Source organism: Ammodytes marinus (assembly GCF_949987685.1).
Source record: "Ammodytes marinus genome assembly, chromosome: 17".
Classification (NCBI taxonomy): domain Eukaryota; kingdom Metazoa; phylum Chordata; class Actinopteri; order Uranoscopiformes; family Ammodytidae; genus Ammodytes; species Ammodytes marinus.
Window position 1 is genome coordinate 22,002,788 of NC_137221.1, and position 64,388 is coordinate 22,067,175.

At 41.3% G+C, this 64,388-nt stretch overlaps 2 protein-coding genes across 2 annotated transcripts; both read left to right on the forward strand.

Annotated features, from left to right (window-relative positions):
- The first annotated feature begins 2,902 nt into the window (after positions 1–2,902).
- On the forward strand, positions 2,903–8,018 carry ccn2b (cellular communication network factor 2b). The gene is made up of 5 exons (XM_080045150.1): positions 2,903–3,007; positions 4,543–4,741; positions 5,416–5,670; positions 6,257–6,492; positions 7,069–8,018. Exons 1-5 carry the CDS (start codon positions 2,954–2,956, stop codon positions 7,372–7,374), a joined length of 1,050 nt encoding a protein of 349 aa, XP_079901276.1. The 5' UTR covers positions 2,903–2,953; the 3' UTR covers positions 7,375–8,018.
- An 18,876-nt stretch (positions 8,019–26,894) lies between these two features.
- On the forward strand, positions 26,895–59,687 carry epb41a (erythrocyte membrane protein band 4.1a; the record flags this gene model as incomplete). The annotated part of the gene is made up of 19 exons (XM_080046063.1): positions 26,895–27,263; positions 33,556–33,810; positions 34,143–34,247; positions 34,952–34,994; positions 35,123–35,198; positions 35,766–35,984; positions 36,747–36,834; positions 37,725–37,877; positions 38,010–38,107; positions 38,623–38,798; positions 39,107–39,351; positions 39,767–39,841; positions 40,556–40,606; positions 42,782–42,844; positions 44,533–44,703; positions 55,457–55,585; positions 56,494–56,598; positions 59,111–59,191; positions 59,589–59,687. The coding sequence occupies 19 exons, from the start codon at positions 26,895–26,897 to the stop codon at positions 59,685–59,687; spliced, it is 2,601 nt and encodes an 866-aa protein (XP_079902189.1).
- Positions 59,688–64,388: the final 4,701 nt, after the last annotated feature.

Genomic DNA, 64,388 nt, shown 5'->3' on the forward strand with positions numbered 1-64,388 from the left:
CATTGTGATGAGACACAAAGTCCAGTATCTTCACTAAAAGGTGCATGTTCTTCTGCATACTAATCCACCCTCTGTTTATGTGGATCGGATGAACCGTCTGCAATGCTTCCAAAAATGTATTACAGTAAATTAAAACTGTTGAGGACAAAGACCTTATACCTCTAGCTGCTTTCCTCTGGTTAGTAGAAACCCATGTCTGCTCAAGTGCTTTGCATTCCTGTGGTTTGACTGGCACTTCCTGCCATGAACAAGAAGCACGGCTTTGTCAACTGTTATTTCTCTGGCTTTTTTTTTCTTTTTTAGAATTTGAAAGATCTGAGGACATGTGTAAATGGAAGAAGGCCTCTGTATCTTATGATTAAGGGCATTTATTCCAATGTACTTAAAAGTGTTTGTGAGGGATCGTGGACAGCACATTTGTGAACTTTTTTTTTAAGCAAGACTAAACACGTTATATCTGTGCAGAACACTCAGTACAGAATGCTGTATATACATTTTTCATCATAGGATAAAACGTGATGACACAGAACAACTTTGCATGGATTTGTAGTGACCCTTCCCTCTAAAGACCTTATTCACACTAGACACGTCGCCTGAGTGTGGTGTGCATCTTTTTATTTATGCCCATGTCCATATATCCATGTTAACCCCCGATTTAACATCCTGAGTGTGTAATATTTTGCTAACAATCCTTAACTACATGTTGTAAATGCACATGTATTATGTTTCTTTTTACCACAACACATTACTTGACTAACGTTTCACATCTTTACACCGAGTTTTCATTAGGCCTACATACTCTGCTACATGTACATGCTAGCAGTACATGCTAACACATTACCTCTGTTATCTCTTTTCAACAAGAGCTATCTACTTCACTGGGCTAAGTCACTTCTATTCGATGAACCTGTAATGACATACATACAACAGAGTGTATGTTTACCGTTGAGAGGGTTAATGTACAGGGGGTGTATAAAGCTCACATTATATGACACACAGCCATTAATAACAGTATTTACCTGAGGGCAAACGCCAGGGAAACTTGTAATCTCTTTTTATTTTTTTCCCTTTTATTTATACAGATAAATCCCATTGAGACCGCAGACTATTTTTCACGGGAGATCTGTTCCCATTCCCACGTTGCCATTCACACACACATAGCAGGCTTGCTATCGGAAGCAACTTGGGGTTCAGTGTCTTGCTCAGGGACACTTCGACATGTGGCAGGGAGACGGGGGGATTGAACCAACGACCCTGTGGTTGAGGGTCGAACGCCCTACCCACTTCGCCACAGATGCCCCAAAGCCTCTAGAGCCTATGCTAATAATGTTCAGATTAATTTTTTCCAAAGTGCTGGTGTGTAGAAGTGGTTATTTTACCGATTGTCTCAAAACCAGTTGATAAAGAAACAACCAATCTCCATTGTTGGTTCAGGTGCAACATATCAATATCCTTGGGGTTATCTTTCTCAGAGCGGCAGACGTTAAAGAAAACCCCACAGTTTGATGAGAAGCCTTCATATTGTGATATTTCAGCAGGGAAAGTTACCGAATGTGATCATTATGTCTGGGCCCTAATCACTCTTTGATAACTCCACCCTCCTGAGTCAGGGGCTAAGCTAGCTCTAATAACACCAGTCAGCGCTTTAGAAAGGTGAGGTCATCGGCACAAGCAAACACAACTCGGGCCTGAGATAAAAAAAGAGTGCTTTCAGATTGTGACACAGACTCTTTAGTCTAGCTATATAGGCCTACTCAGCAGGTGGTTTCAGGAAGTGGATCATACAGTAAGCCGGTCAGCCCTCACACAACGTCTGGGATCCTACCAGAGCAGGGAGGGAGTTGGCAGTACATGGGGATTTCAGAGTGTGTTGATATCTGTAAGAAAAAACAAGAAGAGATTTGGTGTCTTTGAACACTTAAGCTAAGGGCCCTGGGTACCTTCAAATGTGGCTTAACCAATTGAGGCTATATCATGCTGTTATCAGGGGAAAATAGTCCTGTTTATTCTCATCCAGTTAGTAGTTAGGTTAGGTATTTGAAGCAATTTTGAGGAGCAATCTGTCAATCCTGGATAAGTTGGAACCCTAGTGTGAACTGGGGCCATGGATCAATGGACATACGTTTTATTGTATGTTGTGTATTATGGGTGTGTGATTGGTGAGGGGGTTTTCAATGGATGTGCAAGGGGACTATCAAGTGTTGACCATCAGTTTGATATGAAAATGAAAATCTCCAAAGCAAGTTACAGAAAAAGAGATTTAAAGTTAAAGGACACACTCATTTTCATAGTGAAAAGTTGTGTTTGTTCTGGCTACTATCCAACACTATACATGTGGTCTGGTTGAGGTAAGGATAGAGAAAGGTTGTGCAGCAATGCAACACACGAGTACAAAAAGGGGATGGTGAGCTTCAGCCTTTGTGTTTCTCATGGAGTACCAACTGTACCAATTCTTTAAGTGTTGATTTATGGAATCAAGTATTTCATAAAAGTCAATACAGCTTTGTGAAATGTTCAACTCATTTTCCAAAATCATCTCCTTTAATACATGCGACCTATTTCCAAATTCGGTCACCAACATTCCTGGATCTCAAACTGGATCCCTTGTGTCCCCCTGTGGAGCTATAATATCGCTCATGGCTTCAAAAAGTCATATGTTACAGAAAATAGTCAAAGCCATTCTAAAGGCTGATGTACATTGTTAAGAGGATTGCAAATTTACATTCTAAATGACCACGCTACTGTAAGTTCCCCTTCAAAAATCAACACACCAGTGGCCCACATTAGCCCACCTCCACCCACCAGTATGAAGAGACATGGCTCTGGTTTCTCGGGGCCACACCCCACACTGCGCTGGTATTTAAGCCACTCTCTCCTCCCAGGTTTTCATCTGCTACTGCTGCACGGACAATAACAAGTGCAACAAGGAACCAGCACTATACTGAGTGGAAACATGTCTGTGGAAACTTCAGCCGCGTTCTCTCTTCTACTCACTATTATCTCTTTGGTAAGTTTTTTTTCTTTTAACAAACATATATAATGTGTTGAAATTAAAAAAAGTAATTTGTAGATCAATTTAAAGGTGGATATTGTTCTGGCGAGAAAATTTGTATTTTTATTCAGCGTGAGAGTGAGACATTACTGTGGGGTGTAGTCATACCATCATGAAGAACCTCATGGATTGTGGCATTATGGGTAGAAATATTTAGCAGCTCTCATACTTCTACAACATAATTTCTCTTTCTACCATTTACCATCTGTTGGTGTCATTTTGTCCTTTCCCAAAAAAAATCTTCCACCTCTGATGCTCCTCAGTGGAAAGGAAGCAAAACATGGAACATATTTGCTGGTCCATGTCATCACAGTCTGGCGTCGCCATCTTGTGGCACTCTGAACACTTCACTTCATTGAACCAGACCAAAACAATAACCTTACAGCCTCACACCGGAAAACTTTATTATATCCACTATAAGAAAGTATCTGCTTTGCTAAAATGCATTATCACTTTACCTCTAACATTATATGTGGTTATTTAATATGTTTGGTATTTTAAATTTTTATGGTAACTATACTGTAAAAAAAAAAGTACTTGTTTTGCCTTTTTTTGCAAATATGTTTGGCCTACTAAGCTATTAAGGCGTCATAAGTGTAGCTCTAAAAGCTTACTTTTATTTATTTATTTTTTATTTTTTTTTATTATTTCAGACATATCAAAAACAATACAAAACTAAATGAAAAGCATAAAAATACAATAAACAAAATTTATGCTTAAATGACTTCACAAAAAGAAAAAAAAAGAAAACAAATGATCTCTATTGATGTGATATGCCTGAAAAGGAGCAGGAAGAAGTATACACTTACTTTTATGTTACAATTTATTCACTAACTCCATACACATGGACAACTACAAGTATGCTTGAAGATGCCCAATATTAGGCTTTACATTGAAACTGGTCCTCATACTGTATATACATTTAAAGAAGTGTTTTTTTTTGTCATTGGCTCAACCAAGTAGATTTAAGATGTTTAACTTGACTAAGTGGAAGTGCCTGCTTGTAGAACTCGCCTTAATAGAAGTGACTGACCAGAAAATTGATACACAGTGTGTGCTGTTAGGAGGTTGCAGTAGATGCATATGAATACTGCAAACCTTTGTATGGATTTATTGTTGGCCAATTAGGGACAGTACAACAAGCTATAAATAAAACATTTTCCTTATGTTGGGATGTTAAGCAGACAGTTGCCTATTTACAGACCGATTTTACAATATGATCTCTGGTGCTTCCTTATCACCAGAGCAGCTGCTTGTGTCACATTAGGCAAATTCATGCTCTGGTATCAAAAACACTTATAAACTACACTTGCTTTTCTTGTTATATATAATCTTACCCTGTGGTCTGTGTGTGTGTGTGTGTGTGTGTGTGTGTGTGTGTGTGTGTGTGTGTGCGTGCGTGTGTGCGTGCGCGCGCGTGCGTGCGTGTGTGTGTGTGTGTGTGTGTGTGCGCGTGTGTGTGCGTGCCCGTGCGTGTGTGTGTGTTGCAGACAATGGGGCAGGAGTGTCCCCAGCCCTGTGCCTGCCCTGCCCAGCCCCCTGCCTGCCCTGTGGGGAGCAGCCTGGTGCTGGATGGCTGTGGCTGCTGTAAGCTGTGTGCCAGGCAGCAGGGAGAGGCCTGCTCACTGCTGCAGCCCTGCGATCATCACAAGCAGCTCTACTGTCACACTGACACGGGAATATGCACGGGTAATAATACATTCTCCTTTTATACACTCTCCTTGGAATATTTCCATTTCGATTCTGTCAAGGAGCTGATTGAATGGCCTTGTGGTCGGACACATTTTAAAGTGCAGAACATTGGAGGGCAATATGAAAAATGTAAAAAAGCTCAAAACGTTAAAGATGCTAGAGATGTTAGCTGAGTCCAGTGAGCATTCATGAGTTCTTTCCCTTTCAGCCATCATCACAATCGCTCCAATAATCCTGTCCACATTTAAAAACACAACAATACTTGGCCAAAGTGCTGTACATTAAAAAAAAAGTTTAAAAAAAGTAGTGTGTAAAGAGGAAAGAGAAGCTGAAATGTGATCTTCTAAATGTCTGCCAGTATAGCTTTTTAGTTTATTGTTAATTACAGAAAGTATTTTGAAAAACACACAACAATAACTACTTTCTTTCTATTTAACTCGCTCATGATTCAAGATTCAAGAGATTCAAGATTGTTTACTTGTCATATGAACAACAATAACAGCAGCAGTTCAACATTCAATAATGTAATATAACATAAGAAAAGTATACAAAAACACACAAGTGAAGAAGCTGATCATTTGATATTTAATTTGTTTATTCTGCCTACTATATATTTTAGTATGCAGAACGAGGATTGAATAGAGTGCTGTGTGTTTTCTTGATGCCTGCAGCTCAGGAAGGTGAGGGGTGTGAGTTGGGAGGGCTGACGTACCGCAGTGGGGAGTCCTTTCAGCCCAGCTGTAAGCACCGCTGTGTGTGTATGAACGGAGAGATCGGCTGTGTGCCGCTGTGTTCCAGGGACATGCCCATCCCCTCCCCTGACTGCCCCTACCCACGACGCATCACCATCCCTGGGAGATGCTGTGAGGAGTGGGTGTGTGAGCAGACTCCTCACGAGGACCAACACTTCCAGTCAGTGATGGCCGGTCAGTGTGTCACATGAACTGCTCTTTTAGAGTCATATTTTTTTCGTTTTAGTTTTACCTAGAGTAAGCATTCAACTGTTTTAGATTGATTGACTGTTTTATAATATGCTTCACAGGATATACACATTTAAATTATTTTTGTGTATGTAGTCAATGTATATAGTATGTATCACAACTTAAACTCTCACACCGGGATAGTGGCATTGTTCCATGGACATGATTCAAAAATGTCGCACGGAACAAATATCAATCAGTCTTGCCCGTGATAGCCACAGCAATTCTACGGGACATTACAACCAGGGTTATGACTAAACCACATGTGCAGTTTATACTGTAACTTCTGAGTACCCAGCATTGCCAGCAATAGGTCAACTCATTTACTACCCTTTATTACCCTAACCCTAACCCTGACCACAAGCGAGCAGATTTAAAGCTATTGTTAACAGAACCTAATAACAGAGCTAAGGCCCCATTCAGTTTATGTTAAGTTGACTTCCCCCTCATCTTTTTTTTTGCAATGATCTTCTTTCTCACTACCGTTTTTTCATCCCTTTTTCTCCACCCCTCCTTCCTCCTCCTCTTCCAGGAGCCTCTCACACTCGTCCCTTGCCCTCATCCAGAGGCTCTTCTCAGGGAGCGCTAGCAGAAAGCCCCACAGGTAACTGCATAGTCCAGACTACAGAGTGGAGTGAGTGCTCGGCCACCTGCGGCATGGCCGTCTCCTCCCGCGTCACCAACGACAACCAGCGCTGCCAGCTGGAGAGACAGACCAGGATCTGTATGGTCCGACCCTGCAACAGCCAGCAGGACAGAGACATTAAGGTCAGTGTCTGTTACACTCTCAGTCTAGAAGTAAATGTCTCCTGCCAGGGGTTGTTAGTTCAAAGCTGACCTTTAGAAAAGACAATAGCCATGAAATGCAATTCTTACGAGGCACTAGCACTCAGTGAATACCCTCATGATCCGCTGCATGTAAGTACTGTTTTTGTGCTGAAAAAGATTACGGTGTTTATTCACAGCCTAGGCTCTGTAAACGGGCATGTTGCTAGCTACTGTTGGCCCCCTTTGTTTACATACCAGTTTACAGAGCCTAGGCTGTGTATTAGCAGTGGATTTTTTCAGTGCACACACAGTACATACAGGTAAGTGGATCATGATGAGACGTTCACTGATTTTGAAAAAAAGTGCTTTTGTCCAAAAGCATTCTCCAGAATCACTGACTTCAACTTTAACATAACAATAAATAGAAGTTCCTTTTGTAGTATAACCTAACCATTCTAGAGCTGTGTCCTGATACCCATGCATACTATATATCATGTACTACATGCTACAATACATCATAACAGCCATAAATATGACCAAGTACAGTACAGTGAATCTATGATGATGCTCCCACAGAAAGGGAAGAAATGTGTCCGGACACCAAAGGTCCAGCAGGAGATGCGTTTTGAGCTGTCGGGCTGCTCCAGCACCAGGCTTTACAAACCAAAGTTCTGTGGCGTTTGCACCGACAACCGCTGCTGCACTCCACAGCGCACGGTCACCGCTGAGGTGCAGTTCCTCTGTCCGGAGGGAGACTTCTTCACCAAGAAGATGATGTTCATCAAGGCGTGCTCCTGCCACCTGGACTGTCCACAAGACAATGACATATTCCTGGCTTCCAACACGCGCAGGATGACCGGAGACTATGAAAACGATATTTGATGGGAGGTTGTTTAGCGACGAACACACACATTCACAGAGGATTCAAATCAGGGCTACAACTACACACCTGCACTTCAGTGTTATCACGTCTTAACTTTAGGTTCACGTAGCGTAATTTATTACTGTTTTAAGGAGACATCAATTTCTTGATATATATTTTTTTTTTGGACGGAGATGAACAGTTGTGTAGTCATTCAGCCAATTGGAGACTTGTGGACATACATGCTTGGAAAAATAAGGCACACACACAAACACACACAAACACACACAAACATAGTCCCCCAGCCACAAAAGGAGTCTAACCAAAAATGATTCATTGGCAGCAGTCCTTTGGTCCTGCTCAAGTTTAGCGACGAGGGAAAGCAATACATTTTATTTATTGTTAAAACGCAGCCGTGTCCAGCCAGTAGGCCTACAGGTACATGGGCAACTTGGTTTGACAGACGAACGGACGAAGACATGTAAGGAAAACATGTCCGATTGTTCTTTCTCTGCACACAACACAAGAGCCACTCTGAACTAGAACCCACATGAGCTTCCCATTCTACTGACGACTTTCCATTTAGTTCTCCAATCTGACACTATGGTCTGAAGATGAAAAGAGAAAAGAATAAAATGGATGGATGGATGGATGGATGGATGGATGGATGGATGGATGGATGGATGGATGGATGGATGGATGGATGGATGGATGGATGGATGGATGGATGGATGGATGGATGGATGGATGGATGGATGGATGGATAGATAGATAGATAGATAGATAGATAGATAGATAGATAGATAGATAGATAGATAGATAGATAGATAGATAGATAGATAGATAGATAGATAGATAGATAGATAGATAGATAGATAGATAGATAGATAGATAGATAGATAGATAGATAGATAGATAGATAGATAGATAGATAGATAGATAGATAGATAGATAGATAGATAGATAGATAGATAGATAGATAGATAGATAGATAGATAGATAGATAGATAGATAGATAGATAGATAGATAGATAGATAGATAGATAGATAGATGGATAGATGTTGACAAAGTAGTTACTGCTATTTACTGGGTTATTCGAGAGATGGACGAATTTGGCAATTCCCAAATATAGCTGGTGTAAATATTGTAAGAGTGTGTACAGGTTTGTACTGTATTTATGTTGTTTTGAACTTGTTTGACAAGGTGTAAAACTGTAACTCTTATCATACTATTTGTTTTCTTCACTGTGACCAGCTGACTGAAATACCAGTGAGTTATTGTCTGTTGCACTTTATCCTCTTTTACAATAAACAAAGTATATTTTTTTATAGATTCATTGTATGTTTTGTCTTGTTTCTCTGTGCTCCGTCATGGCTGCGCACAAGGAGGATAATGTATGAGTATATTGTTAATTATTGTATTACCAACAGGTAAGTAATCGGGGGGCCTCGGACGCCAAAAGCCCCAGGTTCACTGCAGGTTCAGTTCAATGTTTTATTAAACTGATTAATTGCACATTTCTGCTTGGAAATTTGCCCCGGTAAATTACAATATCAATATATTTGGCGGTCACTGGCTTATTCCACAGACGCGGCAAAGCATGGTCACCCATGGTCCCAAGTCCAGACAGATGAGGCAGCAGCTTGAATTTACATAAATTAATTATTGAAACCCAAAGAGAAAGAGTTACAGGTAGCCAGAAAGCCACACAAACCTTGAACAAAAGCTTCGTTAAATTAGTCTATTCTCATAGCATGAACAATGGAGATCGGGAGCACAACGTGTGTGTGTGTGTGTGTGTGTGTGTGTGTGTGTGTGTGTGTGTGTGTGTGTGTGTGTGTGTGTGTGTGTGTGTGTGTGTGTGTGTATGTATGTATACATGTTTGTATGGTGAAATAAACACAGCTAATTTAGTTATTATGGACATAACCGGGTATAACAGTTATTCAATGGACACATCCATGCAGGTGTGTTCACCATCAATCTTGCCTTTGAATCTGTCAGTAAACAACTTAGTAGTGAGCCCTCTTTTCTTCTGCTCAGAATGAAAGAGTGCAGAAAGAGTGCAGTGTCGCCAGCGTTCAGACAGTAGACTACATCTGTGGGGGTTGGATGCCAGCTCTGCTGCAGTACTGCTCCCCTCAGATGCACTATAGTGTACAGATTGGCAGCCAGCCAGATTATCTCACATATCATAACAAGAGAGAGAGAGAGAGAGAGTGTGTGTGTGTGTGTGTGTGTGTGTGTGTGTGTGTGTGTGTGTGTGTGTGTGTGTGTGTGTGTGTGTGTGCGTGCGTGCGTGTGTGTGTGCGTGTGTGCGTGTGTGTGTGTGTGTGTGTGTGTGTGTGTGTGTGCGTGCGTGCGTGCGTGTGTGTGTCTGCGTGTGTGTGTGTGCGTATGTGTGTGTGTGTGTGTGTGCACATACAGTATATATTCTCTCATGTTCATCATTTCCCCATCACCTCGTCAGTCTATTTTCCCATCAATGTTTATACAGTGGCTATTATTTGAAGGCTTTTGGAAGGCTGCATTCATGTTTTCGTTCTAAGTGGGACAGCTTGACGCAGCATTTCCAGAGGCCAGGAGGGGAGGGGAGGGAGGGTAGGGGGGGGGGGGGGGGGGGGGGGCGGACACACTCCTCCTTGGCTGGTAGTGCGTGGCGGACCTGTGTCAGTGTCTGAGAGGCTGCTGGTGATGTTGACGTGGTATTAGGATGAATTTGAACCAGCAGATGGAAAAGATGGAAAAGACCGACTTCTGTGAGTGCAGAAGAGGAGCAGAGCCACTGTCATGCTCTCAGGTGACGTAACTGTCTCTACTAAACTGTCAATCCTGTGCTGCTGTTTCATTCTCTACAGATGGCTATCTTTCTGTCTTTTTCATTTTCATTTATTTATTTTCATTTATTCTGTAAATATGCAACTGCTGCATTTGTCTAAAGTGGCAGCAGTCTATTGACTATTGTCGTGGGGAAGCAGTGGGAATATTTGAGATGTTACCTATTAATAGTTCCTTTTATTTAATGTGTTTGAAGATTTTTGTCACCCTAGTGTTAAAATTCTTGTGATTATGAATCATTTGTGTGGTGTGGCAAATTCAGCAGACACTTATTCACGAAGCAGCACTGTGTCTGTAAAACACAATAGTATAAAGTCACTTTAAATGATTGCAGTGTAGTGTGGTGGTTTGATGGTTTGATAGTGGTTTCAATGACAAACAAGATAGTATGAAAAAGTGTTATTTTTGTGTTGAGGCTGTGGTTCCCAGCAAATGATAAATGCCAGAAGTTATTTTTCTGTTACAAATGTGCTAAAAGGGGGCTTCTGTGGCTTATACAGTTCTGAAATGCTGGGCCAGCAGATCTTACTCCTCGTTGTGTGTCCACGCTCCCAGAACTCATCCCTAACATATGTCCCTGAAACATGTCTGCATATAGAGACAGAGCCAAGGCTTCTCCCCATTTGATGAAAACCATAGCACTGAATACATAAGAACAGGAATCCTCTGGGTCAGAAATGGCATCGAATGAGGCAGAAATAATATTCTGACACAGCAGCATCAGCAGCTCAGCTTGACTTATTCAGGAAGTAATTTAAAAGCTCTCAAGTCACTCTGCCTCCCCCCCCCCCCCCCCCCCCCCAACACAAAGCAGAATAATTGATATTCCCGTCAACAGAAACACAGGGGTTTAAATGATCATGTTTAGTCCTGAAATAAATACTGGTTTAGTATTTGGTTTTGATGGCCACTTTCTGCCTATTATTGTGTGTACAATATATGGTTTTACTGTTGAAATATACAGACAGGTGTTTCTGTTATTAAAGGAATAGTTCAACATGGGCAAAGGTCGCTCATCCAGGTTAGCTTAGCTCAAACACTTGTAGTCAAGGGTAGCGTTAGCCTGCCGCTCCCCTTGACTACCAGTATTTGCGCTAATCTAACCTGGATGGGCGACATTTGCCAATTTCAAAATGCACACAGAGTTAAAGGGGCGGTTTCTGCCTCCTTTTTCTTGAGTCCCTCAGTGATATAAATCGACTGGACAAGGTAACACTCAAAACTATTCAGCAGCAGCACAAACTGTACCCTGACATACACACACACACACACACGCGCACACACACACACACACACACACACACACACACACACACACACACACACACACACACACACACACACACACACACACACACACATGTCTCCATGTTACATTTCCAGTCAAGTCTGTAGGTTAATTAAGATATTGTTCCCACACAGTGCCACTATACAGTAGGCTACACCAGTTCCCTGTACTCTATCCAGCACTGACACAATCCACAAGGAGGTTCTGTTCTGTGCCGACATACTCAGTGTATAGACCTTGCCCAGGCTTACCTCACCTGACCCCACATCCAGCTGTTTTGCCGGAGCTTGCTCTATTTGTTGTTGGTTACAGCATTTTATACTCATGTTTATTTATTAACATTGGGACACTGTCAATGAAGTGATGTTTTAATTTAATTAAAGTTCAGATTTCTATGTTCAATGTACTTAGATTATTACATTCAAAAGTTATGTATTACTTTACATACAGTATTCATGTTCAACAGCAGTTGAGCAAATGTAAACTAAAGATATGCACAAGCTGGCACATAAGGTCATGTTGTTTTGCATTTGAAAGATGCACAGCTGTTCAATCATGGAAATAGTGTTACAGCATCTGTTTTAATATTAGATCAAACAAACAATCATGGTGTCATTTAAAAGGCTATTTATTTATTCTACATTTTCTTTACAAACAAGGCCCTTATTGCTCTGCCAAAGTATTTACTTATTGTCTTCAGCCGTCTCTTCTTAACTTTAACAGGTGGACCTTCGTCAGGTGACCTGTCATTGGCTGGACAAGCTGCACCTTGGCAAAGGCCTGAATCCTTGTTAGCGAGGCATCATTTATATATCCACGTACAAAAATAACTAAAATATGATTTAACCATTTTATGTCTGAGCTCTGACACACACAGACGTACATGGAGATTGTCAAAATAAAAGCGTGTATTCAAGACAGCGATATAAATCCATGTTTGGGTGTTGCATCGATACAATTCGATCTTTCATCAAAGCACGGGATATCGATCTATATCGATGTATCGTTAGAACCCTATCCATTTACTTCCTTAGACGTGGAGGAATACGGATCTGTGCAAACTGATTGGACGTTGTGACAGTTAAATAAAAATAATAATCTTTATTTGTACAGCACCTTTCAAAATAAAGTTACAAAGTGCTTTACCGAGCAGATCAATTATGGATACAAAAAATTGCAAAAACAGCATGAAATTCATCAAAACAAAGTTCCTAAAACAGGCCACATCGCATCAACAACATAAACAAAATCTTAATCCAAGTAAAACAACAAGAAATGAATTGAAATAAAGTTGTAAAGTAAAAAGAGTCAAAGACCTTCTGATAGAATTGGGTCTTTAATTAAGATTTAAAAGAAGTTAGGGAGTTTGCTGATCTGATTTCCTCGGTTAAGGTGTTCCAGAGTCTTGGGGCTCTGACAGAAAAAGCTCTGTGACCTTTTGTAACTTTGTTTATTAATATAAATGTTGCATAGTCAGCCTACTAGAAGGTATAGAGTCATACAAAAATAATCCCTCTCAATAATTCATTCTTCCCCACTAGAATGTGTGGTGGTCTGTTTATTTGCAGAGTACACTCCCTTTTGGCTTTATTTTGCTTAGTTTTGGTTTATTTTTTTGCTCTGTTGTTTCTGGGCATCAACCAATTGCCAGTGATGGACAATTACTAAACACATGTAATCAGGTTCTACCTAACAATCAAAGAGTATGTATTATCACTTCAATACCCCAATACATTTCAGGGGCAATATTGTACTTTTTAGGTCATTATTTGCTAGATTTTTCTAAACAAAAAACCTGCTGTATCATATGTTTGAATGTATAACACATATTTGCAGTTTTGAGAGCTTTTTTATTCAGTGTGCCTTGCTGTCTGCATTTAGTGGAGGGACTCTGATGTTGTGGTGGTCCTGCACCGAGCACAAGCTCTATGTGTCCAGCAGACAGCAGCAGAGAGCACAGCAACACTAATGGATGAACAGGTGGTCTCTGACTCAGGATGGATTAACATCATCAAATGTCTGCACGCTGATCCAATACTGGCATGAAGAGAGGAGGCTGGTGTATTGAAGAGAGGAAGCTGGTGTATTCATATAACATCACGCTCTGAGGGAGATGTACAATCAAACATAATTATGATGGAGAGTGTATAAGCCTGCTGAGGAGAGGATACTGTTTTCATCAGCCAACTGTTTAGTAGTCTTTACGATGAACACTTGACACATTTTTCATCTTTTCAAATAGTAGCCTGTAATTGGTTTGGGTGATTTATTGCAAATGTACTAAATGAGCACTGTAAAGTAATGGTCAAGATAACTGGGGCCCTGAATAGATACAAAAGGCCATAAGATAATGGTGCCATAGATGACAGTTTGGGGATTTATGTTAGACACATTTGACCTTCTGAAGAACTCAACGTCCGTCTCAAAGTCTCAGAAAGGCTGTAGTTGCTGTGTCCAGGGCCAACGGTGCAGAAAGGAAATGCCTTGGGAGATGCTTGACTCCCCTGATAGTATTGACGTATGGAAGACTTTGACCTAGAGGTGCCCGGATTATCTTACTGCTGTCTCCACAGTGCTACATGTGCTGTTGGTCCAAGGGGACAAACTTTCTTATGAAGTTTCATGTTTTGTTATACGTGACAACTGCCCAATCCAATGGAGATTTGTTCCGTTCCAGGAAATACTTCACTTCGTTTTTGATTCTAAAAGGACCCAGTTTAAGACACTCGGCTGGTTTTCTGTGAATTCCATTAAATAGTACCCTAAGTAAGTAGTCACAACGGTGCTTTTGAGGTGGCCAGTGGATTAACCAGCTGACCAACTCACATCCACGTCAATGCCTGCAAAATCAAACAAACTTGGCCGAATGTCTTGTCATGTCCCCAGGTGACCCAACATAGGCACTTACCCTTCCTGTGACCCTATGGCTTTGGCCCCTTTAAAGACATCACTTTGGTCTCAGAGAATAATTCTGAACCCCTTACTCTGGATGCTTCTAACATAACCATCAAAGCTGTGTCCAACAGAGTGTTGTGTGTGTACCTCCTTGTATACAAACAAGTAGGACGTACAGGGAGGCTGGTGGTCCCACAACCCAGAGCAGCTGCTGTCCCACCCCCCATGAGGGTGTACTAGTGTCGGAAGGAGCAGCAGCAGGAGAGCCCTTTGTTCTTTTTTCAAGTGGGCACAGAAATACAGAGAGTATACTAAGAGGTACCAAACTATACAGTCATATGTATTGGCACACTGAGGAAACATGTTCCTGCACAGTGCACACACACACACACACACACACACACACACACACACACACACACACACACACACACACACACACACAATGCTTTACAATAATTAAAAAAAATCCCTCTGTGGTCATTTAGAGTTTTCCTCCATCAACCAGCTTGTTAGTGCCGTGACCAGGCTGATGGCTTGATTGTTGTGCTGGCACAGAGGTTATTGAGTGGAAGTGGATGGAGGTAATTAAAAGGCACACGCACAGCCAGAGGCCATGGACAACATATGTCAATAATAGACATGGAGCGCACAAGCTTCTTGAACACTGCTTGTTCACATGGGGGGAAAACATCACACTTGGGTTGTGAAATCTCCCACCTGCTGAGGAGCCGGAAACACAGGCAAAATCAGCGGCTCTGGTTTAGAGGATATAGATGAAACATGCAGTAAAATGATATTTAAAGATGGTGCACAAACGAGCAGGGCCGAGTGAGGTTCAAAAACACAGCTATACACAGCAACTGGACTGATGTGCATCTATACTTGGTGTCACACTGGTTTTGACTGGGACGCTTTAAACTGTTCCCACTAAAGTTCTGCTCAGGCAAGCCTCTGCCTCATAACTAAATCCCAATTCATTTTTGAACGTGTTCCCCTATTGGAACAAGCAGGCTTCTCTTTCTGAATTTGCTCAGTCGCTCAGTCCCATATTATCAAGATTTCTAATCTCGCACAGTGGAGCAAACACACAATTTCACAAATCAAAATAAATCCTGATAACGATTAAATATTACTGATACCTACATTAACTGTGACATTTGAAAATGTTAACTGTAACTGCTGTCATTTCCCCATTAGATAGAAATATTCTAGATATATGTGGTTTATCCATGAGTTTATCATTGCATATACATTTGTTTTTACATGGGTGTAAACTAGAATGACAGCATGATGACTTGTGTTCACAAGGTTGTAGTTCCAGTCGCTACATCAGCCATCACTTCTATTTGTAAGGTTTTGTATTCAAAGTGGTGGCAATCTGAGGGAGGGAATGGGGCGTGTGTTTGTGTGTGTGTGTGTGTGTGCGTGCGTGCGTGCGTGCGTGCGTGCGTGCGTGCGTGCGTGCGTGCGTGCGCGTGTGTGTGTGTGTGTGTGTGTGTGTGTGTGTGTGTGTGTGTGTGTGTGTGTGTGTGTCTTCACCTCAGACGGTCTCTGCTTCAGCACCTGCTCCATACACTTGGAGAGGGAGGGAGGGGGGGAGGAGGCTAGTGAGAGTGAGGGGGAGGGGCAAAGGGTAAGGGCCTATTGTGTAGTAATGGGGGAAGGAGTGTCTGTAGTCTTATAATGGGTCCATGGTATGAATGTGTTCAGAGATCTGACTGTACTACCAGACCAGACGCTAAACAGCCCAGACAAAAGCACTCAAAGTGGGGCTTAGATGTGGCTATTATCACCATGCTAGTGTGGAGACCCGGACAAGTGGAGACCCACTTCTTATCTGTTTACTGATGTGCTTCTTGGTTGTTTTTATTGCATTTTATTCTGACTGAGTTTTTCCTGTAGCTGCTGAGCTGAAATATTGTGTTAGTGAAAAGTAAAGGTTTCTGTCAAGTTCTATTGAAAGTTTTATTTTGCTTGCACTTTTATTATTGGCTCTTTCCATTTTGACAGATACACATAATATTATCAAATTGCAGAGGGAATATGGCTGAAATGACATATAGTCTAATAATGCTTGATTGAAAGATACATTTTTATCCTAAATGTGATCATTAAAAGGTGCCTCTGCAAAGCACTCGAAGCGTAACATGAGATGTTTATGTTCTTTCCTTACATTTTCTATCTAGCTTTTCTGTTATTAAACAAGACTTTCCTACTTTGGAAAACACGGCAACATATTCATGAAACCCATTCTTCCCATTGGAAATTATAAGTAATTAATAAGGAATAAGAAAAAGACCATTGCTCAATTCAAGACACTTTGTTTGCTGTGTGCTACCTCCTTACTTTGTCTGATATGACCCATGTCTGATGGTGGCTGATGTTAGCAAACTATAATTTCACAGTGGCCCACTGTTCAGCAAATGTTAAATAGGTTTCCATTACTGTAATTAAATATAGTAGGCTCCCAGCTTCGGCATAGCTTTCTGGTTACTAGAAATGAACACATTCAGCCAATTCGAATCATGAATTTTCAGTGGCAAACAACTTGTGCGTTGGAAGTGGACTTGAGATACTTGTCAATAGAATTAAGGGAGGTAAATGTAACTTTGAAAGAGTCAGGCCAGATAATTCCACCTGCTTCAAGTCCATATGTTGAGCTATAGGCAATCAACTTCCATACGCCAACGCTGCATTTAACAAACATGGCAATAGACCCACTCCCATCTTCTGATCTAATTTTTAATGTTTTTGAGAGAAAGTGAATAATCACATTCCACAAAATGTTGAACTAATCCATTATGAATTTGAGTATATACTGTACCTTCCTCTTCTGCACTATAGTTGTTTATTGTCTTATAACTTTAATACTCTCATCCTCTCAAGCTCTTTACAGTTATTAATATTGCTTTATTGTTATGAGGTTCTGAACGGTGCGAAATGTGATCCTAGAACCTTATATTGCATGCACTCAGACCGTGGGCACACACTCTATTATGTAACAAATAGTGTCCGACGTGCGTGGGATTATATCTACAATCCTCTTCAAATACAATCTCATCTGAATTCACATCTTTATGAATCAAAGTGACATCAGCCTACTCTTTAAATGTTGTACTTTTTCTTTTAGCAGCCGAGTGAAAATGGATGCGTTGATTTTTTTTCGCCCAGCACATTGGCACAGGCATCCCTGGTTACTGATAGGGTTGGAGGGGGGTTCTGCCATGAACAGCTGCTCTGAGAGATGTGATTGGAGTATGGATGCTATCTCTGCTTCATCCATTGGTCGCTTTCACAAATACACTTGCCTTATTATTACATAGCCTACAACGTTCCACCCTCCTGTACAAAGGCAGGGCAGCTAAAGGGATGTGGGAGGGGAAGAGTGAGCCCTATGTGCTGTCTTACAGGCTGGATGTTTCAATCTATCTGTTCAGTCTGGCTGTTTGAACTGTGTTTACAACATATCTAAAATATCTTATATTAGATTTGATGCCTGGGCTTTTAGTGTTAAAAAAAACAGCACAAATATCTGTGCAGGAATTGTAGAGTCAGAAACCAACTAAAAGACAGTAGGGAAGAGGGGCAACATTTTTAGTGTCTATTCTGCTGGAGTAGCTTAATTTATTTAAGAATTTGAATAGGGCACCATTAATTTATTATCCTTGGTTATATACAGACGTGCATGTATATCCATGCAGTTATGTATTAAGTAGCCTATACAGCAGCTAAGAACTAAGGGATCATCCACAGTGACCCTGTGTTCCAAATCACATATACCAGGGGGTTTCAAAGTGTGAGAGAGTGAGCCCCCCCTCAGAGAACAAATGTCAGCGGAGCCCCCCCCCAAAAAAAAATTTCTAAATCCCTGTGTGTTTTGAAAGATCTTTTAATTATTTTACAAATTTAAACATATTTTTGAAACATTCTAAAAAAAAAATTGCGTTTTTAAACAAATTTTTTAATAAATTTTAACATCTTAATCCAGTGTTTTAATCCTGCTTCCTTTAAGCATGGATAGTAGTGACTGAGTGTGCAGCGGAGTGAGAAAGATAGGCAGACAGACTTGCCCAAATTATTGACTAGTTAAATGTCATTCACACACCCAGTGTTTTTTGCTAGTGCCTCCAATGTCCTGCTGGAGGAAAATAGTAGCCTGCGGAGAACCACACCTTTTTTTTTACCTTTTTAAAGTGAAATGCATGAATCTGGTGCACTTTGAGAGGAAAATTAAGAGGCTAAATAAGAGGAATTTTGTGTGAACAAATAATTTGAAGACACTGGGTCTGATGAATTAGAAGCTATTGAAGAAAGACACATGGATTTTCCATAAAAATATTAATCTAAAATAAAAAAATGTATGCAGGGTCCTCTGGGATGGGCTTGGTGCTCTCTTTCTTTAACAAAACCTATTTCTCTGTAATACAATGAATGCATTTAAATGCAGTGAGAGGAACGAAGCAGAAGAACTCTTGTCCAGCTATGCCGTGATCTTAATATAAAAAACACAAACTAAAAAAAAATAGTATTTCACATATTCATCCGCGCCCCCCTGCCATAACCCCGCGCCCCCCACAGTTTGAAAACCGCTGCTCTATACTAAACTATACACTGAAGTACAGAAGAGTTTTAGGGCCACGGGAGGGCGAAAAAAATCAGATAAGGACGTTTTTTTTTATTATGTCGAGAAATGTCAAGAATAAAGACGATTACTCCGAAATGCTATTGGAGTTAGTGGGGCATTTATGTATTTTCAGCATACTACAATTGACGTGCATGTATTGGGACATCCAAAATATTTTCTGGCATAGGCCTACTAAATACTAGTAGGGAAGTATGGAGATTGGAACACAGGGTGAGCCTCTTGTGGATGCCTGTCAGACCACGCTGAGGGCACATTAACACCACGCCACCGTTTGGTACCTAAAGCATAGACTGTGGACCTAAACATATTATTAAAAGCCGCTTGATAACGCTCCTAAATTACACCTTTGTTTATCGGATGCTCGTGAGGAGTATTGACCGCTGAGGATCCGCTTTCACGCAGGATATTTGTCTTTTTCTAGATAATCTCCACAGAGAAAGGGTGAGTGATTCTCTACATCACACCGAGAGAGATTTTGTTGACATTTTTTTTTTTTTTCACATTCAGCGCCATTTGCAGACAGGTACACCTACCGCCCCTTTTATTGTTAACGCTCCCAAACGCACTGCTTTTTATTATGAAACAAACGCCGACGGAAAAATCAAAGATTGTTTGAATAAATGTGTGTTTTCGTGTAAGAACGTCATGTCTGATCACAAAGCGATTCTGTAGCGATATGGACGCGCATATTGGATGCTTGTAAACATCGATGCGTTTCATATTTTTGTAAGCGAATTAACGTGGCCTAATGAAACTATATCAGGCTATTGTATATATTTTGTAAATTATGTGGTTTATTAGTCAGAATAATCACATTTCATAATACATTCACGTATAAAGGGCCTGTGATGAGTCTTCTGTTATCATACAGTGATACTGTGACAGCATTCTCTTTATTCGCTGTCAATTGTTTTTCCATCATGGGCTATGTTGATTGTGTAGGCTACAATCAGAAGCAGGCGCACTTTGGCTATAGGGTCACTGGAGCTCCGGGCTCTGAAATCTTTGAGTCTGCGCTCATGCTTTGATTTATCTAGGTCTAGCTAATAATATTGCAATAATACTGTTACGCAGGGGCGTAGCGAAAAACTCTGGGCCCCGTACATATCAGTGTGCGCTGAGGTCAGTAACAGGCTAAAAGGCACTAGAGGCACTGAGTTCTGAAAGACAAATCACTCTCACCCAGGAGCGTGACAAAATTCGGGGGGGGGGGGGGGGAGGAGGGGGAACACAACAAGAGAAGCAGTAGCTTGCAAAGCCTACCCATACTGCACGTCACTGGTACATATAATAATAATAATAATAATAATAATAATAATAATAATAATAATAATAATAATAATAATAATAATAATAATAATAATAATAATAATAATGCATTTTATTTATGGGCGCCTTTCAGGCCCCTCAAGGACAACCAAACTTACATGTACAATAAATACAAGATAAAAACAGATGCACAACAATAAAACAGAGCAAGCATATACACAAAGCAATACACACTAAAATACTGAGAATAACACAAAATGAGCCCGTTTAGAGAGTCAGTTTCACGGATGGATTCTGGGAGAAAGTTCCAGAGACGGGAGGCTGGAGGCTGGTGGCTCAATGGATGACAGCTTTGCAGGAGGTGTGGTGAGGAGGAGCATGGAGTATGGGTAGGGCTGGAGTTAGTTTACACACAGGAGGAGAATATAGAAGTCTGTTCGGTGTTTGACAGGGAGCCAGTGCAGTTGTGTGAGGACAGGGGGTGATGTGTTGGATAGATGGGGTTATGGAGATGATCCGGGCTGCTGTGCCTTCTGGACCAGTTGTAGTGTATGGAGGAGTTTGAGTGGAGCAGAGAGGAGAGAGAGTTACAGTAATCTATACAAGAAGTGACTAGGAGCGGGCGCTACATAGTCACGTCATGCCATGATATGGATTTTGCACCGTCATGAACTCATGTCAACAGCCACAGGTTCTGGTTGACTCTTTATACACAGTCTACTATGGGCTGACTCACTGTGAGCTACAGAGACACCTGTGCTGCTCTACAGTGAAGCAGCTGAGGGTCAGATTGTTTCTGAGTTCATTTGGGACAGTTATACAGTGTTTAATGGGCGGCAGTGGCGAGGGTCGGAGGTTTGATCCCCAAACTACACGTCACATGTCGAAGTGTCCTTGGACAAGACACTGAACCCCACATTGCTCCTGATGGTACAGAGAGCGCCTTGCATGGCAGCTACTGCTATTGGTGTGTGAGTGCGTGTGAATGGGGTGCGAAATGTGAAGCGCGGGATGAGAACATTTGGTAATAAGTGCTTTTTGAGTCAAGTCCATTTACCATTTAAATATATTGGTAACAGACTTGTTGATGTTTGCACAAGTGAAGACGAGTAGCTTATTCTGTGGGGAGATGATCATATATCTCTGCGGGGAGATAAGCGGAAGAAGCGCAGTCCATTTATGAGTCTTGGGAAAAAAGGACATTTGTTTTATAGGCACTAAGGTAGCATTACTCAAGTGGTGGCTATTGCAGTCGGCTGGTTTTCCTGGAACTATAATATTGTCCCTCCCATGTCCATCCACACCTCCATGCAGTGCACCACACCCAGGGTAGCACTGCCTTTGTACCAAATATTTTGCGATTTGCGACTACCACGGGAATTCCTTGGTCTCGTGACTCCAGATGTCGAGTGGTGCTGTGTAATATGCTCCTCTGAAAACACAAGCTGGTGTGTGTGTGTGTGTGTGTGTGTGTGTGTGTGTGTGTGTGTGTATTGACAGATTAGGGAGCACGCATTAGAAACACACACACACACACACACACGCAACCACAACCAATGGAATCTCCTCCCTCTCCACCACGCCCTCTCCATAATAAAACAATAGCACTGCCGGCGCAAACGGTTTTACTGTTCAAATGCTACTAGTGATCAATTTGGATCAATGAGCAGAAATCAGATTGGACTACTAGGGTCAAACCAGGTCAAGTCAGGGCCAGTCCAACTAAGGAGATTGTACTGGACCAAAATACATGTGGAATCTTCTGTCCTGCATTGAGCGTAGACAGTGTCCATTAAAGGTTGAGAAATGGCTGTAGCTTTTTGAAGCTTCTCCAGGGGGATTTTTTTTTATTTAATCTTTTTTATGAATCTCAATTATTTTAACTATGAAAGAGATTGAAATGTGTAGACCATAGCTTTGTGATATAGCACACATGAAAAAAATAAACAATTAAAAAGTTGTGTTCTGTCTTCTGTATTCAAAGCAGTTCAGATAAACCTCTATGGATTTTTGTATATATATATCTGTTGCTCTTAAATTAGAATGTATGTGTTGCTTCAGCCTTCCTAACCTTACACATAACATCACCACCAACAAAAACAAAGTATAATAATTATTATATCGGACAGTATTGTTATCGACCTATATCCAAAACCTAGCTTTCACAATCGGATCGTTCTGAAAAAAAGTGGATTGGTGCATCTCTAGAAGGGGCGTGCAGTGCTGCCCCTGGTTAACATAACATTGTTTTCCTTCTTCTTGATATGAGTTTGAGATGATAAGTGGTCATCCCATGTATATTTACGGTTCTCAATTAACAGTATTTTGAAAAGAGTTTGATAAACAGCTTGTAAAAATAAATCGTTTGAGTAATAGAATTCATTGTGATATTATTTTCCCGCTCTTAACTTGTGCCTTTCATCAAATATTCCCTACCGTCAGTCAACTGGGTCTGACTGGCTAACTCCTAATATCTGGGTTGTTTCCAGAGCTCGTGCCAGCTCAGTGGCCCTGTGTGTGTGTGTGTGTGTGTGTGTGCGTGCGTGCGTGCGTGCGTGCGTGCGTGCGTGCGTGCGTGTGTGTGTGTGTCGGCATCCAGCGGACTGATAGAAATCCAGCTTTCCACAGCAGCCCGTTAATCCCACACAGGGCAGATTAATTTTAAAGCTGCTTTCCGTCCCTAAACTCACTTTCAGCACTCTGAATCAAGCCTCCACACAGCCAGATATACAGATATGCTTAAGTATGTTTTTTTTTTTACTTTACTACACAAATGCATTGCAGTTCTGAACCCTTTAACCAAATCTTTTTTACTCGTTCAGTTCAAATCTAAGAATCTCTAGAAAGAATTGTAAGTAATCTTCAATGGTTGGTTGGTGTACATCAAAGAATGTATTGACATCCTTGTGTTACATTGACCATAGGATTCATAACACCATGTTTGACCTTTATAATGTCCTGTACAGTGGAGCAAGCAAATCGGACGTGAAGTTTTGGTCCACAGAGGATAATGACTTTTGACTTTGGTTACCTGTTTGTGTCTTTAGAAGCGTTTGACCTTTAAGCCCAACAACTGATAAGCCTTTGAGAATGGTCAATGTGCGGTGTGTTTTGTGTAACTTAGACCTAGTGTTTCACAGTGGTAAACTAGGCATGGCCGGAAACATGACATTACAGTTGCCTGGTGAGACCAGCCTGATATCGAGAGCTTAAAGGCCTACTTCACCGGTTTGAATATGAAGGTGTATTGAATTCTGAGATCCTATATAGTATAAATGTGCGAAAAAAATTGAAATCGGTTCATCCTAGCCTGAGAAAAGGCAGAAAGAGTGTTTTTTTAACCCTATATTTCTCTTTCTCATGACATCACAGAAAGAGAAATATAGGGTTAAAAAAAAACTTACTTTGTAAATATTACTGTGATGTCTTTTACTGTGACATCACAGTAATATTTACAAAGTACGTTTTTTTTTAACCCTATATTTCTCTTTCTGTGATGTCACAAGAAAGAGAAATATAGGGTTAAAAAAACACTCTTTCTGCCTTTTCTCAGGCTAGGATGAACCGATTTTAATTTTTTTTGCACATTTATACTATATAGGATCTCAGAATTCAATACACCTTCATATTCAAACTGGTGAAGTAGGCCTTTAACATTTGTTTCTCTATGCCGTTTTCATTTTTTACAATGAACACAATCCCAACATAAGCTTACATAGGCGAGTGTTTTGGTCGTCCTGTAGACATTTGCGATAACAATACAATATATTGTGCAGCAGCGGATCACTGGCTCAAAAAGTTTGGCTGTTCCTCTTCGCCCTACACGGCGGTGAGTGAAGCACATTTTGTTTTTTTAAGATATTTTTTGGGCATTTTTATGCTTTATTTGATAGTGCAGAGAGACAGAGGTGAAATGGGGCAGAGAGGGGAGTGACATGCAGAGAACGACCGCGGGTGAGAATCGAACCCGGGTCTGCTGCTGGGCCCGGCCCGGGTGGGGGACGCCTTACCAACTGAGCTAAAGGCGCCCCCGAGTGAAGCACATTTATCTTACCATGCTGAAATGGCCTAATAGCATTTTAACTGAAACATTATATGCCACTGTTATCATACTTTTGACATTAACCTTTAAGAAGAGCATGGAAGAAAGTTTGGACCTTTTCCACCATGGTAGGAAAGGCCTGCTTGTATTCCAGCAGGCAGCTCATTTTACACTCGGCTAAACAGGAGGAGGAACAGTGCTTATCTGGACTGAAAAGCTGCAGACTCATGGTGTTCTCCATGGAGCCTGATAGAAACTGCTGCCTTGGACCATTCACTGATGGAACAATCAACCATGTAAAATGTGAACTATTTTTTTGTATGTTTACTTCACGTTCCACACTCAGGACACCTGGATCTAGAACACACACACACACACACACACACACACACACACACACACACACACACACACACACACACACACACACACACACTCAGCCCGTCCTGCTCTGTCAGCACTTGTGCGGCTGTGCCAGCATCCACTCAGCACTGCAGTCTGCCAGCAGCTTCTAGAACTTCATGTGGAGGCAAGCTCTGGTCACCCTCAATATGCCAGCACACTCTAAAGTGTTCATCGGCATATTTAACCCTGAAGATGTGACATACAGCCACAGTACTATTTATCATCTGGGTAAACTCTTAAAGAACTTTATGAAAGATTTTGGGTTGAAAAGTTTTGCGGAACCTAACGTATGGCGCCCGTCCGTTTACAATGGTTCTGATTTAGTAACTTACAGTTTGCATGGAGGTAGGAACCAAATTGTCTGGTACAGTTGTTTGACTTGTAAACAATTAAGCGTAACCCTTTATCTAGCCCACGTGTGTCTCACACAACCGGAAAATCTTTCATCTGCAGTTGTCTGTTTCCGTTTTTAGCCGTAAACACTAATACAGGCAAAACAGTGTTTATTAAAAGCTCAGTTTTCAGTGATCTAAACTCCATTGCTCACTGTTTTGGTGTAGATAGGTGGACGAAGGAGTTTAGCAACCCAACAAAAAGAGGAAACTTTGTAAGTAAGTAGAGATGACATAGTCCTAAAAGGATTGCTACATGTACAATGCTACGACTGTGGTAATGAGCTGCTCTGTTCGCCACAAATAGACCGAAGAAAAAACAAACCGTGCTCTCAACAACATCAGAGCAAGTTAGATTTAAACAGGGAGTTGGATTTTCTTGTTATTTATTCATGAATGTTTGTTGGTGTTGTTGTGGCCTCTGATTCACCCTGACATCAAGTTGCAGTTCACTATGATAGAAAACTGTTTTTAAAATGAGCCTTATATATTATATTGTTCCTGAGCTGAACTTGCAGCACAACATTAATAAACACACCTGCTGTAATTACACGGACAACAGTAAAAGTCCATCTTAACTTAAAATGTAAATCTTTGCCTTAAAGACCTACTTCACCGGTTGGAATATGAAGGTGTATTGAACTCGGAGATCCTATGTAGTATAGATGTGCAAAAAAAAATTAAATCTGATCATCCTAGCCTGAGAAAAGGCAGAAAGAGTGTTTTATGTTCTCACTGTCTAACCCTACATTTTCCTTTTTGTGACATCACAGTAAGGGTGAGGATTAACAGGACAGCTGGGCCAAGGGAAGACTGAGGGAAGACTGAGGAAAGAAAAACCTCATACATTATCTTATAATAGTGATTTTATAATGATAGAACGCTGGTTCCGTATGGGTGAAGTATTCCTTTAATATTCCAGTGGATATTTACAAAGAATGTGCACTTAGCGATAAAAGCATGGAACTTTGCATGTAGCTAGAATATGGCAGTTCTAATCAGTTTAAGCTATAGTGATGTTGATGTGGCTATAAACCCTCCTCAGCCTACATCAGTTTCTTGCTATCCTAAGTATCCTACACAGCTTCTTACCGAGGCACTGTTAGCTTAATAATGTAGCCAAGATGGATAGCACAAGATCTGGTCTGAGGTTAGTTAACACAATGTCCCATAGAAGGAAGAATCGCTCACTATCTTCCAGTTGCATGCTTCACCAAGTTGCACGGTGTGTGGCCTTTGTCTGGTGATTCTACCTTTACTCTCATATTGTTACACATATGCTGTAGTAGTTTGACAGGAGGGTGAAGGGGGTTGACGCTTGTAAAATGTGGACATTGAATTAAGTTTTTGTGAACTTAAATCGAATACTATAGCTGTCAAACACCCCATCTCTACCTGCCTGGCTGGTACTAGCAAGTGATCTGTTGTTCCTTTATCTTACCTTGATAAGCTTATACAGGTGTATATATATATGTTTGCCTGGAAAATGTAAACATTGCTGTTTTTTTTGTTTTTTTTAAAGATTATTTATTGGTATAATGTAAATGCTTTATTAGATAGTACAGATTTGAAATGGGGGAGGCAGAGAGGGAGGGGGGGATGACCTGCATTAAAGGTCCACGGGTCGGAATCGAACCCGCGACCACTGCAAAGAAGGACAGAGACAACATGGTACGCGCTCTATCCACTACACCACCGGAGCGCCCGCCACATTGCTGTTTTTTAAACCACATTTTTTTGTTCTTTCTCCACAGCTGTTGCAATGACAACAGACGAGGCTGAAAGTCACCAGAAGCAGCAGCAGCAGCAGCAGCAGCAGCAGCCGAAGCAGCAGCAGGAGGAAGCTGCTGTCCAGGACGCCCGGCCCAACTCCACCAAGGAAGAGGAGCTCCAGCCCCGCAACCGCAACTCTGCCGGCCGCGGCCTCTCACGCCTCTTCTCCTCCTTCATGAAGAGGCGCTCACGCTGCGACAGTGAGGGGGGAGGAGAGAAGGAGAACAAGGAGGAGGGAGAAGCCAAAGCCCCCATCGTGGAGCCTGAACCAGAGCTCAAGGCGGAGGGGGAGGGAGAGGGAGAAGTAGAGGTAGAGGTGGCCCCGGACCAGCACTCAGTCAGCAGTGCAGAGGCTCAGGTAAAAGTCTAAATCAAATCAAAACTGTTTTATTTATAGAGCCCAATAGTAGTGCCCAATAGTAGTGCCCGGGATAGTGCATGAAGTGCAATGAGACTAGACGTGTGACGAGTGCATGCCCGTTGACTACCTTATAGGCCACAAACAGCACCTAGTGTGAGAGTGCCCTTAAAGTCTGATCTGACATGGTCAAGCAGCCAGTGAAGAGAGGCTGAAATCGGAGTAATGTCGTAATCTGTATTTCAACCTTTGAATACATTGTCTGAGCTGCAGCACCTGTTGAATCACAACCTTGTTTCCATGTGATTTCTACTATCCATATTGTATTGGGCTCGCTAGCCAAGCAAGCTAACTCTCCAATCAGCTAAACGTTTCCCAAAAAACTCCACAGCGTGTTGAGGATTACTCATGTAGTTTAATGGTAATTTCGTGAAACTGTAAAGACAGTACAAACATAAGGCAGGTATTAATAAAGCTAAACAGTAAGCATACAACGGTAAATCTATAATCCAACACTTGGAAAATAAAGATAATACTTACAGACGTTGCTTTAACAAACAAGAAGATGAAGAACTAAATCTTAATGGAAGAGCTGATCAAACTGTTGTTCCTGCATGCTCTCTCTACGTGAATAACGTGCTTGTGACTTCCGGTCACCTAACTAGCAGCCCCTCCCTTAGAGCATTCCCTCTTAAAGGTACAGACACATATGCCACACACGTTAAGAACAACATACACTTTCAATGCCAGGGGCAGAACACTCCCCGCTTGGGGTCTTACAAGACTCCACATTAATTAACAGAATCAGTCTTTGTAGACAGAAGCAGAACAACTTCTGTAACAGGGCGAAGGAAAGTCTTCTTGGTTCCACCTTTGATGACTTCCACTTCGACTTTCCGAACCAGTCCATCTTCTCCTGGAAAGGTCTTGGTGAGGATGCCCATGGGCCATTCATCTCTCGTTGCCTGACCTGGAATGGGGGACCCTTTGGTTATGCACTTTAGCTCTTCTGCATAACAGTGGTTCTGGACACTCCTCATGATGAACACTTTAGCTCTCGCCAGCTCTTCCTGTGTAGGACGACAGATGTGCCACCCTTGGCACTCACCTTGCACAGGGCGGGTGAAGGAGTGTGCTACATGGATCAGGTGTGCAACTGCTGTGACGAGAGTGCTGAACTTAGAGAAGCGTTCAAAGCGTTGAGGATGAACCATTCCTATGGCTGCGTGTGTGATACTTGTGGTCACCTGAGGACGTACTTCAGAGTCAGAGGAAGGATCGATGAGACCGTAGCTCTCTTCAGTTTCAGGCGTGGACAAGGATTCACTCTTGAGAAAGTCCGGCCCGGTGAGCCACGTTGTGCTGCGTAGGAGGGCTGGAGTAGCTGTTCTTGATCCAACGTCGGCTGGATTTAGGTCTGTACGGACGTACTTCCACTGGCCGAGACAGGGTGATTGACGGATACGTTGAACCCTGTTATGCACAAACACATAGAATCTCCTCGACTGGTTGTGGATGTATCCCAGGACCACCTTGCTATCTGTGTAGTATGTGATGTTGTTGAATGTGACATCCATCTCTTCAACTATCAACTCGGCTATCTCCACAGCAAGTACAGCAGCGCACAGTTCTAGCCTTGGGATAGTTAGGTCAGGCTGAGGTGCCAGCTTTGCCTTCCCAAAGACAAAGCCAACCTCGGGTTGGTTTCCGTGGCTGGTCACCTTAATGTAGGCCACAGCTGCGATGACTTTCACAGATGCATCTGCAAAAACACAGAGTTCTCTTACTTGTGCACCTGCGGTAGAGAGCGACGTGTACGGACGAGGTATCTGGAGGTCCTGTAAGTCCTGAAGCGACTCTTTCCATCTTGTCCACTCAATCTCCATGTGTTTTGGGAGTGGTGAGTCCCAATCCTCTGCCTGCGTGGTGAGATCTCTGAGTATCAACCTTCCGTGAACAGAGACGGGTGCAACGAACCCTAGGGGGTCATATAGACTGTTTACAGTTGACAGCACCCCTCTGCGAGTGAATGGCTTTTCGTCATTTTCAATCTGGAATGTAAAGGTGTCTGCTCGCATGTTCCAGGACAATCCAAGACTACGTTGGACTGGCAGATCATCGACAAAGAGATCCAAGTTGTTGACGTCTTTGGAGCGGTCTTGAGGTGGGAATGCATGAATGACTGCTGGTCGATTTGATGCAATCTTGTGTAACCTGAGGTTAGAGGCTGAAAGCATCTTCTGTGCTCGTCCAAGAACGCTGATGGCCTCTTCCTCAGTAGCGAACGACTTCAAAGCATCGTCAACATAGAACTCACGTTCAATGAGTCTTCTTGCGTTACTGCCATACTCTGCCTCTGCTTCTTTGGCCGCTCTTCTCAAACCGTACACGGCCACAGCAGGAGAGGGACTGTTCCCAAAAAGGTGCACTCGCATCCGGTAGTCCACAACATTGCAGGTAGGATCATTGTCACGGTACCATAGAAAGCGTAGATAGTCCCTGTGGTCTTCCTTCACCACAAAGCAGTGGAACATGTGTTCGATGTCAGCCGTAATGGCTACTTGCTCCTTCCTGAACCTCATGAGTACGCCTAGCAGGCTGTTGTTCAGGTCAGGGCCGGTGAGCAGGACTTCATTGAGTGACACTCCTTCATGTGACGCACTGCTGTCGAAGACCACTCGGATCTTGTCCGGCTTTTTGGGATGGTACACGCCCAACGGGGGTAAGTACCAGCATTCTTTCCCTACTGTCAGGGGTGGAGCGATCTCTGCATGTCCTCTGCTAAGCATGTTCTGCATGAACTCTAGAAAGTGGGCCTTCATCTGCGGTCGTTTTTCTAGGGTGCGGCGGAGCGAGAGGAGGCGGTCATGCGCTTGTCTCCTGTTGTTGGGCAGCCGTTGTCTTGGCGATCGGAAAGGCAGAGGTCCGACCCAGCTCTTGGAGCTGTCTTGGTGGAACTCGGCATCCATGATGTGAAGGAACTCTAGATCCTCCATGGAAGGTGCAAGTCTGTGATCATCGGCAGTACGAGTGAAGATGGCTTGGCCTAAGCTGTCTTCTGCTAGCTTCCCTGAGCTGTATGTGAAGGTAGGTACTGGATGGTTTTGATATGTAGGTGCTTGACTGAAGACCTCTTTCACTATGATTTGGTTGTTGCATGGCTGTAGATGGGTAGCACGACCGTTCTCCAGGATGGATGTTTTATAGCTGTTCACCTGTGGTGGTCTGTGTGCGCCTCCAAGGCAAACGTCGCCGATGACGACCCACCCTAGGTCCAGTCTTTGGGCAAAGGGTGCATTGCCTGGACCATTAATCTGATCCCTGACCTTGTGTAACCTCAGGATGTCTCTACCCAGAAGGAGGAGTACATTAGCATCAGGATCGAGAGGTGGTATTTCATCTGCAATGCGTTTCAGGTGAGTATGGTGGCGTGCTGCGTCCGGGGTAGGTATCTCAGCTCGATTATCAGGGACCTCGTTGCATTCGAGGAGCGTAGGTAGAGGAAAGCTAAGTTTCTTATCCAGTGACTCGATAGTGTAACCGAAGGCTCTTCTCCCCGCTGTCTCTTTAAGCCCTGCACATGTCTTGAGAGTGTATGCGTAGGAGCACCCAGAGATCTTAAAGACATCAAAGAACTCTGACCGTGCAAGGGAGCGGTTACTTTGCTCATCGAGTATTGCGTACATTTTCTTGGACTCCTGTTTGCGTCCAGTGGGGTACACGCTGACAAGGCAGATCTTAGCACAGGCTCTCGCACTTAATCCTTCGCCACACACTTGTGTGCACTTTGAAGTGACCTCCTGGGCCTCCGCTTTGTCCTCCTCCCCGCAATGCTCTGAAACGGGAGGGGACGACTTGGACTTCCAGGTTGCTGGTCCAGGGTGTAGTGCTGTCGTGTGGTTGGTGCTTTCACATTCCATACATTTGACATCTGCAGAGCAGTTCCTGGCGAGATGCTCTGTGGAAGAGCAACAGCGAAAGCAGATGTAGTGTTCTTTGAGTAGCTGTTTGCGTTCCTCTAAACTCTTTTCTCGAAAGCCTCTGCATCTCCCCAGGGGGTGGGGCTTTCCATGTAGGGGGCAGTGTTTGCTTGGGTCCGCTGGTTTGTTACCTACTCTTGACTCAGGCTTGTCCACTGAAGAGACTTGGGTCTTGTGAACATATACAGGCGCCTTCATAGGCCTCTCCCACTTGTCCTTTTTCTCTGCTGGAACCTGTGTGAAGAGGTTGAAGCTTGGGTCTGTACGAGCTTTAGCTTCTTTGCGAATGAAGTCTACAAACACAGAGAAAGGAGGGAAACTGACTAAATGGTCACGTTTGTATCGTGATCCAAAGTAGATCCACTTTTCCTGAATGTTGTGTGGGAGTTTCTCGATTATAGGATTGACTCCTCTTGAAGTGTCCAAGTATGCAAGGCCGGTGAAGTAGCTATCTTGTTTAGCCGCTTCTAGCTCTGACAACAGATCTGCTAGATCTCGAAGTCTCTGTGGATCCTTTGTTGTGATTTTGGGGAAGCTTTCCAGTTTACCAAAGAGGGCCTGTTCGACGGCCTCCGGGGCGCCGTATAGCTCGTCGAGCCGCTCCCATGCCATAGTCAATCCAGTAGGCAGATGTTTGATATTGACCGATTTAATCCGTTTAACCTGTTCTGCTGACTCTTTTCCGAGATGTTTGGTAAGAAGGTCGAGCTGTTCTCCAGCAGACAGGTCCAGGTTGTCAATAGCACTATGGAACGACGTCTTCCATGACCAGTAGTTCATTGGCTGTTCATCGTATACAGTAAGTCCTGATGTCACAAGACGACTGCGGGCCAGATATTTAGCGAGGTCATTGGTCGTTTGAGAGTGGTCGCATCCAACTCCACAGGGCGTTCCATAGACAGGCTGATGTACAGGGGATGGCAAATGCTTATTTAGGCTATAATGTGGTGACGCTTTAATATGATGAGGGACTTGCGGTGTGTAGTCAGGTGTAGTCTCTCTATACTGGTGCACTTGAGATGCGTAGAATGACGTAGTTTTAACAGGAGTGGTGTCTTGGGCTTGGCTGATGCTTTGTGGGTTTGGTAATGTGGGATTGTTACCATTTATATTAGCTGGCAAATTAACTGCAGTCATACTGGCTTGCTCTGCCACGTAAGCAGCAGTACGCTCTTCTTTGCTTTTTTTTGATACTTTACTGGAAGCCTCACTGACCGTTTCGAAACCCTGTTCTCTCAAATCAGCCATCAGAGAATCAGCCTCTGCTATGGCAGCATCTTTTTCTTTCTCTTCGTTTAATGCATCAAGAGTGGCGTTAATCCGTGCTTGCTCTACCTTTAATTCAATTTCCTTTTTTGAATGTGCCGCTCTAGCTTGCGCTGCTTCAGCTTTTGCTTTGGCCATGGCCACAGCCATAGACATTTTAGAGCTGGACGATGTACTGGAAGAGCGAGAGCTCACGGAATTATTATCTCCATTTTCTTTGTTTTTACCGTTAGCTGCTGACATAATGACGGTGAGTTTATAATACCAGCAACAGATATGAAGGCATACAGGCTGTATGGATGTCTTTCCGTTAGCCGCTTAGCAATTTAGCTCCGTAGGATGCTTTACAGGCTGGGTGGATTTCTTTCCGTTAGCCGCTTAGCAATTTAGCTCTGTAAGATGGCTGTCTTCGACTATCTTGTTAGCTGTGTTGCCGTCTTTTCACTGTATTGGGCTCGCTAGCCAAGCAAGCTAACTCTCCAATCAGCTAAACGTTTCCCAAAAAACTCCACAGCGTGTTGAGGATTACTCATGTAGTTTAATGGTAATTTCGTGAAACTGTAAAGACAGTACAAACATAAGGCAGGTATTAATAAAGCTAAACAGTAAGCATACAACGGTAAATCTATAATCCAACACTTGGAAAATAAAGATAATACTTACAGACGTTGCTTTAACAAACAAGAAGATGAAGAACTAAATCTTAATGGAAGAGCTGATCAAACTGTTGTTCCTGCATGCTCTCTCTACGTGAATAACGTGCTTGTGACTTCCGGTCACCTAACTAGCAGCCCCTCCCTTAGAGCATTCCCTCTTAAAGGTACAGACACATATGCCACACACGTTAAGAACAACATACACTTTCAATGCAAGGGGCAGAACACATATAACAATAACAGACATTGCAAAATTATATGTATGTTCATTTTAACTCAATTTTACACAGATAACCTAAATAGTTAAATACTTAACTGCTTATATTCAAGACTAATAATATTGTACAAGGACAGATTAGGCTGCATTGTAACCTAAGGAATCCTTGTCAGGCTATCCAGGTGGAGAAGAAGGAAGCTGACGAGGAGGGTGTAAAGGAGGACAAAGAAAAGGAGGAGGGAGAAGAGAAAGAGGAGAAGGAGGAAGAGAAGGAGGAGGAGAAGAAAGACAGTGACCCTGAAGCAGGCAGTAAGGAAGAGAAGAAGGAGGGGAACACAGAGGAGGAGGCCCAAGCTCCACGCCGACCCAAGACCATGAACATCAAAGTCACCCTGCTGGACGACACCCTCTTTGAGTGTGAGATGGAGGTACAAGCTTTTGTTTTAAATCATCATACATCATGCACACACGCAAAAAAAATAATCTCAACAAGTTGTATTATTTTATTTGAAGTCATGTTCATTAGTCAATACACTGCCCTCCACATGCTGGCAGGTCTCTTAAATTAGCGTTTGAAGGTTGAATTACTCTGACTTGTTCCCTATCTGTTTGTGTGTATGTGTGTATGTGTGTGTGTGTGTGTGTGTGTGTGTGTGTGTGTGTGTGTGTGTGTGTGTGTGTGTGCGTGCGTGCGTGCGTGTGTGTTTGTGTGCGCGTCTGTGTGTGTGTGTCTGTGTGTCTGTGTGTCTGCATGTGACAGAAACATTCCAAAGGCCAGGATCTGTTCATGAAGGTGTGTGACCACCTGAACCTGCTGGAGAAAGATTACTATGGTCTGGGCATCTGGGAGTCACCCACCGTTAAGGTGAGCTGGTCTCATACTGTTATGTTACTTAGTTAGTATCATTCAAACAACCTCAACCATAAAGGTGCTGTAAGCGGAATGGTTCTTTTAGCTAACTTCCTGTCAGTTACTGCAGTTAGCAGTCCCCTCGCTCGTCCCTACGTCACCACATTAATGCACTGCGGTCTTCAAGCAGCAAGTTATCTAGCATCATCTCAGATCCATAAGTGTGATAAAACATGATAAAAACCATCAAAACAGACATTGGGAAGGATTTTTACCTGCTCCGCCATTGTAGGCACATACACATTCACCCATCTGTTGCTCTGGCATGCACCGGCAGTGAGACCATGGAGTGTATATACTATACTGTATATGAGTGAGACGAGTGCTGGTTTGTAGCGTTCTCTCTTCTGATTGGATAAGAATTTCGGGATACTACAATAAGTTTATTTGCCGATTACATGCAAAGCAGCTGACTGAGAGATCGGCTTTATGAAACGCGCACATTATGTAAGTGATCACTGTATGAATAAAGAGCGATTTTACACTTATATTAACATAAATAAACCGCTTACTTCACCTTTAATATTCCATTAAGACAAACAAAAGGGCAGCTCTTTAAAGTTCAAATGTTCATTGATGGTTGTATGAACGTGTGGACACTTAGTGGATTAAATAGATGTCTATTAATGTAAGACCTCATCTCTCATTTTCTTAATCAGACTTGGATGGACCTAACCAAGGAGATCCGCAGACAGGTGCAAGGTGAGCTGACATCTTCCCACAAATACACCTTCTGTTTTCATCATTTCTTTGGCACATGTTTTCTCTCGTGCAATAACAGTGTGTACAGCTATTTCATGACACACTCCTTTTCTTTTTTCTCTTTCAAGGTGCCAAATATAATTTCACCTTCAATGTGAAATTCTATCCACCGGACCCAGCCCAGCTCTCTGAAGACATAACAAGGTATACTGCATGTGTCATGTTGTCTACTGTTGCCACCTATTAACATTTGTATAGTATAAAAACCTTATTGTAGACAGGTTGAGAGGCGTGAATCTTTTGGAATCCCACGATTCAATTTCCGTTCTGATTATTGGGATCACATTTCAATTCAAAGTAATTCCCGAATCAAAATGGATTTCTCCATTCAGTTCAAAGGCGGATATTAGGATTTACTCCAGTCCACTGTGTGCTAAGAAGTGTTGTGGCAATCTATGGCACGAAAGCAAGTTAAAGTCCATGTCTTATCTATTCATTAATTCATCTTAATTTTAATGTCAAGCTTGGCAAGTCAACATTACCGGCTGCAGCGAAATACATAAAAAATAATAATAAAAATATACATTATTATTATCAGTTTATTTTTATTTTTTAACCCTCTTCAAGTCAATAACACTGGCTCTAGACTGATGGGCATGAGCTGAACTAAAGTATATCTTTGAAAAAAAACTATTTTAAAGTTAATTTACTTAGGGATAGAATTCTCCAGGTTATTGCAAATGAGCCTAATCCCAGTTTGTTGCCTTGCAGGTACTACCTGTGTCTCCAGCTGAGGAAGGACATCCTGCTGGGCTGCCTCCCCTGTTCCTTCGTCACACTGGCCGTGCTGGGCTCCTACGCCTTGCAGTCAGAGCTGGGGGAGTATGACCCAGAGACGCATGGCACCGAATACGCTAAGGAACTGAAGATGGTCCAAGGCCAGACCAAGGAGCTGGAGGAGAAAATGATGGAGCTGCACCATACATACAGGTCAGAACGCCTTAGCCTTAGCACAAGCAGTGACCCAGTCAAGGTGTGTTCAGGAGTGTGTTAACCTTAGTAAAAGTATCAATGCCAAAATTGTGGGTTTTTTGGGATTTGTAAAACAATTATGTCAAACCCTTTGTTCACAGTTTTGACACACGTACTGTATAAGTCAATAAGTATGATCTGCAAAATGTAATTAAGTATCTAAAGTTAAACTTCTAATGATGGTGATTTCATATTCAAGCAACATTTTGAGAATATATGTTTTTTTTAATCATGTGTAAATTTGTACATACCATCTTAATTTGAAAGTAACTAGTGCCTATTTGATACATGTAGTGGAGTCCAAGGAACAATTACAGAATCCAATTCTTCTCAAAGTAGCATAATAAATGGTATTACCCATTTAATATACAAGTATATAGAAAAATAGTTAGTTACTCAATAACAGTCATTAAGTAAATGGACTTTGCCTTTACTTTTTTTTAACCTCTCAATTAATAGAACTAATTCTAAATCTAATAATCATTGTAGGCCTAACTATATATCAATTATTTTACAAGTCGAAGGGCTTAAAATTTAAGAGTGATTTAAATTCTTTGTTGACTGTTATCACAGGTTGTTGATTGTTACATATTCCAGGTACCTTGAATTTTAAAATGATTGTCAAGACGCAATCCCAGTAGTATTAGTGTTTATATCACCGAATCTTTACAGTAACTAAAGATGTTGTTCAAAATGAATGCTGTTGTCTTTTTGTGGCAGGTCAATGAGTCCGGCTCAGTCAGACAGTATGTTTCTGGAGAACGCCAAGAAGCTCTCCATGTACGGAGTGGACCTCCACCAGGCCAAGGTCAGAACATGGTCTAAATGTTCATCATTGTTTTCCATTGCCATTCCCTCAGACATCAAATATATTACATTACACTGGGTGTGGATGTAGATTCATAGCGTTTCAATGCTCCATGATAGCAAAACTGCATAGATTTAGAAAAAAATAAACAGAAAACACAGTGTATTTTTGGTCGGCTTTGGTCTGTTAATGTCATGCATCAGAGTGTGCATGGATAGACGCCTAAACAGCAGGAAGACATGTGACTTCTCAGGTTTTACAGCAGAAAAATCAGGTCAATCTGTTTTCATCACAGCACGGATTTAACCTTATATGGTAGGGGAAGACTGTTAGGAGAACTCTACTGCCCCATGGTGGAGGTTGGTCAGCAGTACATGAAAAAAAACACTGCACTAAAAATTCATATGGCCATTAAGTTAGTACTTAGTTTTCTATTGTATAATCATGGCAGTGCAAAATGGCGGCTGCTGTGTTAGGTTGCCCGCTCCTATGTAGATATAAAAGACTAATTCTAAGAAAAATGTATTTCAAGCGATTATACACTAATTAAAACATACTTGTGAATATTATATTCCATTTTTATACCACGTCTGTTTTGAAAATAGTAATACATTCTACACACTGCACCTTTAAGCTTCAAATAACGAAAACACATTTAGATCTGTAGATACAACTTGAAAAAAGGAATGAAAAGCAGAAGATATGAAATGTTGATATAATATGCATAATGATGCTTTTTTTTGCTGACTTAGTCCATCTATGAGGATGTGTTGCACTATTTAAACAGCACTCTGTACAACCAGACACTGTTACTGTCTTTAGTTCTCGACGTGACAAAGATATTCAGATTCCATTCTCTATCTGTTGTGGTTGTCTCTCTCTCTGGTCAGGATCTGGATGGTGTTGACATCATGCTGGGGGTTTGCTCCAGCGGCCTGTTGGTTTACAAAGACAAACTCCGGATCAACCGTTTCCCCTGGCCCAAGGTCCTCAAGGTCTCATACAAACACAGCAGCTTCTTCATCAAAATAAGACCATCTGAGGTACAGTGTCAAATCAACAACATCATAAAACTAGAATATACTCTTATAACCATGCATGAAACCATAAAGATAATGATGGTCATTTCAATAGTATTGTTTCAGCAGTGTTTTGTACATTTTCCCCCCAAACAGGTGGAACAGTACGAGAGCGCTATCGGCTTCAAACTCCCGAATTACAAGGCGGCCAAGAAGCTCTGGAAAGTGTCTGTAGAACATCACACCTTCTTCAGGTAGGCAGGGCATTGTTTTATTTTGAGTCGGTTTGCTCCACTTAGCTGTGCAGTATTTAGTTTAAAGGTAATTGTGGACATTTTGCTCAAATATGCTAGCTTAGCTTGATGCTGCCTGACCCCAGAGTTAGATGAATACATGCACAGTATCCTATTCCACTACAGTCATTATTATTTGTATTTTTATTTCCATGTACAGTGTTCTATTTCGTCTACGTTTTATTTGACATTATCTTGCATTCTAAATTGACTTTGTATACGGTACACCTTATCTCTACACTTTTTATCTCCACTGTATCCTTGCAATACGTTTGTGGTTATTTGTGTCTCAGGTGTTGCTCACTTCACTTGTGTTTTTCTTCTTCTATATATATTGCATTGTTGAGAGGAGCCTGCACTGCCTTTAAGAATTTCTTAGCCAATGACTGCTGCTGTAATTGTTAATGTGCATAATGACAAATAAAATCATCTTGAATCTAGATGAGAATGTCAATGGTATGTTATTTGTTTATCAGGTTGACCTCCACTGAGATGGCCACCACTCCTAGGAAGTTCCTGGCGTTGGGCTCCAAGTTTCGCTACAGCGGCCGTACCCAGGCCCAGACCAGGCAGGCCAGCTCTCTGATAGACAGGCCCGCTCCTATGTTCCAGCGCTCAAGCAGCAAGAGGAACTCACGCAGCCTGGATGGAGGTACATGAATGTGCATGGTTTTATTGTGCTTTAGAGTATGAGAGTCCTGAGAGAAATCTGAACTTAGAGTATTGGAGCACTGTAATCTTTCTTCCTTTCACATACTGGTGGCCATGAAGCGATTCCTCTTGAGGACTGTAAAGAATGGTTTGCTTGCTTTTGTTGGGCTCATAATTTACCGTTAATGATCGAAACTTCTAAGTAATAAGTGACATAAATATATACAAATTAAGTGAGTATGTTAGTTGAGTGATTCTTCTTTCTCTTATGTTATTCCCCCCCCCCCTTTTTTTACTCTACTCTTAAAGCCATGGCGTCCACTCCGGACATGAAATCCAGCCGTCCGGTCAGCGCCCCGGTCATGTCCCCAGTGTTTCTTGGAGAGAACACCCCGTCGCCGAGGCTCCCTCTGCTGCCTCGCTCGGCCCACCAAGAGGGGTCCACCCCCAAAGGCCACCGCTCCTCACACAGGAAGACAGGAGAGGTGAAGGTGGAGAGTCAGAAAGACACCAAGACAAACAGCCCCAGACTAGAGTACACTCCAGACATCAAGGTACAACGGTTAGCTTCTTTACATCACCCTACCCCCATGTGTTTTAGGTAGCATACACAACTTTAAGAACGTTTAGACAAAAGCAAGGAGAAGTTATAGGGCTAAAAGCTAATAGCCAATCTTTAAGGTATACTTACATATTTTAATAAATGTTCCATTTGCATTTGATGCAAAATAATGTCGAACCATTTTCATGCGGAGGCTATCTCGATGTAGTGTATGATGTCTGTTAATAAGGATCAGTGGGGCCAACAGTGTACCAGAAGAACATAAAATAATTTCGCCCCAGTATTGACTAATACTCTCCAGGAAAATCCACCTAAAGTTTTTGTCTGAGCTTTATTATGGAGACAGAATTGTTTAGTGGAAGCTTAAGCCCTGGTTGTGCTTGGAATGTACCCTGATGTGCTAGCAGACATTGGGCCGGAGAGAGCGGAGGCGCTCCCCCTCTGCCAACACCGCCAATGGGGAAAGAGAGAAAAAGAGCCAGGTTTGTTTTCGCTCGCTGCATGCTCAGATTGAACCAATTGTTGGAACCAGATCAACCAGCATGTAATCAAAGAAAAAATGAAATCAGACATGGTTTTAATGGTTTAAATAACTGAAGAATTGTATGTGTTTATGAAGATATGTGCAGATAAGAGCTATACATTATCTAATACTGGCCTTTATTATTTAATGAAATGAGTAGACAATCAGGCTTTCATTTCAAAAAGCTATATAAATTAGAGTGAGGCCTATATATTCCCCAATTTCCTTCTTTGGAAAATATAAAATTAATGTTTTATTGTGACATCAGCTAATTCAGCAAATTGTGCTTGTAAAGATTCAAAGTGCTAAGTCTCACTTTTGTAAAATAGTATAGTATAGATCAATAGTATAGTATAGATCAATAGTATAGTATAGATCAGCATTATAGCCAACAGTGGCCTAATATAGCCATAGAAAGTGGCTATTTGTTGTCTAATGTAGAGTGTCATTCTGTCAGCATCATAACAAACCAACAGCTATTTATTTGAAATATTTGAATATGTAACACCTGCTAAATGAAATTGACAGTTCATTCATTGACAGTGTCTTAACACTGATCAAAAGAATAGCTCGGTTAGAAGTGACTCAAATCAATGTAACCGGTGTTTAACTGGATTGGACTGAAATTTTAAAAAAGCTTAACTATGTCTTTCCTCATGATGGGGGGAAGCAGCACTCCTCTCCTCAGGAAAAATCAAAGACGGATACGGTTCGAGTGAGGAAGGTTAGCATGCTACCGGATCGGCTCACTACTCCCTGTGTTCAATCAACACACCTTCATCCTTTGCATTCATAACAAATGGATACACCTTTAATTTGCTTTCTTTTTTTTTTCCTGTTGTCGGACAGTTCTGCTTTCCACTGCGGTGACACAGAGCTTTCATCTCTCGAGTGTCTTGTGGCTGTTTGTGTTTTTTTTTTGTTTTTTTTTGTGAAGGCTTGTACATCAGCTGTTCACATACTTTTGGGAAAAAACATTGGATCACTACAGCTGTTTGAAAAAGTATTGTTCTTGTACAGGACTGTATATAACTTGGGTTCCCCTTTGCTAGAAATGAACATGCTGTTAAATTGGTTAACACTGTTTAATTAGCAGAGAGGACATCTTTGGTTGTTACACATTTAGTATATGTTTACACAATATCCCGTTGCAGTCGCTTTGTTTAAAGTGTGAAGGAGTCTGAAACTGTGTAGGAAATAATGATGCAATAATAATATTATACTCTAACTCTACTCTATATTTAATTTCCAGATTTCTTTTCTAAACCTGCCGTTAAGTATGGAAGGGGATGTTCACAGTTATCTTGATAAGCTTCTTTGTATCATTAGGCTAGTCAATTACTTTTAAAAGATGTCAGGATTCTTTTTTATCAATCCATCGAGAAAGGTAATTTGTAAAATATTCAATTTCCTGAAACGACAAGCGCAGACGAGACCCACAGTGATGCCCCTCCTCCTGTACCCACAATGCACTGCCACAGCCTCTGCATGTACAGCATGACTTCAGCTCACAGCACTGACTTGTTATCGTCTGCCTGGCTTCTCATACACACCACTCACTAGGGCTGGGCAATTCATCCGAAAAAATTATCGAATCCTACATTTAGAACCTCTAACCGAGGAAATCTTGCCCACTTCGATTATTCTTATTATTTTTTTTAATGCAATCAGCAGTGTTCTGTTGACATTTTTGCACATGGCGCTATTAATGCTTCAGAGGGTTAAGAACATTTATTTACTGTAGTATTTGCAAGAAAATGCAACTTATTGATTTCCCACTGTGTTAGAGAACTTGACTTTGACATAACACACTCAAAAGTGACATTTTCTTTTCAAGCATATCCAAGCTTTAATAGTTTAATAGTTTAATATCGAGGGCTTGGAGCGAAAAGGGCATAAGTGACATTTTCGGAATTTTACAGGAGAGCAAAAACAAACTTTTTATTGATCGTAAATATTTAATAAAAAACAGCATATTGAAGCAATCTCTACTTAAATAGAGATTAGGCTTCAAGGAATTCATATTTGTAAAAAAAAATAAAAAATTATTTAAAAAAAATCTAAAATAAAGTGTTTATTTTAGTGTCCATATTTTCTCCATCATATGTGGGTATATCAGGTTCTCCAAACATATTCAAAACACTTTTTCTGTAGTATAAATGTTGGTCTTTTCTGCAATCCCTCCATATTGTCAGCTCTTTTAGCCTATTTATGATGCACTTACGCCTTTTGTGCGCCAAGCCTGGTGCACTTACACCTTTTTTGCTCCAAACTCAACCGAAGGTTTTCACTTACGCCTTTATGTTTTCAGCCTTTATTTCAAAAAGTAAAATGTATTGTGACGTTATTCTTTAACCATTTGATAGAACTTATCAAGACCTTTTAAAATGATATATAAAAGTCATTTTGGCAAAATATGTCACTTACGCCCCTTTTGCTCCAAGCCCTCGATATTTACATTACAAACCTCGTCAGTGAACCATGAGGTCAAAAAAGAATCGTTAATCGTAATAGAGGTGAAATGTCCAATTAATGGTGATATTGATTGAAGGGTAAAATGGACCAGCCCTACACACCACTGAGTTAGTGTCTGCCTGGCTTCTCATATACACACCACTGCTGTGTGTGTGTGTGTGTGTGTGTGTGTGTGTGGAGCTGATTCTTCACCTGTCCTTTGCTCAGCTTGACACACTTGGAACCCGCTTACCCCTCCCCTGTGTTCCTATGTAAACCCCATAACACTTTTATGTTTTTAAATTCATGACACCACCACAGTCACAGTGCTGCTGCTCATTGGATTCCACTGCTAAATCAAATATTAAAGTGTTATTTTTTTAAATAATGAATCCTACTGTATTTCCAACCAGCCTTTCCGTTTTCCCTCATTTCCCCCCCACAGAAAAGAGCTAAGAAACTTGAGGGTGAAACAATTTATATCAGACATAGCAATTTAATGTTGGAGGTTGGTATAATCTTCAGTCTTTAATATATATATATATGGGTTTTCTGCCATCATGTGTTTTTTCTGCCTGTCTGCATGGATGTTGTGTTCTGTTTTCATTGTTTGCTGTGACGATGCCTCTGTTTTCTTTTTCGTTTCTCGCCTTGTTTTCAGCTTAACCCTAAGGGCTTGGCATGCACTATTTTCCTCTCTGATTCTCATGCAAGTAACTTCACGTGACATTGTCTTTTTCTTCATTTCATCATTTCATTTTTGTGAAATAAATGATTGGGAAAGGCCTTTTAAAAACAAAACCTAGGATAAAGTTAAACACACACATGAAACGTATGTCTCAGATATCATTTGACATCGCCGAATGTCACAGTACTTTTGCTGATGAAGTCAAACATACACTATAAACAGTGTGTGCCTATTTGTTTATGTTGGACATGAAACCACTAAGAAAAACAAAAAAGCCTATACACAAATGATAGTTACTGTATCATCACAGCCAGGGTACATTCATTATAGAATTAGATACATACTGGAAAGAAACCAGGAAGTGCCCGTGACGACCATGTACGTATTTGACTCTAAAATGACATAAGGTGTAAAAAATATAGAGCTCAACTTAACGTGGTAATCAAACATGTCCCAACAAGCACACAGGAGCGTTTAGTGACATCGTTAAGTTTATCTTTTGACCTGCTCCCCTTGACTAGCAGTGTTTTGAGCTAAGCTAACCTGGATGAGCGAACTTTGCCCCATTTTTATATAAGAAATGCACGCACATTTACAGGAACAGTTTTTGTCGCCTTGTCTTGAGCCGGAGGGTGAGACAGAAAAGCTAAACATCAAAAAATGTTGAACTATTCCTTTAAGGTTTATACAAATTGTACTCTAAAGACAGACAATCTGCTGGTTCTGTGTAACGGTAGTTTCACTGCTAATAAAATATTAATATTTTTTTTTAAATAAAATAAAAAAGCGATTACTTTCCCATTCATCTATTTTTCAGTGATTTCCATAATAGATTCTGGTCACTTGATTGTGTTTGTCATTGATCCACATTGGTTACTGAGGACTTCCTGCCCCCTTTTCAGTTGATACATGTACAACACGGAGCTAACTCCCTGGCACTGCGTATGCTCTATTTACTGTCTATGACTCAGAACCTCTGTTGCCCTGATTACTGGGATCACTGACATTTTGTGTTGAGTTTATATATTTCCAGATAAGAGAGGGAGGACATGTTACATTGGTCTACATTCATGTTGAATGCTTTTTTTTCCTGTAAAACTGCAGGAATGAATATATTGTATATTGGACATTGTTGAGTCAAATGACTACACGTAAGAGGAGATAAACCTACAGGACATTATGAGCAGTAGACTCTGACATTCTGCTGAGTTGCTTGGCCTCTTCAAGCTCAGTTTTGTTTTCTTTACAACCATACCATTATACCATGGGTACAACCTCAGCTTATACCACATGTCAACCCCCTCTTATAGTGTCTGTACTGTCTGTATCTGCTCCTCCCATTGTGCTTGCTGCCTATTCAGCCTGCCTACCACCATGTCATTTAAATGTCTCCTTTCTTTACTCATTTATGTGCTCCTATGTTCTTTTCATTGACTGTGCCCCCCCCCTCCTTTTTCTTCTTCTGTCTCTTCCATCCTGCTGTTCTGACTGTGCTGTTCTTGTTGAAGGACCTGGATAAGACCCAGACTGGGATCATGCGTCACCACACCAGCATCAGTGAGCTGAAGAGGAGTTTCATGGAGTCGGCCCCGGACCCTCGGCCCAGTGAGTGGGACAAGCGTCTCTCCACCAACTCACCTTTCCGCACGGCGAGCTTCAACGGCCAGCTGCAGCCAGCGGTGAGTCCAGTCATTGAAGGAAGAACTAGAACTGTGCAGAGCTGAGTGTTTTTTGAGTAGACATAATTGCATCCACAGTGTAAGATCACTCATAGAATACTCTGTCAGTTATAAAACTTCCAATTTGTTGAAAGGTGTATTTTTGTTGAAAGGTGTATTTTCTTTATGTGATGTAGCCGTGCTAGCAGCTTCCCCTGCTTCCAGCCTTGCGCTAAGCTTAAGCCTTAACACATCCCTGTCTTGACTCTTATTTGTGGCATTTTTTTTCATTTACATGTGCTGGCTTGGCTCGGCACGGTTTGGCTCAGCACATCAGCCCAGCACGGCAGGGGTTTGCATTTCTATTACAGCAGGGCGGCCCGGTTGTGGATGTGCATTCAACTGTTGATGCTCTGCCCTCTGGTGCTCATGTGTGTGAATCTATTGGACTACTGAATGTATGCTCCTATTTTACAACTTAGTATTTTTTTTGTATAATTTATTATTATAAGATTACGTGCCGCCCTGAGATGATGAAGTATAAAAGCACTGAGCTCTTTTGCTGTTTATAGCTTTTTTAATACGTCCATGGTTTAAAGCTAAAGTATAGTTTAACATTACCACTATCAAAATGCTAATATCCGTTAGCTGGCCTTTTTGATTAGAAATTAGCTTGTTATTTGCCACGTGGGTGAAGCAGGTATGCTAGTTATGCGGGGAATTGTTTTGGCGTTATTTGTACGTTGAATATGTTTCATTTGAAGTATGGGTTTCTTGTATTTGAGATGTCTGGCTCATCCGGCTAAGCAGCGGAGGCTATTTACATGTTGTCAACGCAGCACGCTTGGAGGCGTGTGTCTTCAATGAGTGTGTGTCAAATTTCCATTAGGCTATTATTTGTTATTTGTATTTTATGTACCACAAAAAGTATGTCTGTTACACTTGCATTAGCCTAGCTTGTATAATGTGTAATAACGCAAAACGCTTCCACACCTCAAGTTGAGTTGACTTACAATCGAGATCATGACGTCCCTAGTCTTTACTGCATAAAGTTGTAGCTTGAGTAAAGCCAGCTCAGTAAACCTGAACAAACTCTAGTTTAAACTTTGTATTGTAGCTTACTAATTGGCAAGCTATTCAATACTATTTGTAGCTTACACTAACGGTAATTTGTTTCTCATGAATGATCATTTTTGTGGTAGAAAAAAATTATAGATAACAGATTTGACACCTACTGCAATAAAAGTGTGCTTTCAGGTAGTTGGTTTGTAGAAGTACTCTGATGACTATAACTTCAACATTTTCTTTAAAGAATTATAATTCCCCACTTTTTTTCTGAATGCCCTATGCATATTCCAGAAAGACTTACTTCGAAATTTCATCCGTGAGATCACAGTTCATTAACTCCTGCACACAGATTCCTTTACTGTGTGCACGGTTTAACAGTCCGTGCAAACAGTTTATGAATTTGTTCACTCAGGCTTGTAATCTGTGCTCATTCCGTGCATGTTCTTTTTTCATTTTGGCTTTCAAAAGTATACCCTGATGGCAATGGCCTCTGTTTTTGTAAAAGATTATCCCTGGTGCTGTAGGAGGAAAGGCCACAGGCCCCTGCTGAGACCCACCACACTTCCCCAACCCATTTTAGCAAGAGCCTCATAGTATAATCTAAGCTGCAAAAAACTGCCTTACTCCATGTTTGGAATAAGGAAGTCAGTAGTTTGTGATTTTGATAAAAGCCTCTCGACATGTCAAGTCAATTTTATGTTGCTTCAGAAGGCTGCCCACTTCATTGAAGACATTTTGGCATGCCACTGGAAAAAAGCGTCTGAATTTCAATTTCAGGATGGTCCTGCTATGTACAGTATGTGCATGGTGGTTGACTGTCACAGTGTCATGGCTGACTGGAACGAAGCTATCATTAATGGCATTAGTAGCATCTGCGCTTTTCCTCACATGTGTGTTGTGTAAAGGTACTATTCTATATCTATTTGGCAATATTCTATATACTGTCTATAGATAGACAGTATATAGATATATAGATAAAGAGAGAGAGACTCAGTTTTGGTTAATTACCATAAAATAATAACAACAAGGACAAACTTTAGCCTTCAACCTCTCAAATTCTTGGGCCCAGTTGGCAGATTGCTTTGTATGGTTAGTTACTAGGTATTATCAGTCTTCCTGGGTCATACTGTGTATAGTCCTACTATTTTATAAATTCATATTACCCATAATATTCCTTGGAGAATTATTATCGGTAAGACATCGGTATGTGCAGTATTTGAAATCATATATATTTCTACGATATATTTTATCATCTAGCATTGCACCATAAACATCTGCTGTTTTCTTCATTTCATCCCACTGCTTTAGCATGACTGTAACTGCAGTCACATGAGGACTAGTATTATTATATTTACTGGAGGAGGATGACAGCTGTACCTTCATACAGATTAGTTGGTGGCATTTCTGAGTTAAGGGTTCTCCTATGTGCTGCTATTTGTCTGGCAAAGGCTACAGTAGGTCAACACTGTCCAGCTTTTCTTCCTTTATGAGCGATATAAAGAATGGACACCTGGAGGCTATGGACATTGCCTATACTGTTAAAAAGTATTTCTCCACCATGACCAAACTGTGCTCAACTGCAACCTAAAAGGGCTCCGTATGCTTTAAACCAACTAGTTTGACATGAAGAGTATAGTCTGAAAGAATGTGTAAAGGCAACTGTGAAATCAATACTTGTCCCGAATGGCAACACTTGGTGACTGGAAGGTGTATCATTTTCCAACCATGAGCGACAAGACATAGTAAATTGGTGGACACTTTTTGAACAGTAAAGGCTTTCATTGTGTTTTACTCCGCTGCTCACAAAAAAAAAGATGGATATAGTTGTGTGAAAAAATTAGAAAAGAGAGAGCTTGAGAGTGACTTAAATCTTAAAGCATACTTTCTCACCTCCATGAATGTTACGTTTTTTGGTAGTGTCGTGAATGGGTAGGGAGAAGAGGTTTTCAATGCTGTCTTGCAAACTCTTTGACAACCACTTTCTTTGAAGCATACCGACACCTTTATTAGGTATATCCTCGTTCCTGGATCCATCCCACTTTTTTTTTTACCCAAACCACCATGAGTACTACTGCCTTTACTCTACTTCTATGAATGGCTACTGCGAGCTTTGCCAATCCTGCTTGACATGCCCATGGATTGCAAATCGGTAAACCTGAACATTTATTTTGCATGACACTTGTGCCTGACATCATCAGTTATCGACTTAAAAGCAAAAAAAAAAATAGAAAAAAGTAGCTTCTGATTGGCCCAGAGTTCTGACCCCCTTCCCTCCTGTATCTTTCCCTCCCTGGATGTCTCTATGTGTTTTTCTCTTCTCTGTCTCGTATATCTATCTCCCAACACTTCCAGTCCTCGTCTCCATTCCTTTCCCCTGTTAAGCCCGGCCTTGATTCCCCAGTCAGATCCTCACTGACTCCCCCACCCTCCTCCCCACAACCTCCACTACTCTTCTCCTGCCCCGCGTCCCACGATAAAAAAGACATTGAACGCACCGCTGACCTAGCAGCAGCAGACCTTCCCTCTGGCTCTCAGTCGTCCTCTGCCCACACCCTGAAGACCCAGTTTCTATCGTAGACATGAGGTCGTGCACAATAAACCACACATCTTAATCTTTTTAATAATCAAGAATACTCGTAGTCACACTGACACTTTTTAAGTGGAAACAATTTTGGTGATTTCATATTAATGTTGAATGCTTGAAAATGATGTTGTATGACATATAGGATGCACCACCACCACCCACCAGTTAAGAATTCTCTGATTCTCCCCTACACTGTTAGATTATTGCAGGCTAATAAACAATGTGTCTTGCCTTTGTGTGCAAAGTGTGCCTGTCCTCTGAGATGCCACATAAAATGATATAGCCATAAGATTTCAGAGCAGTCCAGGTGAAATAATATGGTTCGGACAGCCTCATATCCAGCCATTTTTTTCCGTCCTGTTGGCATTTAGAAGACTCTGCACTGCCAAAATAGTTTACACTATAACTAGCATTTTAGCTGCCAGGGAATGACTTTTCCTATCCCCACCATGGAGTAGAGATGTATTCATCCTCAGTATAGTCCTCTACCCCTCCTTCACTCCTTCACCTACTGCCACTGCTGCTCTGTTAAAGGTGTAGTCCATGCACCTAACTGTCCCTAACTGCCATATTTAAAAATGAAATATTCAGTGGCTGTTTGACAACCTGACTATTGTTCCTACTCTGATTACGGATTGGATGTTCTGTCATTTGGGTCATGTTGCCCATAATAAATCAGTTTATAGCCCTCTATTGTCTTTGGCTCAACTATTTTTGCTTACTTACCGCAGGATGAAATTAGGGTCAACTTGTTACAAATACCCTCTCCTTAGTTACTGTCAGGATCAAATTTGAAAGTAATTCAAGCAAACCCATGTCCCCTCCATTCTAACGACACTCCAGAGCCTTCCTTGCCTGTACCTTCCCTCTTCCATCTCCTCATCCCTCTATCCCCTCTCTCCCTCCCCCTCCTGTCAGTTGACCATATCCCACGTGTCTGTTCATTGTGATTTGTCTCTCTTGGTCTGCTTTGCTGCTGAGCACAGCGAGGGAGGCACTTTCTGTTCGGACACAAGGTAAGAGCTTGTAGTTTGTCCCCGGTGCTGCGGGGACCACCAGGGCTCTACAGACAGGACTGTCTTCTGCTGGAGGAAGAGGACCAGGAGGACAGTGAGCTGGACTGGGTTGATGATGATGAGGAGGAGGAGGAGGAGGAGGACCATGGAGAACAAGCTCATGGTCACACTATAAAGGTGGCTATCAATGGTCTGGATGAGGGGAGGACCCGATTGGTTAACCCCAGTGAGCGTAACCCAGCCAGGCTCAGGCAATCATCCCGCATGTCTTTCTTTCTGTCAGGGCTGCTGGTAATGGCTCTGACCATAGTGTGGCTGGCTTTCATCTAGAAGAAAGAATGAACAAGGGGGAGATCCCCCCCTGAACATTTAATCCTACAAGGTACCCCCCCCCCCCTCCCTGTGGGCATCGAGAGACTGCTTAATGGATAGCGGTGGTTGATTTATCGGTGAAAATGACAGCTGTCACTGGCTTATTATACCAGCTCTAGCTAGCGTCGAATCACCTTACTTGTGGTGTTTTTAAGCTGTATTTTGATATTATTTTGTCATTTATTTTCACCAAGAATACATAGGCTACATACCTACATGTGTGACACTGTATTATACTACAGATCTGAGGCTAAAGCTAAATGTTACATGCAGAAAATCAGCATCCACACCCGTATATAAACCATGTAGAAACAAAAATAAAATGCAATGCTGTTGTGCGATAGTGTAACTAGATGCCCTAGCAATACAGTAGGCAGTCATCATGATGAGAATCAAGTTTGTTGTAAGTATGTTGAGGCATTAGAGGAATGTGCTGTGATATTCAATAAACATGAAGAACATGAGTAAAAGGAATATAAGTATAGAGTACTACCTATACAGTATCTAAAGAGTTATACTTGTCTGTGAGCTGCATGTTGAATTTCAAAAATGTGTTAACTAATCTTACTGAGGATTTATCTGTTATTGAGCCTGTGGACAACATTGAGTTATGTGACAAAGGCTAACAGACATGTGTAACCAAAGCTCTCAGACATTGTTGAAAATCAGTGTTAGCCCTGCAGTGTAGCAGAGTGCTGCTGTGACTAAAATGCATTAGCCTGGACCAAGTATCAACTTACAGTCAGGCCAAGTGGAAGCCAAGAGTTCATCAACGGAGAAACGAAGTTACTCAGGAATGCATCAACTTTATACTCTTCAAGTTACATGGAGGGGAACAAATGTCTCTCCTTGACTTGATTCTGATCCATGATTGGGCCTTTTACACACAACTATTGTGATGTCAGGATGGGATAAAGCTATAGATAGAGGAAGAGTCTTCTTTTTTATTGTTGACCTAATTCACTTGATTGTGAAATGCTTTCATGAGCCGAATATGAGATTTTCCTAACCCCATAAAGAAATAGATCAACTACTGTACTTATCTGTAAGTATGACAATCATCAGAACTGGAGATGGTGATGTTCATTTTTTTTGAAAGCCTTAAATGAAACCTGTTGCACTAAGGCATGGTGTACCTGTTTACGTGACATCACCGCTGGTTTTCAACAAAGAAAATTGTACTCACTGCCCTTGACAATTCTTGTATGCCCCAGAATAGTAACACTGCTAAGGAGGAGATGTATCTAGTCAGACAGGAGACTAAGTAAGTCCATTTAGTAGATTGTACCCAGGGCACATTGAAAAAATGTGTCTTTTCACATATCCCCTCTCAAGTTCTAGACTTCGGATGGGGGTCATAGTGCAGGATCAGCCATAGTACAGCGCCCCTGGAGCAGTTTGGGGTTAAGTGCCTTGTTCAGGGACTCAATGGTAGAGATGGTGGGCACCGTAGATGTAATACCAGCCACCAATAGTTGTACAACTAACACCCTCCTGTGTCAGGTGCCGGGGATAGCACCGGCGACCTCATGGTTACTGGTCGGACCCCTTTCCTCCTGCTGCAGTTTGGTTGATAATTAGACTATGTTGAGTGCCTGGTTGTACTAAACATTGTGTAGCATAGTGATTGAATAACTTTTATGGTCTTGTCTGCAACCAGCTGTCTTGATGGAACAGTCGGGAGGTGTTATTTCATTTGATAATGTGTTTCAGTAGGATGATGCATTGGTTTGTGTGGTCTTGGGCTGCTCCTTCATAGATATGAATCCCCTAGCTTTGGTCGCACTTATTGAAAAAGTATTGTAAACGTCACACTTGCCACGCTCCTAACCCGCCAATACAGCCAAACACATTTAGACAGAGAGCGTTGCAGGAATATTATGGGTAAAATTGCCGGAACGAGATGTTAAGTCTTTTTGTGTGGGTCGCATTTACACAGCATGGCGAGGGGCACAAATGCCGGCATTTCCCAGGCTTTCACGAGCTGTGTAGGGGCTAGAGACTCCCCTTAACTGTCTATCCAGGACTTGGTTAGTTTGGCAGTCTGGTGTAAGTCTGGCGTCACATGACAGAAGGAGCAGAGTACTGTGATTATCATTCCTGATGGCAACTATATTTGAATAGTTATTCAGTGTGAAAGGTTGCATAATATAGTTTTAAATATTGTTTGTAGGTGTTCCCTAACACTGCCCCCTACAAAACACAGGTAGAAAGATTGAAACCCCTCCAGCTTGGTTAAATAGAGCGTTACACATCTAATGAAGTTTTGTTTTGGCCCATTTATCAATGCTGTGAAGTACAGTCTGTAGCTGCACTAGAAACAATGTGTATTGTCTTCTTTGTGGGTGATATATGATTGTCCATTGAATAGATTTGAATCCGCTAACATTACGCGTTGTATTAATTAGTTGGCTTGACTTGTATTGCAATGTATTGCATCACTATACCATCTTAGAATAATTCATTAGCATATATCTTGGATCTGCAAAATGCCTAAGCTTTATGAATATTGTATTCACAGTGATGCTCACAGCCTTTACACTGATGACAAAGATGTTGACAATTTGCTTATTTTAACAAAGTATGGTTATAAAATGTGCTCTTGGAAAGTATAATGTTTACCCCTTGAAATGTTGCTGGGATTGCCATAAAACAAGCTGTAATGCTTTTTTGTTTGTTTTTTTACTGCTTTTTGCAACACTTAACAAAATATACACATGGAATACTGTGCATGCTTAGTAGATGTACTCTGCCTATTGGTAGTATCGGTATTATTGGAATTTTGGATCATTCTGAATCTGTAAGCCTGTACTTTTCACTGTGACACTACTGGAACATTTAGGTTCTTTTTTGTGTTTTAGGTACAAAATAAATAATAAATATTTAAGACCTAAAATGTGTAGATTTGAACATGTTTAATACAATTGTGGCCTTGTCAAAATTAAGCCTGATTTTTTTTTTAGGTTCTTCCTTGTCTTACATGTCTTTGATGATGGTTCTTCTGGTATACTCAGTATATGCACATGACATCAGCTTGAGGGAAGTAACCACCGACATCTGATCCAACGTCTATCATATGCTTCAGCTTGATTTGTCCACCTTTTCTCTCATCATGAAGCCAAAAATAGAAAAATATAACTTAAAAGTAAAGGAAACTTAAAAGTGTCTATGTGTAGCTCAATATGTGTTAATTAAGTATATTTTCTTGCTTCATACATACTTATAGACATGTCGCCAATAGCTGTAAATAGTTTCTATGTTGTTTCTATGCCTATAGATTTGATCGTTATTTCATCTTTTATTTAAACCCTCTGTTTTTGAAACCACTTGCTCCCTGAAAGTACCTCAGGGCCAAATCCACAAAAGGTCTGCGCCGCTATTGCTGCTTCTAAACCTGTGCAAATGAGAGAAAAACATTCACAAAGCAAACGCAAAGGAGGAAATGCACTCAAACTGCCGTTCCAAGCAGACAGCATCCCCGGCGGCATATGCCATTTGCATGTATGTAAACTAGGGAATATTCAAAATTCAGCCCAAAATTGCCCCCAAATAAACAAACAAGCTTTGTTGCGAATAACATTTATTTCTCATAGACCAGCAATAATTGCCACAGACAGTTTATAGTGGTGCAATTTACCACTGAGAGCCTTGTATTAAAACAACAATATTTATCTCTCTCTCTTTCTTTGCTCTTTTCCCCTTACAATCATTTGTCAGGGGGGCTGACACATGCTGCCAAACAAGAGCTTCTCCAAAAGCACTTGTTTGTAATTGCTTGTCACACAGTAGCAGCAGTTTGTACTGTATGTACCCACCTGTCCACTCTGGTATGGATTTGCCTTTTTTATCAACATGTTGGAAATGGCATTTCCAAGCATAGTGCTCAACGATGTGTACTTATTTGAATGCCAAGTGTAGGCCTTACGTGCTTGTTGTACCTAGTTTTCATTTCAAGTTATTTCTGTTAACTAGTATGCATTTTCTCATAGCATTCGGTTGTTTTCATTCTGCTGGCTGCTTCCTCACTGAATACTGGTTCCATTGGCACACTGATTTGTGGCTAGTTATTCAACATTCTTGCTCTGTCCTGTTAGGTAGGCATATGTATCAGTGTTAAATGTTTCCTTGTAATTTACCTTGAAGATACTTTGCCACATGTCCACTACAGTATAAGACTGGATTGCGCGTGCTTATAGCTCCCCGAAATGCAGTGAAATACCGTCCGTAATCTGCTCCATTTTAGCACCGTATTAGTTTGGTCTGGCTTTGCGAGACTAGCACCGTATCCACTAAGGAATTACCAGCGCTAACACGCCCACAAAGTTTGGCAGTCGGGTTGAGTTTCCCCTCGTTTTGTGTTTATGTGAGTGAGACAGAGAGACAGTTAGAACGGTAGTATAGAAAGATTGCGCCGCTTTAGTACAAGAGATTCATACGTGGTATTTTCTGCACTAAAACGGCCTGTTGCAATTAGCACTGGCCTTTGAGGATAAGGTGCTATTTGCAACGAGGTGGTTTGCAAAGGAGCGTTGACATCTACGGTCTCACCACTAGATGATGCCAAAATATACCTATTTACACTGTAGATTAAGCTGTTGATAGCTGAATATATTGTTAACAACGCTAGAATGAAATGCACAAGGAAATTAAATCATTAATCATCATTAAAGGCCTACTTCACCGGTTTGAATATGAAGGTGTATTGAATTCTGAGATCCTATGTAGTATAAATGTGCAAAAAAAAAAAAATCGGTTCATCTTAGCCTGAGAAAAGGCAGAAAGAGTGTTTTTTTTAACCCTATATTTCTCTTTCTCGTGACATCACAGAAAGAGAAATATAGGGTTAAAAAAAACGTACTTTGTAAATATTACTGTGATGTCACAGTAAAAGACATCACAGCAATATTTACAAAGTAAGTTTTTTTTTAACCCTATATTTCTCTTTCTGTGATGTCACGAGAAAGAGAAATATAGGGTTAAAAAAACACTCTTTCTGCCTTTTCTCAGGCTAGGATGAACCGATTTAAAAAAAAATTCGCACATTTATACTACATAGGATCTCAGAATTCAATACACCTTCATATTCAAACTGGTGAAGTAGGCCTTTAAGTCATAATACAGTAAGAAGCTACTGACATGTAAACCTCTCCAAATCAATATGAGTTCATCTCGTTTGTTTGTTTCTTTATTTTCTAATATGACAGTAGACATGGCATGCTGCTGATAGCTTCATATGAGCATGCAATGGTGAAAAGGACAATAGTCAAAATCACTCTTCAATTTTATCAATCTTGAACAATAACACGTGAGGGGACTTAACCTTAAAGGTGGAGTCAGCCATCTTGTAAAATGCTTGTTGTCAAAATCACTTTTAGTCTAAATCAGTGAATGTCTCCTCAAGCTCACACAGTATGGACAGGTAACGGAGTGTGAGGAGATATTCACTGATTTTGAATAAAAGTAATTTTGACAACAAACATTCTCCAGAAACGCTGACTCCACCTTTAACTCATTCTATATAGTTGCATAGAAACATCCATACATATATAACTGCACTAGTAACTTCATGAGTAGGCTACTGCTCCTAGAATTGTATGGGTAGAGCATCAACTGAAACCTCAATGGGTTGCAATGTGTCAATATGTGTTTCTTGCCACTAGGTGGTATGATAGGTAATCAGTGACAGTGGTATTCAGTGTTATTTTGTTGCTGACTATTCATGTGATCCCTGCAGTCTCCTGTGCTAAAGACCCAGACAATCACCATCTCAGATGTCACTAACTCCCTGAGAGGAAGTGTTACCAACAAGGATCTCCCTTTAGTACACACTGCTACCAAGACCATCACATACGAGTCAGCACAGGTGAGGGGAATTCTCGGAATTCATTGCACACACACAAAAAAATAACATTTAACATCTGCAACTATAAGTTTAAACTGTTGTTTGTATACAATGTAACTTTCTTTTACTTTTGAGCTGTACTAATACACATGTTGATATATGTATACTATTAATGACTATCCCAGCCTGGAAATGTGGCACCCTCCTGATCTCTATTAATATGTTGTTTATAGGCTTATGTTAGGCAATACACTAGGCTAGGACACTACTCTTTCTTTTTATCATCCATTGCTCTTTTAACTAAGTTGATCATATGTTATGTCAAGAGATGAACCCACTAGAGGGCACTGAGTTGCCACACATTTGGCGGCTGAGACTAGGCAGGTAGAGCAGGCCGTTAACCAATGGTCCTCTCCCCTCTCGTCTCCTTTGGTACCAGGTACTTTTCTGGAGGTGGTTTTCTATTACCTCCCCTCTGTGTAGCTGGTCGTCATAGCGTCGTTAGCGGCTGACGTTAAGAGCCTATGCCTTTCCACTCAGTCTTCATCAGGCCGATTATTGTCACATTTTGTTTTGGGACATACTGTAGGTCCGTTACCATTCAGAGAAATGTGCCTTTATTGCAGGGTATGACATTGTGATCCCCAGGTCCTGTGGTCATAGTTCCCTTGAGACCTGACTCTGAACCCCAATACCCTTACTCTGAGCCCCAAAATAAGGATTTTCTACTAAACTGTGTATTATTAAACCCCGGACAGTTTTACAACAACTTAATCTGAAGTTCCAAGTATGATTAAAATTGTTTTTAGAAGTGTCACAACTATGCATAGCCAAATGACCCTTACAAAAGAAAAGAGATTGATTGATTAATGTTCAAATGGATTGACCTGAGGCTCTTGTGTAACACTTTAAAGGTCTCTCTCCCACAGCCGGCGGACGGCCTGGCAGAGAGGGACTCGGGCGTCCAGCTGCTGAGTGCCCAGACCATCACCTCCGAGACAATCAGCACCACCACCACCACCCAGATCACCAAGGTGAGCAACCCCACACACACACACACACTCAGTCAATACAGATCTATACAGCCATTTAACACTGTTAGCTGTGATGGAGCCTTACACTCAATAGGCCCTTCATGACACATTATTTACTACTGCTACTTAAAGTGCAGGTGAAATTAAAAAAAATAGTTTTGAGAAACTCCAAGATAAAAAAGTTATAGACAATTGAGTTATAGCTTTGCTGATCTGGTCTGCTTATCAACACAGTTAGCAGTTCAGCAGCAAGGGCTGTGACTCACAGCTCAATGAGGCAATCAACATACTTTATAACCTTATATAACTTCTCTATCCTTAAAGGCATCATAGGAGATTATCTACAATATGCACTTTTTAATATGTTGTGAAAAGTGCTTTTTACACCCCAACAGCAATAAATGACTTATGGGCAATGAAAAAGAAACGAAAAACCCCCAAATTCTGTACCTTCTATAAACCTGTTAAAATGCTGACCAATCGGAGACGATGGACCCGTATCTAAAGAACCAATCACAATCCTGCGCGTTCTCTCCCCTCTGTGTGCGAGCCTGAGCGCGTTCACGGAGGGCAGAGAAAGCGTTCGTGCCATATCGTAGTAGGCTACCTGGCAGTGGACTAGACCTAGTGGAAGTAGCATAACAAGCTTACACAATGGAACCTACACAGAAGTTACCAGAGGTGTGGACTAGACTCGAGTCATGAATTTGATGACTTGAGACTCGACTTGACAAAATGTAAAGAGACTTGCAACTTGACTTGGACTTTAACATCAATGACTCGTGACTTGAGCCTTTTGACTTGACAAGACTTGCTACTTTCCCCAAAACCCAAAGATTAAAAAGTAGGCTATATTTTTAAGTAGGCTACTGCTCTGTATCTTTCATCATGTAGCCTAGTGTAGGGGAGGAAACTGGTGGATGTCGCCTACCGGTACCGCGCTGATCTGCTTATCACTGGTTTCACTTCAGAGGTGTCGGCCAGAACACCACTTAAGGCCAAAAACGTCAGACTATAAGCATGAGAAGAGGAGTATGGTTTTTCCGCTCTTTATTTTCCTTCTTTCACAGGCACAGCAGCATAGATCGCAGGAAAAGAGACACAGGCTTACATTCCGCTCGTGAGGAGACGTTAGAACAGCTGTTGCGACCTGCGAATCGCGGCCGTCAATAACATCCATAAACTGTAACTTATAACAGCGATCGGGACTGCATGTACTTAGGCCTACTCACACACGGCACGGGTGATTCACATACACGTTTCAACTGTGTCGACTACTGCGGCAACATGCGCGCTCACACACCTGACCGAGAGAGAAGAGAAAAGGAAACTTACTAGACAGACCCTCCGGCCGACTGACGTCACGGCCACTAACTGACAGCTATACTGTCATCCACACTGAACAAAACTCATCTCAACACTCTATAAGAAATAACAACACTGTAACCTATAAACTTTGGGGCCTTTTCTGCATGTAGCCTATGTGTGAGTGTTTGTGTGTGTGAGTTAAATGTTAACAATCACTGGTAAACAGTGCAATTGGGAAGTGCAGCCAGCAGCGCTCGTGCACGGCTGTGTGTCGAGGGGTGGGGGAGGGAGTCCCGAGGGAGGAGTTAAACGGAACTCCGAGGACAAGCTAATTTCAAATCATGCTAGCTCTCTCAGATCGTACAGTATAGCTTTAATCTTCTTAGTCATAACTCTAAACACATACATGATACACATATCTTTACAATATGTGACTGACACTTTCTAAAGATTTCGTTATCTCCAATATCTGTCATGAACATCATAAATGTCAGATGCATACATTTGCCTAGAAATCAGGGTGAAAAGATGTTCCTTCTAACTTTAAGTTGTCCATGGGTACATACAGTAGCACACAATGTAGTGCAGATACAGCATAATGATAATGGTGCCAATTTCCCAAAATGTAAATACAGGCTAAAAAGTGGGGCTCAAGTTGTAGCCCACACTGTTACTAAAGAATACTTAAGGGGTAAGGACCATCACAGTCCTCTCTATCAATGGATTGCCACTCTCCTCTTTTCTTTCCCCACTTTTTCCTGCTTTGTCTGTCCTCTTACAGCCCATAATATATACACACCAAGTGATAGAGTGAACTAAATGACAACTAATATTCAGAGTTTCTCAATGTTTTGGATATGTAAAGTTGTCATTAAACAGTACTGTATTTTGGAGAGCATTGTGTAGTGGCTGAAAGTGACAGTATGATAATGCTGGGTAAAATGACAGCTGGGCTTCCTTACACATACATGCATATTCCCTTCAATTTTCCTCTTAAGATGTGTCCTGGTCCACCTTATTTCTAACCTTACATCAGGGAGGGGACACTACACTTGTCTTACAATGGAATAAACACACCTTTGTTTTGCCTTGATTCCCTGCTAATGTCATCCATAATGCAGTCAGATGGCTGATGAAAGTAGGTTTTTGGTTATGCGTGTTATTTTCCTAGCTTGTATCTAAGCTTGTCATGTCTTTGTTGTAGACGGTGAAAGGAGGGATCTCTGAAACTCGCATTGAGAAGAGAATTGTCATCACCGGAGACACTGAAATTGATCACGACAAGGTGAGCAATGTTATTTCTGATAGACATGTTTTTTTTATTTAGGCTCCACTCTTCAAGCTAAATTTATGTCGATGTTGCGTATTTTTGGCTCATATCGTCTCGGTTTATTTTTATTTTTGCATCAAATTAATATGCAGTTTGCCTTTATTCAATATTTCTGAAACAGTCTCATTTTTCCTCTAACGATCACGAATGGCATGTAACAGCAAACAAGACCATCAGTGCACAGAATGCTATTTTTTTATATAGTTTTACTTAACACCTGCGCTCACCCAGGAACTACAGCTGGTGTAGTAAAAACACTACCGCTTTTTGTCCAAAGGGGGTGCAAGAATAAACTGAAAGTTGCTCGGAGCACCTTTGATGAACATGTTGAATATTTCTCGATCTGTTCCAGGCTTTGGCTCAGGCCATCAAAGAGGCAAAGGAGCAGCACCCGGATATGTCTGTTACCAAAGTGGTTGTTCACCAGGAGACAGAGATCACACCAGACTGAGACGGACTGATCTAATGGAAGGTGAGTGTCCGACCCTGAGCAAACCTTCTCCATCCATTCCCCTTTGAGTTTCATGAAACATCAATAAATCTCTTGCTGTTCATATTGATATTGCGAGGAGCATATTGGCTTAGCATAAAAGGCGCACGTAACAAGGTTAGAAAGTAGCATTATTCAGCAAATTTGAATTACAAAAGGCCAAACTTGACCTAGCATTGTCACACATTAGAATATGTGCGTTCCCCATAACTTCCATTCTCCATCCATCAAAAAAAAACTACATTTATTCATTCATACAAAACTACTAATGTGAAAAACTTCTAGTTATGTATAATGATGTGATCCAGATTAGACCAGAACCCCCATGAGTATGATCAGCTGGTGACTGCTTACATCTCTACCAGAAGTTACATTGTGAGGAACGCTTTTTACAAGTCTATCATTAAAGTGAACCCTGTAAAGAATACCACATTGTAAGATTTCCTCTCAGGGAAGATAAATTAACCAAACTCAGAATGTGTTCCCGTATGGCTATCTGGTATTATTGCCTGTTTCTCTTGCTCCCATTGTCTTGAATGAGATGTGGAGATGGAGTACATTCAAGTGTATGGAATGGGATGTATGGTAACAATTCTGCTCAAGTCTGTTTGAACATAAAACAAGGTGCATTAGCTGCATGAGGTATGTTAAATATTACTACCCATGTGGCTTTAATTTTAGCCCTGTTTATGTGATGCTAAGGGTCCAGGCCTGGGAATCTGTTGCTGGTTAGTGGGCTGACAGGGTGGTATGTAAACACAGTGGGCCCCACCTATGAGTCGGTATGTGAGTGTGTGCATTAAAGCCCTCAGTACTGCCTGACAGACCAGGACAGGAATGGGAATGAGCATAGCAAACACAAAACTTTGAAATAAATGTATTAAAGATACTACCAGAGCTTAGCTCAGGGGGAAGGATCTTTTTTTGATCACACCAACTCACCACCTCTAATGCAGTGAGGATGAGCAGTACTGGGTTGATTGGCTGTTTTTGAAAGACATCCAGGGTCGGTTAATATACTCAACTAACTATTAAATAACTTTTTGTCAGACAATTATCAAAGAAGCTGCTTTGACATCCTTGGCCACTAGATGCTGCTGTCATCATTAGGATGTCTATTTAAAGAGTCAGAGGAACAGGAGTTCAAACAGTTTGTTTGTATATTTGGTTGTGTATTCTGATTTAATTTTCTGTATTGGCATCATTGTTTCTATTGTATTCGTATTTCTGTATTAGTAGGGTGTTTCGAGGCCGGTGGTAGCCAGGGGCAGGGTGGGGCTCAGCCCACCCAAATGTGTATCTTGCCCTCCCAATCAAAAGTGCAGAAAATGTATAAATATAAATATTTTTTCATGAATATATCCTATACCAGTACCATTCCTAGCTTCTGATTGGGTGGGCACTGCGACAGCCCGCCTCCAAAGTCACCCAAAGTCACCAGCCCTGGTGTATTTCCCAAATGCGGTGTGTCTGTTGTATAATATATAAGTATATGTTCTCCTAATTTGCTTGTGTTTTGAGTATTCACATGTATTGTTAAGTTGCAGTGTGTTTCAGGTCTACTTTAGAGCATGCTTTTTATGTCAGGCAGCAATGCTAGTGGAAGGAGATGAGCCAAAGCTTTAACTGTTACATGTTTTTCTTAAGAAGACCATACCTGAGAAAGCCCTTTTCCTGTATAGTCTGTGAGACAGTACTCAGGGCTTGAAATATCCCATGTGACTCTGTGGTACTGGTATATTCAATCAACTCCAAAGCGTTTACATCAGAGTGAAGCCTAAGAACAGCCTCTCCCCCCACCCTGACCGCTATGTTTTATCTGGGTTAAAGTCCTCTTTATTCCACTACGTCAGTCAACTAAAATGTACATCCCCTGGATGTTTGATCTACTCAATAGGCCCATACTCCTAAAATGTCCAACTTATTTCAGTAGAAGCAGTGAATGTTTCACTGCTTTCACTATTGATTTCCATTAGCATTTGCAGACTTATACAGATTTATGTAATAAGGTAACAGACTAACTATGCATAAGTACCTCATACAACCCCACTTAAAAAAACTCAACTATCCCTTTAATGTCCTTTTCCTCTCTGTGCTTACGTATCTGATTTTTTGCTGGTGTTTTCATATGTTGAAGTATGAGGTAATGATGTGTTTTTCTCTCTCTCTCTCTGTCCATCTCTCTATCTCTCTCTCTCTGTCCATCTCTCTCTCTCTGTCCATCTCTCTCTCTCTCTCTCTCTCTCTCTCTCTCTCTCTCTCTCTCTCTCTCTCTCAATCTGCCATCCTTCAACCCCACCTCTCATAGACCCACTCGGATGCCCCAACTCTCCCTCTCCTTTTTACTTGTGTCTCCATCGCACCATCTTTACCGCAGCAACCCCCTGCCGTCACACACCCCAACTGCACTGCCTTTGACACAAGCCACCAGACCACACCAGAGGGACCCAGCTCCAACGTTTTGAACTATGAACTTTATAAACTTTCATGAATGTGACGTTTTAACCTGAAGACAAAGGGGGTTGCCAGAAAAAAAAACTTCCTAAGAACCCCTCCCAGTATTCCCCCACACACACACACACCCTCTCTTGTTCAGCTCACTGCCAAACACCCGCTGGACTAATGAAAAAAATAAATATTTTTTTTAAAGTGGAAAAAAAAAGAAAATAAAGTACAGCAGCATTTGTGGGATTTATTCCTCTCCAATTTGTCTGGAGATTTGAAGAAAAAAATTTCAAAGGGGCATTTGGTCTTTTAATCTTGAGATTTACCGGTACTTTATTTTTCTACAGCTTTTTCTTACCATCCAAAAATTGGTTATCGATAACTTGAAAAGGTCAAGTCTTTTTTACCAGTATGTTCCAAACAGCACTGACAAGATGGCGTGGTCATTTTTCATCGGGACTTAAGGGTCCAAGTCAAAAAATTGTAGCGTGAGTTTGGTGTCATTTCTTGTACAGTAAATATTTTCCCTCTTAAATGTGAAAAAATATTTTTTCAATTTCTGTATAAAAAAAAAAATATCGATTTTAACAAACACCGGGGCAAATCCTCCTTTCCCCTTTATTTAAGTTCTTTTTTTTTGGGGTGATCTTTACATGACATTGATTGGTTTTTGTTCTCGTAGTATTTGTCTCTCTAGAGCCGGGCTTTACCAGGTCCAAGAGACAGAAGTTTACAGAATTAACCTGTACTTTATTTATTCTCACCTTTTGTCTTCTGTTTGTGTGCGTTTTGCTTTTAGCAGTTGTACTGTATGTAACTTCCAGATTTTTGTATTAAGAGCACTCCAGTCACGGGAACTACTTCTACTAAGCATCAACAGTATTCACAAGTCTGCTTTTTCTACCAAATGGGCAGTGTGTACTCACCTAGAGGGAGGGCATACAGTGTACTTAAACATGGAGGAGAGTAAGTAGAGTGAAAGCTTTACATTTATTGATTGCTGTTGGAAGTGCAAAGTGTGATAGTTGCCTCATTATACTACAAATGATTTGAGGCTACACTTCAGTTTTTGTAATGTCACGTCAACACATTAACAAGGTTTTCTGGGTAATGTAGTTAATTACACTCATTAATTGCACCAGTGTTTTACATACAGCATGTGAGTGAACTTTAAGTGTCTACACAAAGCTTAAAGGATAACTCCAATGCGCACTGGCATCACAACATTATCAATACAACGTCAATAATCACAGGCAGTCAAGTAGGTTTTTCCAAACTAGGTTTCAGGACCACAACATTTTTTTGCAGTTTTATAAGAATAACAATACTATTCAAAATGTTATACTCTTACCTGGTTAGTCCATAAAAGGTGTATAGCATGCTTGCAAACACAATGTAACCTTATAGTTAATGTTAGAACGCTATTTAACATCTAGGAGGCCAAATGTATCCTCCATAGTAGTACACACTGCCCACACAAATTCGACACATACTGTATTTAGCATTGCACATGACATAGTTTAAATGTAGTTGTTTTTCAAAAGGAAATTGTAGAACACAATACTCTTTTTTCAGTCCTCCAAAAACATGTAGTTCTTTAACTTTGCTGTTGTCTCCATTGTGACACTCCCTTTTCTCATTAGAAATAAGAAAGCCAAGTTATTTCTTTATTGTGAACCCTCACTTTACCATGACAGGAAGATATGTAATAAAAGCATCATGCACAGAATCAACATGCATGTGGACCTTGTATTTTGTTCGGCTCTGTGTCTGGCTATTCTTTCTTTTGATTATGATATGATTGTATTTTCTCTGTGTATTCTGTGCCGGACAAAATGGCTTATCTTGTATACATTTATTCCTCAGAAACGGGATGGTAATTGGCCAACATTGAAGTAGGTTTTTCACTGAAATGGTTTATCCTTTAGAACTGTATGTGGATTATGTAATGGTATTCATCACAAAGTCTAGGCCATCAGTCATTTTAATGATCAGAATCTATCCACATAAACGTGTGCTAACTGGTATCAATAGCTTCAATGTTCACTACACAGCAACAATATTGATCTTATCAGCAGTGGAGCAAAAGGGTTCAACCACAGGATGTTACCATATAAGTCATTCTTCTTCCTCTGAGGAGCATGAATGAAGCATCTTCATGTGTACATGGATCTGCCCAGTGCCACTCTTTATTTTTATTCGATTCCAAGTCAGCTT

Bases quoted from the DNA above. Each gene is read 5' to 3' on its own strand.
- ccn2b (XM_080045150.1), top strand. From the start codon at position 2,954: ATGTCTGTGGAAACTTCAGCCGCGTTCTCTCTTCTACTCACTATTATC. The intron at 3,008-4,542 runs GTAAGTTTTTTT...TGTGTGTTGCAG, and splicing joins TACTCACTATTATCTCTTTG to ACAATGGGGCAGGAGTGTCC. The intron at 6,493-7,068 runs GTCAGTGTCTGT...ATGCTCCCACAG, and splicing joins AGCAGGACAGAGACATTAAG to AAAGGGAAGAAATGTGTCCG.